This window comes from Sus scrofa, chromosome 7, assembly GCF_000003025.6.
Source record: "Sus scrofa isolate TJ Tabasco breed Duroc chromosome 7, Sscrofa11.1, whole genome shotgun sequence".
Taxonomy (NCBI): Eukaryota; Metazoa; Chordata; class Mammalia; order Artiodactyla; family Suidae; genus Sus; species Sus scrofa.
The window spans coordinates 43772041-43844129 of NC_010449.5; the positions used below are offsets into that span (position 1 = coordinate 43772041).

The 72089-nt window shown below is 39.5% G+C and overlaps 2 protein-coding genes and 1 long non-coding RNA gene across 3 annotated transcripts; 1 reads left to right on the top strand and 2 right to left on the bottom strand.

The window, feature by feature from the left end:
* CRISP3 (cysteine-rich secretory protein 3) lies at window positions 4995–32584 on the bottom strand. The gene is made up of 8 exons (XM_003128432.4): window positions 32451–32584; window positions 20720–20790; window positions 19519–19635; window positions 17463–17550; window positions 12848–12996; window positions 12068–12165; window positions 9079–9167; window positions 4995–6968 (listed from the first exon to the last, which is right to left on the bottom strand). Exons 2-8 carry the CDS (start codon window positions 20786–20788, stop codon window positions 6841–6843), a joined length of 738 nt encoding a protein of 245 aa, XP_003128480.1. The 5' UTR covers window positions 20789–20790; window positions 32451–32584; the 3' UTR covers window positions 4995–6840.
* Window positions 23640–34955, top strand: LOC102166347. The gene is made up of 3 exons (XR_304466.3): window positions 23640–24019; window positions 28942–29010; window positions 34517–34955. It is a non-coding gene; the product is annotated as an uncharacterized LOC102166347 (long non-coding RNA).
* Window positions 67199–68852, bottom strand: PGK2 (phosphoglycerate kinase 2). The gene is given in 1 exon segment (NM_213782.1): window positions 67199–68852. A coding segment is annotated over 1 exon segment (1254 nt). The 5' UTR covers window positions 68730–68852; the 3' UTR covers window positions 67199–67475.

Sequence of the window (72089 nt, forward strand, 5' to 3'; positions counted from 1 at the left end):
GGAGATATAGCCGCCGGCCTACGCCACAGCCACAGCAACGCGGGATCCGAGCCACGTCTTTGACCTACAACGCCGGATCCTTAACCCACTGAGCAAGGCCAGGGATTGAACCCAAAACCTCATGGTTCCTAGTTGGATTCATTAAGCACTGAGCCACGACGGGAACTCCAAAATCTTGGAATTTAGAAGTCATCCTAGACTGCTTTATTGTTATGGTTACAAGCAATCAACGTTTATTCCTGAGAGTTTGCCTTTCTGAATGTTTATAACGACCCTCTCTATTTCTCACAACTATCTTCATTTTTTCATCATATCTTGCTTAAATTTAACACTTCAAATACTTCGATCCACAAAACGGCTGTTCAACTTGTACTAAATCAGATTGCTCAGGATGTTGGTTCTTCTTTTAGAGCATAATCGTTCCTTGTTATCTAGTAATAGTCTATACTTTACTATGAATTCTCTGTTTTTCATTCTTGGTGCTGCTATACATGTCATTATCACTTGTTCCCATAGATGATGTCAGAATGGGAGCAACTTGAGTGTTGCAGTGATGGAGACGGTCAGTGAGCATGTATTTGAGACCTTGACCATGTCCCTGTTGGTTATTGCTGTATTTCCAAAAGCCTGGCACAAGACTAGTTACATTGGTGGTGTTTGTAAATATTTATAGAGTGAGTAACTATTGACCTGGTCTAGATTCTTAGAGAATGCAGAGAAAAGGTCACATCTCTTTTTTCTAAGACCTATAGTCCTGAGAGAAAGACACACATATATAAACATTACCAGGTCTCGTAGTTTAGTGCTAGGTAGCTGGAACAGAAAATCTATACTGCAATTGGGAATTCTGTGCGTCATATTTTCTGAGTCAAAAAACTAAATGGTAGAGTGACATTTGAATTGCTTTGAAAAATACATATGACTTTATCAGAAAGAAAAAAGTGTTATACACTTGATTAGGAGAGTGGGAACAGACAAATCGATGCATCAAGAGGCATCTTTAATCAGGACAATAGGTGTTGAAAATGGTGGGGAAACTGTGACGTCTAAGGAGATTTACTTCTTTGTATAATGGGAACGTTGACGTTGAGAGAGCTGGGAAATAATGATCAAATATTGTTTTATGAAAACTAGCTGTTAGCATTGCGCAGGTTGCTTTGCAGAGCTGAGAAATCAGTGACAGGGAAAAGAGGAGTGTGGTGACAATTTCCCTTTTAATATTAGACCAGTAGAACCAAATGTTGGGATGAGAAGAGATGAAAACACAGTGGTGATGATGAATTTAGTATGGAGGGAAAGTCCAGAATGTTAAGTCCACATTTGTTGGCAAGCACATAGAAAACCCATCTCCATTCCCTAGGGAAATGGGTCAGGTGCTTCTAAACATTCCTGTAAAATCCGAAGTTAGCAGAGTGCTGAGACAAAAGGAACAGGGTTGAAAATGCCTGGGAGTTGGGAGGACTGGGTTCTTGCATGGATTCTGGTGAGAAATCCTTGCAATTTTTATCCTGCTCCTCTGTAAGTAAGAGACTCCCCACCTCTCTCCTTGTTACCATGGGACCTTGCTAAACATCCTTATTAAATTTAGTAAGTAGGTTTTTGATAGATTCTTTTGGATCTTGACAAAAATAGATTGTTTCAATCTGCAAAGACAGTTTCTACCCTTCTAATCTATATGCCTTAATTTTTTTCCCTTAATTTTATTGTATTAGCTATATACCTAAAATGTGAACAGAGTGGTGCAAAGTGACATCCTTGCCTTGTTCCTGACAGTGGCTCCCAGACTGAAAAGTACTACAACGACATTATCACCTGGAAATGTTGTAACAACAAAGCATTCGGTCATTCACCACTAAGTGTTCCCGCTGTGGTTCAGTGGTTAACAAACCCGACCAGGAACCATGAGGTTGCGAGTTCAATCCCTGGCCTTGCTCAGTGCGTTGGTGATCCAGTGTTGCTGTGAGCTGTGGTGTAGGTCACAGACGTGGCTCGGATCCCACATTACTGTGGCTCTGGCTATAGGCCAGTGGCTACAGCTCCAATTAGACCCCTAGCTGGGGAACCTCCATATGCCATGGATATGGCCCTGAAAAACACCAAAAAAAAAAAAAAAAAAAAAGCTAACTGGAGGACTTTATAAGATGTTCTTTGTTAAGGGGAGGAAGTTACCTTCTAATTCATGGTTTTTTGAAAATTGTTTTCATCAAGGGTATTGAATTTTATCAAGTGCATTTTGGGGGCATCTTTTTTTTTTCCTGCTTTTTAGGGCTGCATCTGTGGCATATGGAAGTTCCCAGGTTAGGGGTCAAACCAGAGCTGCTCTTGCCACCACAGCCACAGCAACGTGGAATCCTTAACCCCCTGATCGAGGCCAGGGATCAAACATGCATCCTTGTGGATACTAGTCTGGCTCTTAACCCAAGAGCTGCAAAAGGAACTCCCTTGGGGGCATGTTTTTGATAATCACATGATGTTTTTATTTTATTAATATGTGTCATCACATGAATCGACTTTTGAATGTTGAAACAACCTTTTATTCCTGGGATAACTTCACTTTCTCTTGGTGAATACTCTGTTTCTAACGTTGTATCCAGGTTCATGAGGAATGATAATACAAGGTTTCTTGTGATGTCTCTGTCCAGCCTTGTTGCATGGTTATACTAGCCTGTCATGTCATATCTCAAAAGCGTACAATATACATGGTAGACATATAAGGATTGTCATATACATCAATAATCTAGTGCAGTTTAATTTAATTTCTATTTGAGTCAATAGTCTCTTGTTTCTTTTTTTAAAAAATTATTATAGTTGATTTACAATGTTCTGTCAATTTCTGCTGCACAGCAAAGTGACCAAGTTATGCATATACATACCTTCTTCTTCTATATTATCGTCCATCCTGCTCCATCGCAAGTGATTGGGTAGAGTTCCCTGTGCTGTAGAGCAGGATGAACTTGTGTCTTGCTTCCACTCTTGTCTTCTTCCAATATGCATCTCATCGTCTCACTGTCTCTTTCAGTACACTCTCACGGCCTGCCATCCTATAATATGATCCCAATTCTTTACTTGCCCCAGAGGGCATCAGGTGCCTAAGTTTCTGCCTAACTCTCTGATCTCTTTTAAACTTTATCTTTTTTTTTTTTTTTTTTTTTTTTTTTTTTAGTTTTATGGCTGCATCTGCTGCATATGGAAGTTCCTGGGCCAGAGATAAAATCCACGCCACAACTGTGACCTACACCACAGCTTCAGCAACACTGGATCCTTAACCCACTGCACCACAGTGGAAACTCCAAAAATTATCTTTATCTTGCTCACTCTGTGCCAGCTGTTCTGGTCGTCTCACCTCTCCTCAAATATGCCAAGTTTATTCCTATCTCAACAACTTTGTATTCACCTTGTTCTTTGCCTGAAAGTTTTTTCCATCATTTTATTGGTTGTTCTCTTACTTCTACTCTTTTCAATCCAATGCCATCGTCTCAGAGAGGATTTACCTGCTATTAAGTAAATATTTTCCCCTCCCAGCCTATTTTATTATTCTCTCTTCTCTTGCCCATTTTAGTTCATTGCACTTATCACTTCTAACCTTATATTAAGTATTTATTTGGAAAATAATTTTCTTTCTCCCCTATTGTTGTGTGAATTCTGTGAAGTTTGAAACTTGATCTGTCATGTTTATCAATTGATATCAAAGTACCTAATTAAATACCTGAGCTATAACTCTTTTCAACAAATATTTGTTGAATGCAGGAATGAATTATTATTACACATTGTGGTGGTTGCCATGAAAAGTAAAGGGAGTTATGAGAGAGAATGAGGGTCATTCTTCAGATTATTTACTCCAAGGAATCTCTGGGATGGAATGGCATTTAATGGGAAGAATCTATTCTAGTAAATAATTGAGGGATGTCTCTTCTAGACAAAGCTAATAGCAAACAAAATGCCCTCAAGTAAGGAAACTCTGAGGCACTTGAAAGAATTTAGTAAGATCATTGCACCTGAAGCATAATAAATTAGAGTGGAATGAATGAGATTAGAAAGCTAAGTATAAAAAGCATTATTCAGCTTCTTGCAGATTAGTTGAAGAGTATGAATATTACCTTACATACTTAACTATAAAAAGGTTTTTTTGTTTGTGGTTTTGTGTGTGTATGTATGTGTGTGTTTAGGGCTGCATCTGTGGCATATGGAAGTTTCCTGGCTAGGGGTTGAATCAGAACTGCAGCTGCTGGCCTATGCCACAGCCACAGCAACTCAGGATCTGAGCCGTTCTGAGCTGTGCCTGTGACCTACGCCACATCTCATGGTAACACCTGATCTTTAACCCACTGAAAAAGGCCAGGGGTTGAATCTGCCTCCAAATGGATATTAGTTGGTTTTGTTACCACTGAACCATGACAGGAACTCCTATAAGAAGGTTTTGAAAGGATGGATTGGGAGCTTGGGGTTAATAGATGAAAACTATTGCTTTTGGAATGGATTAGCAATGAGATCCTGCTGGGTAGCACTGAGAACTATGTCTAGTCACTTATGATGGAGCGTGATAATGGGAGAAAAGAATGAATATATGTATGTGTAACTACGTCACCATGCTATACAGTAGCAAAAAAGTTTGTATTGTGCAAATAACAATAAAAAATAATTAAAATAAAAGGTTTTGAAAGTGGACTAATGAAGAAGTCCATCACTTTAGAGGAGAAGAGCTGTGCTGCCAAACAGCATCGTGGAGCTGCCTTGGTGGCCTGGGACCTCTCTCTCTGCTGTCCCTTTGCCTCACAGCCACGCCTATCCTTGAAATGATTCCTAAAGCCTGACACTAGGTAAGCCATCTGATTTGATAATCCAATCACCTGTAGTATCTGAAAGGTCCATGAAGAAGACAAAATGAAACATTTGGCAATGGAATAGTGGAAATGAAACTTGATGAGGCAATTCAGAAAAGGATAACCAGATAATCTGGAGAAAAAGGATGAAGTGTCATGGAGCCAAGGAAAAAAGGGTTTTTAATGCATTTTTTTATTTTGGAATATGTTTAGGTTTATAGAAAGTTTGCAAAGAGAGTACAGAGAGTTCCCATATGTTCTACACCAGTTTCAGTTTCCCCTAAGGTTATCCTTTTATGTCACCCTGGTACATTTGTCAAGACTAAGGAAGCAACATTACTACTAAAAATACCCCAGACTCTTTTCTGATTTCACCAGGTTTTCCGTTAATGACCTCCTCCTTCTGTTCCAGGATCCCATCCAAGGTACCACATTGCATTTAGTTGTTCTTTCTCCTTATTCTGCTTTTGTCTGACATGATTTCTTAGAATTTCCTTATTGCTCATGATGTTGACAGTTTTGAGAGGTACTGGTGAGGCCCTTTGGTAGATTATCCCTCACTTTAGGTTTTCCTGATGTTTTACCTCATAATGAGATTGGGGTTGCAATCTCATTTTTAGGAAGAGTACTACAGAAGTGAAATACTCATCTAAATATATCATATAGGGATATATGAATCCCCATGATGTCTTAACATCCCCATCATGAATCATCAGATGTTAACTTGAGCCATTGGGTTAAGACAGTATTTGCCAGATTTCTCTGCTCCAGAGCCACTACTGTCCTCTTTTCACACTTTACCCTTTGGAAGTGAGTAAAGTTCAGCCTAAGGTCAGCCCAGACTCAAAAAGGAAGGGACTAAATTCCACTTATGTCTAATATATATCAGAGTATTTACAGATATTATTTTGCTTCTTCTCTAAGGAAGATTTATTTAAAAGAAGCGAGGTTTAAAAAGGAAGCTGTTGTTGGATTTTACTGTATAGTTTATGCAGGTGATCAAAAGTCTTCATTGATTTTTGGCAAGATGAAGATTGAGCTTACTTTAGGAGGAACAATGTGAATTTCACTGTAAGGATGGGAGCTAGATGGTGGGAAGAAGCATGAATGGGAGAGGACAAACTAAAGACACTGTGTGTGGACACATCTTCAGATATTCAGCTAGGAAGTGGAGCTAGGAATGAGGACCGCAGTCCAGGATTCATGAGACAATGATATTACATGATCTTCCTTATGAACATCTTGTTCCAGGAGCAAGGTTCTCCATTTCTTTTCCTTTTTCTTTTGGACTCAGCCCTTCCCTGGCATGGGGTTACTCTTCAGTGGGGTTTTGAGAGATAAGGGAAGTGGGGTTCGGCATGCCTGTGAGCCTGGGAGAACCACCCTTGATGGGCAGGCCAGCTGGTCTTGGGTGTTGCCTGGAAGAGTTGAAAATTGAGTTCTAAATCAGAGCCTCCTCTGTTTCACCCTAGGCTTTCGGGCTCCCAAGATTCCTGGTATAATTCTTTATCTCTTCTCCAATCTTTTTTGAACTAGGGGTATAGTCGATGTACCATAAGTTTCAGGTGTATAACAGTGATTCACCATTTTTATAGGTTATACTCTGTTTACAGGTATTATCGAATATTGGCTATATCCCCTGCGCTGTACATTATGTCCTTGTAGCTTATTTATCTTGTACGTGGGTCTCGATTGCAATTCAGATTTCTAGTGATCTTAGTCGTAAGGGAATCCCACTTTCAGAATCTTCAACTTGATGAAATTCGTTACATATAAAATCACCCCACGGGTATCAAAAGCCAAGGTTCCTAGCATAGATTAAGTTATTTTTTAACCCTCTGTATGAAGGAAACAAATTCTGTGAAATAAAAAAGCAGATCTGAAGAGAAAAAAAGACTCATGACTATTTGGAATCAAATTTGTAGGTAACATGTTTGAAATTTCCTTGTTAGTAAATGTCAAATCTCAGTAGAGGATGCGGCCCACTTTCACTTGGCCCTGCTTGGTCTGTACCAGGCATTTAGTAAATTTTATCTGAACATTTGCAGGTAGCCGGGCAATTCGTCTTCAGAAGATCATGGTCACAGTTCACTACTTTCATCAAATCTTTACAGTTGGAAATGGTGTCATCATACTCACAACTATTGGCTGGAATAAAACCAAAGAAATCAGTCACATCATCATTTTCCTCCATGGCAACAACACATACGATACACTCACGTGAGTGAGGAGGAGACAATGGAGCAAACCTGTTGGCATTGTTGCACTATGATGAGCGTTTCATATCTTTAGGGACCCAAAAGTTCTCTGAGTTAAATTCCCTGATCACTTCTTTTAAAATTTGAGCTTTTGGAAATGTTTCTAAAATGAATTGGTCTCCTTTGTTCCCTCAGAAAACAGAGTCAAATGAACTTAAATGAACCTCTTTAGAGTGACACTATCCAGAGGGATAGCCACTACCCATGGGGTTGTTCAAATTTAAACCTAGTTAAAATGAAATAAAATTTAAAATTCAGGTCCTCAGTGATGGGGCTACTTTACAAATGCAAATACGGAATGTTTCCGTTAACGCAAAAAGTTACATCCAACGCTGTTCTAATGTCACTAGTTTTTCTTTCAGGAGGAAGAAAGTGTTATAAGAAGATATGGGAGTAAAAATGTAAAAATAAATGAGAATCTCACTGTGATTGTTGGACATTTCCACTGGGACGTCCCTTAGTGGCCACAAATCCAACAAATCTCAAATACAATTCATTATCCTACCTATCAGCTTGGCATTTCTTTCCTATCCCCTCCCAACTCTCCTTTCACCGGGTCTCAGCGAAAATGGCACTGCTAACTACTCAATGATTCAAACCGGGAACTAGGAATCGACGTGAACTCATTCGCCTCGCAACAGGTACAGGTAACAGAATTGTCATTCTACTCTTCCTATCTCTCATAACTGTCCATTTCTCTTCATTCATTTTGGCCACCGTTTTTTTTTTATTATTATTATTTTAAATCGTAGTTGTTCCAATTTCTGCTGTACAGCAAAGTGACCCAGTCAGACATACATAACATTCTTTTTCTCATTTCATCCCCATCAGGTTCTATCCCAAGAGAATGGACACAGTTCCCTGTGCTGTACAGTCGGACCTCATTTGTTGTTGAACCCCTGTCTTTCAATAATCTCCAAGCCGGCTCCCCATCCAATTATTTCTTTATACTGCCGCCAGGAGTTCTTGATAAAACACAATTCTCATTTCATCACTCTTCTGTTTAAAAATCTTTCAACTGGCTGTGCATTACTAATAGGATAAATTACAAACTCTTTAACAAATAATATTCAGGAGAGGTGTGTTTTCTTTTTTAGTCGATTTATGGTATCAGTAGTCTGAATTATGACTATGCAATTCACTCAGAATATGACAATTCAGTGAGGGGAATGCATTTGAAAGATACAAATCTCAGTTAACAGGTCAGCTGTATTGTTCATAGTAATTTTAATAACAATGCCAGCTAAACATTGTACCACTATTTGTACACTATTTGTACCACTACGCACAATATCACTGGGAATGAGACATCATATGACACTAATTTTACTCCTTCTTGCTAAAATAGTTTTGAGGCTTCTGTAAGCTAATGACACTGTAAAGAGATTTAATTGACATTTTAAAAGTAAATGAAAGTTATTAGCAAACAAAAGTCCAAGATGTTGTTAAACTTGCTGCTTATAGCTACACTGTAGGGAAAATGAAGAATTTAGTGTGGTGAACTCATTAACATGAAAGGAATTATAATATTGGTGTGGCTGTCAGATTAAGTCAGATTAATTTCTCTTCATTCATTTTGGCCAGATTGAGTCATATTCTGTGGTCTCACCTCTTTATATGTGTACCTATTTCTCTCTTTAAAATGCCACTTTTGCAATAATGGCTTTGATGAAAAGAAAATTCATATTCAATGTTAATGACTAATTTCCACAGAAACATTTTCATATGTGCCAATATGTAACAGGTTCAACACAGCCACAAATATACATTGATGGTAGATGTTTCTTTAGGTTATATACGGTTCCAGGTTTTTCATGGCAAATAACACATTAAAAACTGAATGGTGGAAAATATTTGCTTAAATGCACTCTATTCAATAATTTTATTTTTATCTTTTGCAACAAGGCATTGTTTACGTTGGTTGCATTCAGAATATTTCCTAATTCTTAGTAATGTCAAGTCATTTTATTATGCTAGCAAGTCAATTATTTCAAACTTACTGCATAGTCCATTGTCACAGGATTTGGGGCAGCTGGCACAAGGCGTTCCTTTCTGGTAAGGGACATGTTCTCTGCCAATAATATTACCACTGAAATTTGAAATACAAAATGTCAAACATTTTTCATTTTTCAGTTTAGTGTATGCTCCAAGGGAAGCATCCATCACCATACAGGCTGGAATATTCATTCAACGTTTTCAATCATGTCAAATAACTGAAAAACCAACGTTCCCAAAGTATACACCGAGAGAGCAATTCGAAGTAAGAGAACCATTCACATGCATATTCACCTCCTTGACCATAATCTCACAGCCTGAGCAGAAATGGGATAACAAATTTTAGGGTGTATTTCTTTTTCTTTCTTTCTTTCTTTTTTTTTTTGTCTTTTTTATCTTTTTAGGGGCACACCCATGGCATATGGAGGTTCCCAGGCTAGCGGTCCAATCGGAGCTGTAGCCACCGGCCTACACCACAGCCACAGCAATGCCAGGTCTGAGCCCCATCTTCAACCTACATCACAGCTCATGGCAACACTGGATCCTTAACCCACAGAGGAGGCCAGGGATCAAACCTGCAACCTCATGGTTCCTAGTTGGATTCGTTTCCACTGTGCCATGATGGGAACTCCTAGAGTGTATTTTTGTGTGGCAACACTCTTTACCTCCCAGGAAACCTGGGCAAATGAATAAGGCTGTGTCCCCCAACATGCTGGCTAAACATAAACATATCCCCTAGAGAGATGAGAGACCTTCCTGGGGGGTGGACAGTTGCAGTGCGGAAAATATGAATATTAAATGAAATTTTATATCTCAAAAGGAAAATATAATAACTTCTCTAGTATGGACTAGAAAGAGTAAAGTGCCAGGATAATTTGTGGCTTCCACAGTGGGAAGGTGGTGATTTTCAAGTCATCACTGGTGTACGATTTCAAGCAGGAGGAGTGCTTGAGAAGGTTTTCTTTTAAATTTAAATTTATTATTTATTATTTATTTATTTTTTTGGAGAAGGTTTTTGAATGTCTAGAAGTTCTGTGTGCGAGAATTTTTGTGTTTACCAAAACTAGGAATGCTATTTAGGAAAAAAAGATTTCGTTAGCACTAATCTCCAGGGTACATGGGTCTTACAGTGACTATTGGTCATTATTACCTGAAAATAAAGTTGCAGGTGCACCATGTGGACTAAAGACCCGAGGTAATGGGCCTGAATCTCAGTCTTCCTGCCCAGAACATGGCCGTATGTGTGGTCCTTTTTGGAAAAATTGTCAAACAGATGCAGACGTGTTTGAAAGTTCTCTCATGCCTTCTTTCCCTCATAATCACTCCAGCTCTCACTTCAGATGCCTGGCTGGAGATGCCTCCCATGTCACAGCCAGGCAGTGAGTGTGGATGCATTCTATTAGGCCTTTTCAATTCTTCTTCTTTTTTTCTTTTCTATTCTTTTTAAATTTATAGTTGGCTTACAGTGTTGTGTCAATTTCTGTTGTGCAACATGCTGATCCAGTCATACAGGTATATACATTCTTGTCCTCATACTATTCTTTCTACTCAACCCTAACAGGTGCTTGTAGGAGAATGACATTCAACTTTAACTTCTCAAAATGGAAACTTACCTCACCTGGGTTATTTACAGTCACAGAATAAATTGTACAGGAAGCTTCATTTTAGGGAAAACTCTACTTCTAGCAGTAGAGAATTTCAAACATGAAAAATAAATTAAAACTAACAGATATCCTGTGACTCTATCTTTAGCATAACCATAGAAATTTTTGTGGCTGATTCAAACATATTGCTGGAGGAAAGGATATGTTTCCTGCTATAAATCAAAAAAAATTTTTTTGGCTTTTGTCTCTTCTAGGGCCGCACCTGCGGCATATGGAAGTTCCCAGGCTAGGGGTCCAATTGGAGCTGTTGCTGCAGGTCTACACCACAGCCAAAGCAATGCCAGGTCCAAGCCGCGTCTTCGACCTATACCACGGCTCACGACAACACTGGATCCTTAACCCACTGAGCGAGGCCAGGGATCGAACCTGCAACCTCATGGTTCCTAGTTGGATTTGTTAACCACTGAGCCACGACAGAAACTCCCATATAAATCAAAATTTTAATGGATGATTCCTTCAGAGTTTGTTCGTTTTGTGTGTGTTAAATTCTGAGATGCAAAGACTTGAGATATTATCTTTTCTTGACAATTGGAAATATATCAAAATATCTCTTGGAAAGCCTTTAGGTCCAAAGTGTAATCAGTTTTAAAGGTATAATGTAGGCATTTGAATACCAAAAGCTGGAATCATTAAAATGTCATTCTCCATTGGTTAGCTCACCTTTACCCATGGCCTAAGCATCAGGCTTTCACTTTCTAGCATGTAAATTTAGTAAGAACTGGCAACACCAAATCGAGAGAACTACACATGGCATATACACATGGGGTAACCCTGAGCTTCAGGAGTGGCAGATGAGGGGGAGACAGATCATCTTGGGCATCAAGAGAGAGCTTCAGAATATGAACGTGGAATAAAGAAGTTGGTCTTCTTTCTGAGAAAATGGCTGTGCCTCAAATTTAGAAAACTTACCTAGAGTTTTATCCCTCTTTTCCTCTATAGAACTCTGCTTTCTAAGTCTGGTTTGTCTATTATATAATAATTTAAGAGTAACAAACTGTGGAGTTCCTGTCATGGTGCAGCAGCAGTGAATCTGATTAGCATCCATGAGGAGGCAGGTTCGATCCCTGGCCTCGCTCAGTGGGTTAAGGATCCGGCATTGCTGTGAGCTGTAGTGTAGGTCACAGAAGCAGCTCAGATCCTGTGTTGCTGTGACTATGACGTAGGCTGGCAGCTGTAGTTAGGATTTGACCCTTAGCCTGGGAACCTCCATATGCCATGGGCACAGCCCTAAAAAGACTATATATATATATATATATATGTAATTGTTATATATATGTATATAAAATTGCCGATGGCATTATTGACAGCAAACTTGAAAGCATATACTTACGCAGGGCAATATTGGCAAACATAGTAGTATTTGAGAACACTTTGATTGGGACAGTAGGCAATTCCACATCCAATAAGGTAAGATGAGTACCAAACAACCTACATACCCAGAAGAGAAGATAGGAGAGTATGTTAGAGAAGGAAATACCCAAAAACAAATAGTCAGAAGCACAAAATTGAAAAGAATGTGATTGACACATTTTGTTTTCACATACCTTAGGGATCTATTTACTTAAATTATTAAATCTAAGTAAAAACCTTTTCAAATGCTCCATTTCCATTTGCATCCACTACTTTATCCATTTAGACAGTTAGAAAAATACAGAGTCTATTTCCCTCCCCAGGGCCTGCAGGCTTTGGACAAATGATAGCTCGCTGCTGACATAGGCACAAAATGTCAATGGGTATTTTTACTCATTTGAGATTTTCCCTCAGTTCAACATGGGGATTTGTCAACATTTGGAGGTTTCTTTTCTTTTCTTTTTTTCTTTGTAAGGCCGTACCTGTTACATATGGAAGTTCCTGGGTTAAAGGTCAAATTGGTGCTTCAGCTGAAGCCTACACCACAGCCACAGCAACTCCAGATCTGAGCTGCATCTGTGAGTTATGCGGTTTGTGGTAACACTGGATCCTGAACTCATCGAGCAAGGCTAGTGCTCAAACATGATTCCTCGTGGAGCCAACTTTGGGTCCTTAACCTGCTGAGCCACAGCAGGAATTCCTGGAGAATCTTTCCTTTTAGGGAATTTAGGCCAGATGTTTTTTCATGTGGTCCTCTTACCTGAGTATAATGTCCGACTACTGCTTGGGGAGACGTTGGTCCTACGGCATAGGTAAAATCATTGGTCTCATCGTACCAGCTCTGGATTGCATTTGACCATGAAGTAGGCCTGCTTGACATAAAGAGATTCTCCCCACAGTGCCTTGTACCTAAGAAGAAACAGACCATTCATGGGGAAAACAATAAAGCATGCAAAGTGCCTGTTCTTCAAACATAGTGCTGGTAGTTTCTAACTGTTGATTAATACATAAGGGAGTTTCCCATCAGCTATAGGCTGAATAGAGATCAGATGTGCCTAATACTATTTGAAAGAGTAGAAAACTGACTGTCAGAGGGAGAATGATTGCATTTTAAAACCCATTTATTATTTTTTTTTCTTTTTATGGCTGCACCTGTGGCATATGGAACTTCCTAGCCTAGGGCTGGAAATTGGAGCTACAGCTGCCAACCTGCACCACAGCCACAGCAACACTGGATCTGAGCTGCATTTTTGACCTATGCTGCAGTTTGCGGCAAGACCAGATCCTTAACCCACTGGGTGTGACCAGGGATTGAACCCATATTCTCACAGAAACAATGTCAGGTCCTTAACCCTCTGAGCCACAATGGGAACTCCTGCCATTTATTTTCCCTGCTTCACTTTTTTTTTTTTTAATTTTTAATTTTTATTTTTTCTCTTTTTGCCTTTTCTAGGGCCCCTCCTGCCACACATGGAGGTTCCCAGGCTAGGGGTCCAATCGGAGCTGCAGCCACTGGCCTGCGCCAGAGCCACAGCAATGCCGGATCTGAGCCGTGTCTGCGACCTACACTGCAGCTCATGGCAACATCGGATCCTTAACCCAACTGAGCAAGGCCAGGGATTGAACCCACAACCTTATGGTTCCTAGTCGGATTCATTAACCACTGAGCCACGACGGGAACTCCCTTTCTTCCTTTTTTAATTAAATTTATTTTTAATTAGGGCACAGTTGATTTACAGTGTTGAGTCAATTTCTGCTGAACAGCACAGTGGCCCAGTCAAACATATATATATATATATAACATATATATGTTATTTCTCCCATATTATCTTCCATTATGGCCCATCTCAAGAGACTGGATAGAAGTCCCTGTGCTATACAGTAGATACTCATTGCTTATCATTCTAAATGTAATAGTTTGCATCTATCAACCCCCAACTCTCTATATGTCCCACTTCTTCCTCCCTCCCCCTTGGGAGTCTGTTCAATGTCCATGAGTCTGATGACCAGTAGGCACATGAAAAAATGCTCTCCATCACTAATTATTAGAGAAATGCAAATCAAAACTAAAGTTCCCATCTGTTCCCCCTAGATTCATTCACTTACACTTTATATTTTTCATGAGTGCATCCCTCATGTGCTCTCAGCTTTGTATTGTAGACTTGCTAAAGGCAGAGACCATAATTTCTCTCCCACTCTTGCCCACATTCACCAGAGATTTGTTCTATTTTTTTTTTTTTTTGTCTTTTTAGGGCCATACCCTCAGCATATGGAAGTTCCCAGGCTAAGGGTTGAATAGGAGCTATAGCTGCCATTCTACACTACAGCCACAGCAACACAGGATCCCAGCCACATCTGCAACCTACCCCAGAGCTCACAGCAACACCGGATCCTTAACCCACTGAGCAGGGCCAGGGATTGAACCCTCATCCTCATGGATACTGGTCAGGTTCATTACTGCTGAGGCATAATGGGAACTCCCCAGAGATTTTTTAAGGTATAGGAACCTGGATACATTTTTAGGATTGTTATTTTGTGTGAACTTTGAAAAAAAAATCTAGTACTCAGCCTTTAATAAGAGCTACGGGATGAAGCAAGTGACACCAGGAGGGACAATATTTTCAAAGACTGTGAGTTGTCCCTTAATCAGCAAATCAGAATATCACAGGCCAGATTCTCAGAGGATAAAGAAAGAAGTGCCTTGTAGCACAGAGACATTTTGCTATATTTTTCAATATATATTTCAACATATTTTTCTTTTTTTAAAGTCCATTCTTAATTCCAGTTTCTGTAATTTTGACCCAATGTCTTTTCAACATATTTTTCAAGCCAAATATTTATATTTGGACGGCTTGGAATGTAATGTTTACTTCCCACTTAAAGGAAGTGTAAACTACTCTTGGACAATTCCCTTAAGAGGGAAAGAAAGAAGCTAAGATTTTAACAGTAGACTGGGGCCTTCGAGACCATTTGTTTTAAGAGTTCCCACCACGGTAAGAATCTGACTGCAGCAGTTTAGGCTGCTGTTTGATCCCTGACCCAGTGCAGTGGGTTAAAGGATCTGGCATTGCTGTAGCTGCTCTGTAGGTTGCAGCTGTGGCTCAGATTCAGTCCCTGGCCTGGGAACTTCCATATGCTGAGGTGTGGCCATTAAAAAAATTCATTTGTTTCCAGGTTCTACTGCATATAGTCATCTGTCCTCATAATTTCATTAAGTTGTAGTATAAAAATACAAATAAAAATGACAGTCCTGCTTTGAAAACAGGTCATTTTTTTACTACTTTGAAATTGGGCTTGCCTATATCTATGTCTTTTTTTTTTTTTTTTTTTTTTTGCCTATTCTAGGGCCACTCCTACAGCATATGGAGGTTCCCAGACTAGGGGTCTAATCGGAGCTGTAGCTGCTGGCCTACACAACAGCCACAGCAATGCGGGATCTGAGCCGAGTCTGCAACCCACACCACAGCTCACGGCAAAGCCAGATCCTCAACCCACTGAGCAAGGCCAGGGATCGAACCCACAACCTCATGGTTCCCAGTCGGATTCATCAACCACTGCACCACTATGGGAACTCCCATCTATGTCATTTTTGATAATTTAAGTGAATATCATATCTATTTCATCCATATGATATTTATCTCACTGTTTTTATGTTCTTTGATGTAGAGGTCATGTCTTAGAGGTTATTTTTGAGTCTAATATCATGTTGCCTATATTGTAGGCTCACAGAAGGTACCTAAAACTTGACTTACTGTCATCCAAAATTAAAAGGAAAAGAGTAAAAGTAGATGCTCATATTAAATTTTTTTTTTTTTGTCTTTTTGCTATTTCTTTGGGCCGCTCCCACGGAATATGGAGGTTCCCAGGCTAGGGGTCCAATCGGAGCTGTAGCCATTGGCCTACGCCAGAGCCACAACAACGCAGGATCCGAGCCGTGTCTGCAACCTACACCACAGCTCACGGCAACGCCGGATCGTTAACCCACTGAGCAAGGGCAGGGACCGAACCCGCAACCTCATTGTTCCTAGTCGGATTCGTTAACCACTGCGCCATGACGGGAACTCCCCTATAAAGACAAAAATAAATGGGGATTATTTCCATGTCTTGGCAGCTGTGAGTAGTGCTACAAGGTACATAGGGTGCATGTATCTTTTTTTTTGCACATACTTTTTGAATGAAAGTTTTGTTCCAATATATGCCCAGGGGTGGGATTGCTGGGTCATATGGTAGTTCTATACACTATAGTTTTCTGAGGAACCTCCATACTGTTTTCCATTGTCATTGTACCAGTTTGCATTCCTGCCAACAGTGTGGGAGGGTTCCCTTTTCTTCACACCCTCTCCAGCATTTGCTATTTGTAGACTTGTTGATGGTCATTCTGACTGGTGTGTCACTGTAGTTTTGATTTGCATTTCTCTAATAATTAGTGATGGTGAGCATTTTTTCATGTGCCTACTGGCTATCAAACTCATGGACATAGAGAATAGACCCATGATTGCCAAGGGGAAGAGAGGAAGAAGTGGGATGTATAGAGAGTTTGGGGTTGATAGAGGCAAACTATTACATTTAGAATGATAAGCAATGAGTGTCTACTGTATAGCACAGGGACTTCTATCCAGTCTCTTGAGATGGGCCATAATGGAAGGTAATATGAGAAAAATAACATATATATGGGATGTTTTATATATATATATATATATGTTTGACTGGGCCACTGTGCTGTTCAGCAGAAATTGACTCAACACTGTAAATCAACTGTGCCCTAATTAAAAATAAATGTAATAAAAAAAGGAAGAAGGGAAAATAAATGGCGGGAGTTCCTATTGTGGCTCAGAGGGTTAAGGACCAGACATTGTCTCTGTGAGAATATGGGTTCAATCCCTGGTCTTGCCCAGTGGGTTAAAGACCTTGCATTGCTGCAAGCCACAGTATAGGTCGCAGGTGCAGCTCAGATCCAGTGTTGCTGTGGCTATGGCATAGGCTGGCAGCTGCAGGTCCAATTCCGGCCCTAGGTTAGGAAGTTCCATATGCCACAGGTGCAGCCATAAAAAGAAAAAAAAATAATAAACGGGTTTTAAAAAGCAATCATTTTCCCTCTGACAGCCAGTTTTCTGCTCTTTAAAAGAGAGAAAGAGATGACACAAGATAGCTTTACTTAGGAGATGGTTAAGAGACACAAATGTGATAATGTGTGATAGTTTTTGTACACTTAATAAGCACAGGGTGGCACATCTCAGATTTCTGTCTCCTACAGAGATAGTTTACCTTGAAAAAGGATGCTTTAGAAGCAACAAAGTTTTCTTAATGCACATCAAAGATGGCCCTTATTATCTTACTTGTTCATTTATTCAACAAATATATATTAAATCACATACCTACTTTTCTACTGTTTGCATCACTGTGTTTGAGAACACAATTGTTTGCCCACTTTTGGGCATTTGCTGCTGCTTGGGAGTCCCATTGCTAAAAATAAGAAGAGGAAACAAAGATATGTACTTAATGACTCAAACCACATAAGCTTTAATAATGAGATTAGTAGATATCATTATAAAATTTCTCTATGTGCATTATCTGATTATCATGATAATCAAAGATATCTTTTTTTCTTTTTAGGGTCACATCATATAGAAGTTCCCAGGCTAGGGGTTGAATCAGAGCTGTAGCTGCTGGCTTGCAGCCCAGCTTCAGCAATGCAGAATCTGAGCCTTGTCTGTGACCTATACCACAGGTCACGGCAACACCAGATCCTTAACTCACTGAGTGAGGCCAGGGATCGAACTTGCATCCTCATGGATGCTAGTCAAATTTGTTAACTACTGAGACACGATGGGAATTCCAAAGATATCTTTTTTGATGTGTCTTTTTCTGCTCTACCAAAAAATATGAATAGTATGTTTACTCTCAGTCACTGAGAAACCTAAGATAGTTAATGGTCTGTGTCTGGTGGCAAAGCAGACACACCTAAAGATTTTCAGTCATGGTCCTGCTCTACTGATGAACACATGGAGGTATTGAGATGATTTTTCCTATAATATTGAGCTGGCATAATTCACTCTCAGTTCCTTTTTTTTCTTTTTTTTTTTTTTCTAGTAAGTACATTTGGGAGATACATGGCCTTCAGTACTGGGCCCGGAAAAGTGGGCTGCTATATACCTTAAAAGGGATGGCACTGATCCTAAAGGGAAAAGGCCTCTTTGATCCTAGATTCGGAGAAATCGCAAGCAAAAAGATACTTCTCACTGATGTCCAAAGGTTTGGTTTTAATTCTGCCCCGGCAACCGAAACCGCACTTTAGACTGACCAAGATGCGTAACCATTCAAAAGCAAACTTTACAATGTATGCACTGTCCTCTAGAGCTAATGAAGCGTACGTTCTGAGCCCTCTCCCTTGCACAGGCCCTTCCAGGGTTGCCGCAGGGGACCTCAAAAGATAGTCGGCCGTAAAATTTTCTTCTTGAAAGGCAACAAAACGTAGATTTCCCCTACTATGAACATATCTCCTAGAAAAGGTCTAGGTCATCACGTGGAGCCAGGACATTCATCATGAGGGTGGTGCTGATGGGGATAGTGTAGATATGACCATACGGAGTGAGACTGGGAAGGACAACTGCGAGCAGTCCAGAGAGCTTACTGGGAAGTTGTTTTTTTTTTTTTTTGTTTTTTTGTTTTTTTTGTCTTTTTGCTATTTCTTTGGGCCGCTCCCGCGGCATATGGAGGTTCCCAGGCTAGGGGTTGAATCGGGGCTGTAGCCACCGGCCGACGCCAGAGCCACAGCAATGCGGGATCCAAGCCACATCTGCGACCTACACCCCAGCCCACAGCAACACCGGATCCTTAACCCACTGAGCCAGGCCAGGGGTCGAACCTACAACCTCATGGTTCCTAGTCGGATTTGATAACCACTGCGCCACGACGGGAACTCCGGGAAGTTGTTTTGACTCCTGATCAACAGAAAGGGTCTGGTGCAAGAATCTAAAAGTCAATTTATTGAGGTCAGAAGGCAGATACTAACCTCAGCACCAGGGTCTTAACTCAGAGCTCATACAAGGGGCTCCAGGGGTTGTATTCATGTGTGTGTGTGTGTGTGTGTGTGTGTGTGTGTGTGTGTGTATTCTTTCCTTCTGGGAGAAGAAATTCCACTTAAAAAGATGGCAAACTCCGAAAAGGGCATGGGAGAGAACAGATTCTGACAGATTATACTATTCTAACAGATAGAATGTAGAACAGACAGAGGAAATACAATTTACAAGCAAAAATATGAGGTGGAATTAAAAAAAAAATTTTTTCCCGGTCTGTAACACAGCTCAAATGAAATACCAAAATAGAGACAGAACTTCCGAAGCCCCAACACTCCTAAGAGATGCTCTTTGCTAGATGCCAGCTCTGATCGCAGTGGGCTCAAGCCACTTTCCTTGTGTTACTGCTTCTTACCATCTTCAGCATGTTACTGGCAGATGGAGACACCGCCCTCCGTAGGTCATTGTGTTTGTTTACGATCTCAGCTTGGACTTTCGTGAGTTTGGTTGACAGAGCATCAAAACCTGGATCCTAAGGGAAAGTCAAGTTAGAATTCTTTCTAACTGTTTTGAACATGGTATGTAAGACTGGATAAGTTAATTCAAGAGAACAAAGATTACTTTAAAAAGTGCTCAGTTCAAGGATATGAGTCATTAAGCATTGCCAATGAGCCCAAATTATGATTTTACTTTTTTATAAAGTAATAAAAATTTTTTATTTTTTCTATTATAGTTGATTTATAATAGTCTGTCAATTTCTGCTGTATAGCAAAGTGACCCAGTCATACATTATGTATATATATATACATACATTATATATATACACATTCTTTTTCTCACATTATCCTCCATCGTGTTCCATCATAAGTGACTGGATATAGTTCCCGTGCTGTACAGCAGGATCTCATTGCTTATCCACTATTGCTATACAAATGAAATAGTTTTCTATGATTTTTGTTTCGTTTTATTTTTGCTCTTTAGGGCTGCATTCGTGGCATATGGAAGTTCCCAGGCTAGGGGTCGAATCAGAGCTGCAGCTGCCGGCCTACACCCCAGCCACAGCAATGCCAGATCTGAGCCATGTCTGCAACCTATGGCACAGTTCATGGAAACACCGGATCCTTAACCCACTGAGCAAGGCCAGGGATGGAACCTGCATCCTCACGGATAATAGTTGGGCTCATTACTGCTGAGCCATAATGGGAACTTCCTGCTATGACTTTTAAATAAGAAAGAAATGATGTTAAATTTTGAGAGTGGGGATATAATTCATGCCATGACAATTAAAAACACCTCTGAGGCTACAGATTCCAATTTCTAGTATTGAGACACCCTAATGTGATTTGTCTAGACATATGAGTGAAATCACAATGACAGAGTTACAAGATAGGAGCGACTAACCTTCTCATTCACATTCAACCAGGCTGCAGAAAGGGAGTGGTAGGGTAGGGGTGATGCCACAGCCTTAGACTTAATTAAGTGCTTTGAGTGACTGGAGGGTGCTTTGGAATGTACCAGACCCTGCAGTCCTTTTTGCTTTTAAAAACCAATCTAGTATCTAGCTATCCCTCAAGGTTGCTTGAATTGTCCTGAGAAGGTTTTTAATTTGATCATACCTGTCCATTTGCAAGAAAGAATGGAAGTCCAGCAGCAGCCAGGAATACCACCACTGTGAACAATGCCATTGCTGGGAAAAAAGAACAAAGGGAGCAGAGACCCGCATGGGAATGTTTAGTGCATGAACTTTGGAGGAACACAGGGACAAAACACACAAAACAAAACAATGTCAGGATCTCAGTGATCCCAAATTCATGAGTCACGTAACGTGAGGATTTTTCACCAGGTGCCAGTAGAATTTTGTTTTTGTCTTTTTAGGGCCACACTTGAAGCATATGGAGCTTCCCAGGCTAGGGGTCCAGTTGAAGCTGTGCCAGCCTACACCACAGCTCATGGCAATGCTGGATCCTTAACCCACGGAGCAAGACCAGGGATTGAACCTGCATCCTCGTGGATACTGGATGGGTTTGTTAACTGCTAAGCCATGATGGGAACTCCAGTGCCAGCAGAATGGTAGTGGATTTAGGCCCAGATGTAAGCCTCCAACAGGGACGGTAAAGAACAACAAGAAGCACCTGATGAGAGCCCTGAAAGATCACCAGTAAATGTCGATGCTCAACTACCCAGTTCCACCCCAGTTCCACAGTTTGTCGATATAGCTACTCTCCAGGTTCTAGGAATGGCTTCTTCATGCTACGGTTCAGAAGTAGTAATCACTTCCAACTGTGACCCTGCATCCCCCCTCCCCTGCAAAAGATCAGTCCTTGCTGCTTCTGTTTAGTCCTTTATTAATAGCCCCCAATTAACATCTCAAATGACCAATTAGCATGTGCCATTTCTTTCCTGCCAAATCTCTGGCACATATACTTCCCATTCCTAGAACCCTAGGTAAATCCACCAAGAAGTAAGTGCTTTTCTTTAATACTTTCAATCACTCTCCTCAATTTGGCCCAAGCAGCCAATGTTCCCATTCATTTCCACTCAAAGCCTTCTCCTTTTCTTTTCTTTTCTTTTCTTTTTTCTTTTCTTTTCTCTTCTCTTCTTTCTTCCTTTCTTCTTTCTTTCTTTCTTTCTTTCTCTCTTTCTTTCTTTCTTTCTTTCTTTCTTTCTTTCTTTCTTTCTTTCTTTCTTTCTTCCTTTCGACTGCACCTTCAGCACATGAAAGTTCCCAGGCCAGAGACTGAATCTAGGCTGCATCTGCATGGTAAGGCTGGATCCCTTAACCAACTGAGCCAGGCTGAGGATTGAACCCACGCCTCCACAGCTACCTGAGCGGCTGCAGTCAGATTCTTAACCCACTGTGTCACAGCGGCAGCTCCCAAATGCTTCTCTTTATTGCAGTGACTCAAAGTCCAAAAAAAGCAACACTCCTTCTGGATCTAAAACCAGAACGTACATGTCTCTCCTTTAACGGTACTACCAGGAGTTCCCGTCGTGGCGCAGTGGTTAACGAATCCGACTAGGAACCATGAGGTTGTGGGTTCGGTCCCTGCCCTTACTCAGTGGGTTAACGATCCGGCGTTGCCGTGGGCTGTGGTGTAGGTTGCAGACGTGGCTCGGATCCAGCGTTGCTGTGGCTCTGGCGTAGGCTGGTGGCTACAGCTCCGATTAGACCCCTAGCCTGGGAACCTCCATATGCCGCGGGAGCGGCCCAAAGAAATAGCAAAAAGACAAAAAATAAATAAATAAATAAATAAATAAATAAATAAATAAATAAAGGTACTACCAATCCCATCTGTATTAACACCCTTAATATGTTCACATCCTTTGCCTCCCTAATTCAACTTCATGGAACCCCAAGGAAATCATAATATATACTGGAAAATCTTTAGGCATAAATTTTTTATCACAATATTTATAAGGGTAAAGCATTGTAATGAATGACATGCTCCATACTAGGGAGATAAGACATCTAAATAAACTCAAATATATCCTCTTGTTAGAGCATATTAGACATAAAAATCATGTTTATGATGGTTTTGTAAGAAGGAAAATGCTTATGCTTCAAAGTTAAGTTTTTTTTAAAAAGCAGAACATCAAATAGTACACGGGAGATCTTTAGCCTTATGTTAGGGGTGAATGTTTGTGCTCTTTCACAATTTAGATGTTGAAGCCCTAACCCTTGGTGTGGCTATATTCATACTGGGGCTGCTAAGTTAGTAGTTTAGGTTAAGTGAGGTTTTGAGAATGGGTTCTAGGAATTCCTGTCATGGCTAAATGGGTTAAGAATCTAACTAGTATCCATGAGGACTTGGGTTCAATCCCTGGTCTCGCTCAGTGGGTTAAGGATCTGGTATTTCTGTGAGCTGTAGTGTAGGTCTCAGATGCAGCTCAGATCCCAAGTTGCTGTGGCTGTGGTGTACAGACAGCCACCTTCTCACTGTGTACACACATGGGCTTTTTGTGTTCATGGAGACAGAGACAGGGAGTTTTGATATCAGAATCCATTTTTTTTTCTTTGCTCTTTAGGACCGCACTTATTGCATATGGAGGTTCCCAGGCTAGGGGTCGAACTGGAGCTGCAGCTGCCAGCCTACACCACAGCCACAGCAATGCCAGATCTGAGACACTTCTGCGACATACACCACAGCTCATGGCAACACCGGGTCCTTAACCCATTGGGTGAGGTCAGGGATTGAACCTGTGTCCTCATGGATACCAGTTAGATTAGTTTCATTTGAACAAAGATGGGAACCACAAAGGTTTTTTTTTTTTAAAATTAAATTTAAAAAATTCTAGTTGATTTACAATGTTGTATCAATTTCTGCTGTACAGAAAAGTGAAGGCCTTAGGACTTAAAAAAAAAAGTTGGGACTGGGGGGAGTTGTCCTCAGCTATATTGAGGTATAATTGACAAATAGAATTGAATATTTTTTCTATGTATATACATATAGAAAACATATATATACAAGCATATACATATAGAAAAGAAAGCATATATATATATATATATATATACACACACACACATATATTTTCTTTTTTATATTATTTACATGATAGGTTATTACAAGATATTTGTATAGTCTCCTGTGTATTCAGTAGGTACTTGTTTACCTATTTTATATATAGTCGTGTGTATATGCTAAAGCCAAACTCCTAGCTTATCTTCCTTCTGCCACCTGCCCCACTTTGGTTATCATAAGTTTGTTTTCTATATATGGCATATGTTTTTTGGGGGGCAGTTTTAAGACAAAGTAACAGAAGGAATTTTATTGCCTAGTGGTATTTTTGACCTTGATATGCAGGAAGGTTCGGTCTGCAGACATTATGATTCACCTGGAAATCACAACAGAAACAGGACCCCATCCCCTTTCCTGAAGAACTAATCATCAGACAACAAGCCAGGTCAAGAGCAAGTAAGATTAAACAAAAATCCAAGAGAATAAGTTGGTCTTCCTGTGATAAGGTTCTCTTTTCTTCTCGGCATTTTCTATAATTATATTGCTGTAATTACAGTGATGCGTAAAGGAAAAAATCTTTATTCCAAAGGCACTCTTGGAAAAGTGCCTCTGACTTTGTCAAATTTATTATTTTAGTTGCTCTTTTGCCCCCTGGTGAAGCTAATGGTTTGGGCATCACGATATTCAGAGACAAGAAGAGAAGGCACAGAGATATTGAATAACCTTCTGACAGATGCATGGCCAGTTAGAATATAGCGGGGATGGAGCCCAAGGTCTCTTTTAACCTCAGTATCCATTCGCCACTAAATAGTAGCATGCTTTTGGGAGGCATTGGGTTCTGGGTAAGAATGAAAGCATTTTAATGACTTTCCTTCCTTGATAAAAATAGTCATACCTTATTATAAAGGTTTTTTTTGCAGTCAAATAGCCAGTAGATTACTGAACATGCTTGAGAAAATTAGAAAAAAAGATTAGACAGGAGTGACAATTAAATCAATCATTTTTCTGTTGTCCTTCAAATATCAAACTCCTCGCATTTGGAGAATGCAAATAATATTTTCTTAGAATATGCATCCTGAGTTAAAAACATAGGCCATTATAATAATGCTTATTTACATAACTTCGTTGAAATAATGGAGCCCTTTGTTGGCATTCTGATGAAATATTTTTGTCCATTTATTAGTAAGTATGGGAAGGGACAGAATTGGGATGGAAGCCATAAAACTGATGGCCTAACCCAAAAGGGTTCTATGATGGATACAAGTTATCCAGGTATTTCTACAGTGTGTGGGAACTTTAAGCTCTTCTATGCTATTAACATTTATACTCATAGCAACAGGAAAAGGTGGATTTTGTTTAGATTTTAGGTGGAATAGAGATTTGAGGTGGAAGACGGGAATGAAAATTGGAAGACAGAAAAGGAAAAACAGGGTAAGAAAAATGGACCTGGTTCTGTATAAAGCAAATACATACATTTAAGACCAAAAAGAGCCAGTTTTATTTTTCAGACATACCTGGCCCCATGCTGAGCAAAGCTTCGCTTTATCACCTGGTATGGTCATAAATGGCAGAGTTCTGTCAGTGCTGTGAAGTCTTGGATTCTGTTATTATGTCTGTGGATGCTGCTCTACCTGGCTTCTCTGTAATTAGCGCTATGAAACAGAAACTCTTCATCTGTCAGGTTAGAATGTGGGGTCACCTCATAGGGCTTTTGTGAGCTTAGAGGGGATAAGTAATGTCAAAGCAATCTGGAAACCAAAAAAATTACCACATACACAATGAGTCCTAGTAGGAATCTGACTGTTTTTATTACTGTTTGCCATGCTTGATCCCTCAGCAGAAATCTCCCAGCTCTCAGGCTCTTCAGGGATTGGTTGGTTGTGCTGAAGACCATGCTCCCTTCCGGGAGCACCCTCAGCCGGTGTCCGTCAAATGTGGGGCCTGACCTCTTGGCTCCAACTAGAGGCAACTCTGAAAAATCACCGCAACTTCAGAACTGCTCTGAAGGTGATTAGCTGAAGCCTCCACTGAGACTGTGTCTCACACCTTTGCCTAATCTTGCCTCCTCCGCCTTCATTCCAAGGGAATTGATCCCAAGTGTGTTTTCTTTCCTTTTTTTTCTTTTTCCTTTCTTCCTTTCTTTCATCCTTTCTTCCCTCCCTCCTTCTTTTTCTTTCTTTTTTTCTTTCTTTCTTTTTTTCTTTCTTTCTTTCTTTCTTTCTTTCTTTCTTTCTTTCTTTCTTTCTTTCTTTCTTTCCTTCCTTCCTTCCTTCCTTCCTTCCTTCCTTCCTTCCTTCCTTCCTTTGTATCTATCTATCTTTCTTGCTTTCTTTCTTTCTCTCCCTCCCTCCCTTCCTTCCTTCTTTCTTTCTGTCTTTCTCTCTTCCTTGCTTCTTTCCTTTCTTTTGCTTTTTAGGGCCACATCTGCAGCATATGGAAGTTCCCAGGCTAGGGGTTGAATCCGAGCTATAGCCTGCTGGCCTACGCCACAGCCACAGCAACACAGGATCCAAGCCATGTCTGCGACCTACACCACAACTCATGGCAATGCTGGATCCTTAACCCACTGAGCGAGTCCAGGGATCAGACCTGCATCCTCATGGATACTAGTCAGATTCCTTTCCGCTGCACCACAACGGGAGCTCCCCACGTGCATTCCTTAATAAACTTCCTGTGTCTCAGATTTTGTTACATGGAGAACCCAACCTGTGACCTCATTCATTAGATAATGTTTTTTTCCCCCCAAAGTAACTCTAGTCAGGATAGGATCTTTATTTATACTTTCATTATTTTTTGAGTTTATGCTGTTTATGCCTTTGATCCTATTAATCCTCAAATCTGGATTCCAGATGTTTCCTTCAAGTATATTTCTAGTAAATAACCAGGGTAGTTTCTTAAAGTCCATTTGTATATTTTCCTTTTTTCTTCCTTTCTTCTTTCCTTTCTTTCTTTCTCTCCAAAATAGAGTCAGCCTTTTTCCTCCCAACTATTTCTAAGTCTCTCTCCTCAAAGAAACTCACAAGTTAACTCCCCAAATATTGATATTGCCACTGGATGGTGAACTTTAAAATCCACGTTGTGAAGTTTTGACGATAGTCAATTTTTCCGACTCAGGCATGAGATCTCATTTCTCTCAACTTCTTCATATACCTTTGACGTTTTTCCCCCATAACTAGACTGTGAGTGTGGGAAAGGCAGACTAGCACCTTTTTTCTTTTAAATGCCTTATAGCTAAAGATGGCTCACTCTTGATTTGCTCAGAGGCAGGGCTTCAGAAGCTAAGTCCCCAGAGGACTCTTTCTTAGGTTAGGGTCTTGAGCATGCACAGCCCCCTGGTGATGGCCTCAAGTGGGCCTCTTGGAGAATTTGTGAGCCAAAGAAAAAGGGATCCCTCTTTTTCTGCAGGCCAATGACAATCAGGTATTATTCTTTCTTTAACAAATATTCATCAAGCTCTGTACACTTTATCCGGGAAAGCATGCTAGGTATTACTGAACATGATCGGGTGAAGAAGACAAGATGCTTGCCCACCCCCAGCCCATCCTTAGGGGAGCCCATCATTCAAGCACACAGAGGGTGAGCTGGTGAACACTCCCATGTGTGTAAAAGTGGAGGGTAAGATTTTCTTTTCTTTGTCTTTTGCCTTGACCAATTTTGATGCTTTTGGAAAAGAATAAGAATGAATCTGTGGAGTTCCCGATACGGCTCGGTGGTAACAAACCCAACTAGGATCCAAGGAGATGTGGGTTCGATCCCAGGCCTTGCTCAGTGGGTTAAGGATCTGGTTGCCTGGAGCTGTGGTGTAGGTTGAAGATGTGGCTGGGATCTGGTAGTGTATGTCGTAGTTTTTGTGGCTGTGTTGTAGGCATGCAGCTGTAGCTCCAATTGGACCCCTAGCCTGGGAACTTCCATATGCTGTGGGTGCAGCCCTAAAAAGAGAGAAAAAAAAAAGAAAGAAAGAAAGAAAAGAAAGAATACAGCACAGTCTAGGGCTCTGGAAGTAAATATGTCAGCTACATTAGGTAAATATGATAAAGGTCCATTCTCAGCTCTAGAGCTCTAGCATTTAGCCCCCACCCCACCTCTCTTCCTCAGGGGCTGCCTTAAATAGCAGGTGCATATCAGGTATGGTTAATTTGCAATTCTGTTTGGTAGAGTCACACAGAAAGCAGTCAACAGAATGAGGAAAAATAATTGCCTCTTCCTGTTGTCTACTTAGACGTAGAACGGAGACAATTTCTAAAGACATGTAGTTCTACATGTCCTCTGCTCTTTCCTGAGGATCAAACTGTAGATTCCTTCTAATTCATTTCCCTTAAAAAGCTCTTTTGCTAAGCGGAAGTCACCACATCACTGCTTATGTGATTTTCTGTTCTGTCTTTTGCAATTGTTCTTTTCAGGATATTAGTGATTTCTCCTAAGTGCGACTAGGAAAAAACCCCCCAAATCCAGGGTTTTCGAAGATTTTAATTTCAAGTACTGATGACTTACTGATATTTAATTACAAAGAACAGAGCAAGTTGTCTTTTTGAAGTGTAAATGTGTATGTTATGATTAAACTGTAAAATATTATTATTATTATTATCTCTTCCTCACATTGATGTCAGGATCACCACTGGCTTAAAAAAGAAAATAAATTATTGTCTCTAGGGACATGATATCACTGCACATTAGCAGATAAAAACCTTATATGTATTAAAATTGCACAGGCAGATCATGCCTAAAAAGTCTATTCTGTGGAAACAGGAATTTTCAAATTATAAACTAAGGAACATTTGCTTAGTTCCTCAGGGGAGACGTCATAAAAATGCCCATTGTAAAAGTAAGTCTTTTAGGCTTCTATTCCAGGCAGGATGTCAAAATAGGCAGGCTTCTTGTGTCACCCCAACATGACCTTTGAAGGAATGACGGAAGCAAAAGAGAATCATGGCTTCCGAGACATATCAAAAAGATAGGGAGAAAATCTGAGGAGAATAAGGTCTCTCACGACCTCTCATGACCTCTATTATGCATGTGTGTGTGTGTGTGTGTGTGTGTGTTTGTATGTGGTAGATGTGAAGTGGAGGAAGGGGTTGCATCCTGCGGCTGGCCTGATCGTGTGGTGATGGCCATGTCTCTTAGTTCTTCTCTTGCCTCCAGATAATCCTTGCTTCTCCTTTATTGCAAAAGTGTGCAGCAGCAGAATGAGGCACCCATCCTGGTGCCATCTATCAGCAAGATAGCATCAGGGAAACTTAAACCCTTCATTGGATGCGAAGAGATGTGTGGGCTCTTGTGCATTGTGATATCCATCTCACCTCTATTCCATCCAACCCCATGGGGTTATGTGAGTATAAAATTAATGTGACTCCTTCCTCCCACTGCTCTTTCTTCCTAAGGGGAAACTAAGGAGTGGCAGCAAATGGAGATGATTCTGGGACTGATTCCTAAGACAGATAAGGATAACAGTAAGTAACGCAGGGGCCCATTTCATACATGAAATGCAGAAATCTCAACGTGGACTCACCAATTTCAAAAGTGCATGTAAAATATTATGATTGAGCAAAGTTTATATTAGGACTCCAAGGATAATTCAAAATTAGAAAATATATTGGTCAGGAGTTCCTGTCTTGGCTCAGTGGTTAATGAAACTGATTAGTATCCAAGAGGGCGTGGGTTCGATCCCTGGCCTCGCCCAGTGGGTTGAGGATCTGGCATTGCCATGAGCTGTGGTGTAGGTTGAAGGCAAAGCTCAGATATGGAGTTGCTGTGGCTGTGGGGCAGGTCAGCAGCTACAGCTCCGATTCAACCCCTAGCCTGGGAACCTCCATATGACTCAGTGTGGCTCTAAAACAACAAAAACAACACCAAAAAAAAAAAAAAAAAAAAAAAGAGAGAGAGAATATATTGGTCATGGGCTAAAGAAAAATCATGTGGCAAAAAATATGCTATTAAATTCAATGCCTACTAATAGCCCCCCAATAGTATAGGTGTGGTCATTAATATGGTAATGACAATATATTATTAACTATCTATAGCAGATATTCCATTTATTGGAGACATTCTAGGCACTCTTATTTAATATTGGGAGCAAGAAAAAAGTGGCTAATGTTATTGCTGTTGTTCAACATGGTTTTGGGGAGATCCTGATCTAAGTCAGAGGAAAGGAAAAAAATATTTGTAAGGTTTTATAAGGAAAGACATAATGTTACTACTTTCAGATGGTATGATCATCTATTTAGTGAACACACCATAATTAACAAGTTTTCTAGATGCAAGGTCAACCTACAAAAAGCACCATTGCCCTATACCGGCTATACTCAACTAGAAAATAAGCTTGGGTATATTTTTTCAGGGAGGTAAAATTTGAAATAAAGATACCACTCCTAAAAGTCACAACGACAAAAGAATATCTATGAAATAACCAAGAGTAAAAAAAATCCTTGTTAGAGAAATTCTTCTTTCTTAGTATGGCCAGACCCATGGCATATGGAAATTCCTGGGCCAGGGAGTGAATCCAAGCCACAGCTGTGACCTATGTTACAGCGGCAGCAATGCTAGGTCCTTTAACCCACCACACGGGGCTGGGGATCAAATCTGTACCTCTGCAGTGACCTCAGCCACTGCAGTTGGATTCTTAACCCTGTACCATAAGGGGAACTCCTAGAGAAAAACTTTTTTTTTTTTTTTTTTTTTTTTTTTTTTGTCTTTTGCCATTTCTTGGGCCTCTCCCACGGCATATCGAGGTTCCCAGGCTAGGAGCCTAATCAGAGCTGTAGCCACCGGCCTACAGCAGAGCCACAGCAACTCGGGGTCCAAGCCGTGTCTTCGACCTATACCACCGCTCATGGCAACGCCGGATCCTTAACCCACTGAGCAAGGCCAGAGACTGAACCTCATGGTTCCTAGTCCGATTCGTTAACCACTGAGCCACGACAGGAACTCTGAGAAAAACTTTTAGAACCTAGAAAAGTACACAAAACAAGATCCCTATAAATTGAGAAATTTCCATGTCCTTAAATGGTGATATAAAGATATCTACCTAATCAAACTAATATAAAAATTCTTTATCATTTGAATAAAAATTCTGATTGGCCTCTGAATAGCTATGTAGACCTATTATAAAAAGAATTAATTTGGATATATTTTCATATTAGTTTTTAAGATAGACTTCAAACTTACGCTGACAAAAAATTTGATATTATTGTAGGAAGAGGCTAATGGACCAGTGGAGGTAAGTAGTATGTTTAAGAGACCAAACAAGGTAATATTAAAAAAAAAAAAAAAAAAAAAAAAAGGGGGTGAGAACAGATTATCTAGCATATGGTGTTGGGAAAACTAGTTCACTATATAGAGAAAAATATAACCAGATCCTTTAAAGAATTACCTATAAAGGTGAATGTAGAGGGATTACATGTATAGAGAAAATAATTTCCATACAACTTTTCACAGCCATACTCCTTTGCCCTGAGAAAGTCATATCTAATAAATGCCCTTATATGCTGATGCTGTTTTTTGTATTAAGAACTGTGTTATTCTTTATACTGAAACTCAGTACAATCCACACAGTAGATGCTATTACTCAATACTCCAGTTTATAGATGGGATCAGATCAGAGATTGGTATGAAATGTTATAAACTTGCAAGCGGAAGATCTGCAGGAGAAGCCCAGACATTTTGGTCTCAAAACCCTTGCCCCCGAAAAAAGAGAATGTAAATGGACTAGAAAAGATGCTGTTCAAAGTATTAACACATATGTGTCTAGTATGTACCTTATACCTATAGACACACTTATACACTAATCACAGCTCAGAAAATTGTATCGGATGCAGTATTTTCAAATAGGAGTTCTGACACTCCTCCTCACAATTTATCTCATCCTCTTACAAATCTGAGATAAACTGCCCCCGCGTTGTAGAGTAGCTCCCGGGCTTGGAACTTGAAATCAGTTTAATTCTCTTTGATTCTCCTCCAGCGGGTTAGTCATATAACCAGTCATTCTAGGTTTGGGTTTTAACTAGCAGAAGAGGCAACACCAGATCTTCCCTAAAATAGTATGTTTTCTCTAAGTTTCCTGGATGGCGTTTAGCCATAGAGGAGAAAATCATTAATAAAATATTTTTAAAGTAACCTTCTCCCATGAATAAATAACTCCTCACATGTCATTAATATGTTGTTACATGGCGCCTTATCTGATTTTCCAGGATCGCTTCTTATTTGCCAAGGAGTATAAAGTTTTACATAGAAATTTCTTCCTTATATAAAAATATATGCAAATGATGTATTTAAATTGTTTAAATGTAGATGCCTGAATAAATTGACTTTTGATTGGAAAAATTCTAAAAGTCATTTCTTTTTGGTTTGAGTACGTTTCGTGGGGGAAATTTTATTTTAGGTGGGTAATCTTTAGAATATTTTTTCTCTCAAAATGAGTGCTATTATTCTGTTTTGGTAGGTTTAAAACTATTAGCAATAGCTTCCCATATTTATTTTAATAATGTCTATATTAACACATATCCATATATGCTAATATTAGTAAAATTATTAATATGGAACTATGCACACATATATAACCATAGTTTTTCATTTTTATATTAAATGAAGCTCAAGTATAATTGTTTTCAAAAGTCAAAGACATGGGCATTAACTTTATTACTTCTTTCAGAATGAAAGGTAAAAACACCATTTAAATATTAAATTGGATAAAAGTACTTTTTGTTAATAGAGCTATATGTTACTTTCTTAGTTTAAAAAGAGTATACAATAACCTAAGATCATTATCCTCAATAAGGTTATCAACAGACTTGAAAACCACAGAGTCACTTACTATGTATCATTTTTACCACCGATAAGGCAAAGTACATTGGCATAATAAGATGTTCTTTAAAATAAAGACACCATCACTTACTATTGGTTCTCAGGACAGGATGAAGTTATCTGCTTTATCTGTGGGAAGAAGGAAAGCGGAGAGAGTATGAAGTCAGAGAGGTATATATACATTATACCTATTTCCTGCTTTGGCCAATTCTGGTTGTGCAAGTAAATCTAAGTCAACAAGGTTTGAAACAGGATTTGTCATAATACCAGCAGTCTCAAATTTCATTGCTGGCTGTCTAACTGGACTTATGACATTATCTTGTGATTCTCCACAAGGCTTTTAAAAGTAAATTCCTATTTCAGATTTAGCTACAGTACCTTTATTCTTGGGATCACATATACAGTGTATCCATATTTTTGGCAATCAAAACCTAGACAATTCTTAACCAAACCATGCTCAGTACGAATTGGAGTTTTTAAGATTACTTTTTTCTGTAAGGGTAAATCTAAGTGTATCATTTTTGTGAGCTCTAAGAGAATACAGTGTTTTTGTACAGAGATCTAAAATACTCATTAGTAATCAGTGGGACCTTCTTATTTTGGAGAATAATTATCTTTTTAAATGCAAGGTCATAGTATCATTCAAAACAGAATGGAAAAAGACCCCATAACTCATTGGCATTTCTAAGTTTTCAGTTCTCCTGATATTAACGTTTATTTTCTGGTTGTATGAAATTCAACATAACCTTGATCTACATTAAGTACTAAGTGATCATGATTTGATTTTGTTCATTCTATTTAATCATCCTAAGCTTCTTTCCACATCTCAAACATGATAAAGGGTTGCACAAATGATTTCAGATATCCCCTGTCTCTAAAATGTAAGGATTTCAACTGCCGAGGTTTTATAAGTGAGGAGGTATTGATTAATCAATCACAAGCAGCACAGTATTGCCCTGGCAGGCATTTCCGGTTGCTCACATTAGCCAACAGACTGCGTAATGTGGTATGCAATCCAATCAGTTTAGCTCATTGTCATGTTTATGTTAGCGTTATTGGGGTATGCGGCAAAAATGTCCTAGAACAGACCAGGGCCTGACCAACAACCACGTCTTTTAAGTACAGTTTAAAAATAAGTTCAATAATTAGATATTGCTAAATGTTATTTATAAGAGAGTTTAGAACTCTGGATAAATGTTACCACACCAAAAGACTCCAGAAAACACTGCTAACTCTTCAGCAGCTGTGTCTCCAGCTAACCCCTAAAATGTATTTTATCCCATGTGTATGTGAAATAGGAGCTCTCAATAAGCTGAACCAGCTACTTGGATAAAATTATCTTGGAATCACCATCACTGCAAACATTTTTCTGTGAAGAATGTATTTCGTGGGCAAGACCGGATCCAGAAGCACCCAGAGCCCTTCTTCCTACTTAGTGATGTCGAATATGGCTAAGACCTTGGGATGTATGGTCTGATGGACCTGGGTTAAGTGTCTATACACATGTGTATTGAGAAATTATTTCTCTCGCTCTATCTCTTTTTTTTTTTTTTTTTTTTTTGGCTTTTAGGGCTGCACCTGCTCCTGCAGCATATGGAAGGTCCCAGGCTAGGGGTTGAATCAAAGCTGCAACTGCCAGCCTACGCTACATCCACAGCAATGCAGGATCCAATCTGAGTCTGTGACCTACACTGGCACTCACAGCAATGCTGGATCCCTATCTGACAGAGTGAGGCCAGGGATTGAACCTGTACCCTCATGGACATTAGTTGAGTACATTACCGCTGAGCCACAATGAGAACTCTGGGAAATTATTTTTCTGTCCATAAGTTTCCACATCTATAAATGGAAAACTAATATTTATTCAATCGTGATAAGTTGTCTGCCATGTAGTGAAAATTTGTAAAGTGTTGGTTCCCTTCCATTTTGTGTGCTTATTTTCCTCTGTGTCTGGACAAACTTGCCCCTAACACGTGTAGTCTTGCACTTGATTTCTGCAAGAGATGGTTTGACTGACTAAAGTATGTGTGGTTCTGTGAGGGATTACCATAAAAAATGGAAAGAAAATGGTAGAAAGAGAAACATTTTTTTTATTCATTAACGGTACATTTTTAAAATTCATTAACAGTGCATTTTTTTCCCTAATTTTATATTTAGAGTTATGACAACAACAACCAAGTGTCCCTCACCATCTGGTTCTACAAGGATGAAGTCACCAGCCGCTGCAGTCGCTGACCTTAATACACTCTGAAAGGAGTTCAGGGTGGAGGTCAGGAATGACACACACTGTGTTCCAGGAAAACTGATAGAACAGGTCTTCAGATACTTAGATGTTTCTAGGAGCAAATTTTATGAACCTGATTTTTTGCATCTTCTCATACCTAGAAAAGCACTAAAGTCCTTAATGGAGACATCTGCTCCTCATGACTAACAGCATCCTTCTACCGAGATGTGCGCTTATTCAGTGCATCCCCTCTTCACCAAAATCATATGTGCACCGACCTCCCACCTTGGCTCTTTGGAACAGCTCCTCAGAGCTGTCCGAGAGGCTGTCTCCTGGGCTATAGTCCTCAATAAGTCCCCCAATAAATTTGAAATTAGAGTTCTCATGTTGTGCATTACTTTTTTTTTTTTTCCCCCAGTTGACAGTTTTGATGACCTCAAAGGATGCCCAGAGCAGACTTCTGTCCTTTACCTTAACTCTCTGCAAGGATCTGGAGCCTTGGTGCCAGCAGGATCTCTTGAGTCCCTCTGCCTCCTCAGAGTCCAGATGAATTTGGATGAGTCTCTCTCCTGGTTCTCAGCTCTCCCAGTTATTGATTAATGATGCAGAGTTTTATTCGGTGGTATAGAACAGGCTCCTCCCCTGCCCCTCTTGGAAAGATACTTAGGAAACCTGGTTGAATGATGCTGGGAAGTGTTCAGCTGAAAGACGCTGAGCAGTGGGCTGGGTGGCTAGAGAGGAGGCTGACCTGATGTCTTTCTTCAATTCGGTTACCTTAACAGAATTTGAGGGATAAGACTCCTTTAAGTTGGTTTTGGCTTTCTCAGGGAACTGGGAAATTTATACAGGTATGGTGGAGGCAGAGTCCTCATACCATGCATTGGTCCCATAGGGAAAGCCACTCATTAATGAAAAGACTTGCTAGTCTGGGGATCACATGGAAGGATGTTGATCATTCAGGGATTCACACAGCCATGGTGGCTTTAGATGGCAGGAGACACTGAGAGACCTGAACTGACTCTAGGGTGACATCTATAGGAATTCACAGGTAGCACATTGGCTCACTACACAATTTCATTAGTAAATTTTATCTCCAGAAAATTAAACTTTAAAATGGGAAATAGAGTTTCTGCGCAAAGAAATGTGGCATGTCAGAAAGCCAACCACCAACTAACACTCCACCCAGGTTTGTGTGAGTCCACAACTTAGAATTACAAATACTTACTTAATTGGGAATTGCAAGGAATCTCACTTTTAAAATGGCCCAAATGGGGCTCTTTTATTGCATACCCAGTTAAGATAGAGAAAGCCGGCTTGATAAAATGTCTTCTCAGAATTCTGACCCAGAGGGAATTCTAGAAAAACTTGCTTTTCTCTCCCTGTGCCTTGAGACGTAAATGTTCTCTAGGGTTCTCAGCATCACTGCTCTAGATCATTTTAAGTCCTTAGACTGAGAAAAAAGAAGGGAAGAGGCCTTTTAAAATTTAGGCTAGGATTTCCCCTCTGGTGCAGCAGAAATGAATCTGACTAGGAACCATGAGGTTGTGGGTTCGATTCCTGGCCTTGCTCAGTGTGTTAAAGATCTGGGGATGCCGTGAGTTGTGTAGGTTGCAGACACAGCTGGGATCTTATGTTGCTGTGGCTGTGGTGTAGGCCAGCAGCTGTAGCTCTGATTGCACCCCTAGCCTGGAATCTCCATATGCCGCGGGTGCGGCCCTAAAAAGCAAATAAATACATACATACATACATACATACATACAATTTAGGCTATTCAGGAGTTCCTGTTGTGGCTAAGTTGTTAATGAACCTGACTAGTATCCAGGAGGACTTGGGTTTGATCCCTAGCCTTGCTCAGTGGGTTCAGGATCTGGCATTGCCTTGAGCTGTGGTGTAGGTTGCAGATGCAGCTGGGATCCTGTGTTGCTGTGGCTGTGGCATGGGCCAACAGCCACAGCTCTGATTCGACCCCTAGCCTGGGAACTTCCCTATGCTGCAGGTGTGGCCCTAAAAAGACAAAAAAAAAAAGAAAGAAAAAAGTAAAAAAAGAAATTTAGGTTATTCTGATTATTTTTTATAATCTAGTGAGTTTTATATTGTAAAACTCATGCATGACTAAATTTTAAAGTGAAACTGAGATTTCTGGTTGTATCTGTCTATACGTCTATGTGTACATTATAAATGTATGTCTTTACCTTCAGACGGTACTATCAAAATTAATTTGTAAATGAGCTCCACTTAATTAGCTTAAAGGAAATTAAGTGCTTATATAAACTCTCAGATATATAAAACTTAGCCCAAATGAATTTCAGGGTCACAAGAACTGGGAAAAACTCAGTATTAAATTAATATTTAGTATTAAAGGTAGTTTACGTTTGTTGGTTTAAATTAACTTAACACAGATATGTCTTTAGAGCAATAGGTATTATAATTTTATTGTTCCTAGGGTTTCCTAGAAATCAAATAAGATCTTAAAACTTTTGCAAATTTGTCACCAGGAAAAATAACTTTGTATGAGGAAATTTTTTATAAGTCGATTAAATGTAAATGAGATAAGAGCTTTTAGGTGAACTTTTTAGGAATAATTTTGTTTTAAGAATGTCCACTTAAAAATAATCTCTCCAGATATTTGGTAACTTGAAATTTTAGAGTTGTGCTAAATTTAGTTAAATGATGGCAGTTTATTGAATATCTAGATCATTCCCAAATAAAATAAGATACTGAAACGCTACTTGCTAAACACTAGCTTTCTTTTAAAAAGAAACTAATGTACTGTTAATAAATATGTTTGGTACCCCGAGACATTTTTCTATAAGAAAGCACATGTTTTTAGAAATTATTATTAGTATTCATAAGTTTGCCAATCTACACAATGCTAAAGTAAAAAAAAAGTTCATAATTGCTTACTGAATTTTCACTAGTAATTAAGATTTTTAAGATGAGAATAATTTAAATATGAAATGATAAGGGAAACATTTCAGTATACAAGGAAAGTTAGGATGTGTGTTTTTGGTTAAGGAAGACATGAGGAATGAAATGCATTTGGTTAAAGGGAAAGAAAGTAATTTGTCTTAAAACTGCTATTCTAAATAGTAAAGAAAATAAGGGACCAATTCACATGGACATAGAAAGTTGTAGAAGGTTCTTGGAGGAAAAAAATCTTTAGACGTTATTCTCTACGTGGTCAGAACTAAGATTAGAATAAATTTAATCGAGTTTTTAATATTAAAGGTAAAGTGCAAACCTGAATTTGGTTTTTCTCTCTGCTAAAAGGACACATTTTCTTAAAATATTGAACTGCTTTTGGTAACAGATTATGAAGTTTCCTACCTTTAGCTGGTAACTTGTTCTAATTTTCTATATTTGCCTTTGAACTCTTTTATTTGTCACTTTGATTAACTGAATAAATATTGTTTCACAGTGACCTATGATACTATTTGACCAAGTGTTTTAAAACCTTTTTGCTATTTTTGTGGCAAACTTTCCAAATTAAATTCTTGATTTTGATTACCTAGTATGTCTAAATTTGGGATGCTTCAAAGGACCCCTGAAACATCCCAAAGAGAGATATTAATCTATTTAAAATTACCTGGGAATTAATGTCAAATGAATGATAAAGATTCCTAGGTTATATTGTATGGGTAAATGTTATTAATATAGATATTTTAGCCATTATATGGAGTTCTTAAGGATCTGATATGTCCTGGTAAAATGTTATTGGTCACAATTCTAGTAATTACCTAAAAATGTTGTACATCACAGCAGTAGCTCTGTTTATGCGTCAATTACATGGTCATCAGATCTTTAACTCTGCCTTCTTAAGTCTTTTGTCATTCATAGACAGTTACTGTTTTACTCTGATGCCTTTGCAAAATGCTCCATCTTAAAGAATATTCACAGAAAGGACTTTCTGACAAGTACACATTTCTGATAACTTTCAGATCATACCACTGGGTAAGAAGTTAAAGAATCTTGGAGTTCCCATCGTGGCTCAGTGATTATGAACCCAACTAGCATTTATGAAGATGTGGGTTCGATCCCTGGCTTCACTCAGTGGGTTAAGGGTCTGGCGTTGCTGTGAGCTGTGGTGTAGGTCGCAGACGTGGCTCGGATCCCGCGTTGCTGTGGCTGTGGCGTAGGCCGGTGGCTACAGCTCCGATTAGACCCCTAGCCTGAGAACCTCTGTATGCCACGGGTGCAGCCCTAAAAAGACCAAAAAAAAAAAAAAAAAAAAAAAAAAAAAAAAGAAATGAAAGAATCTAGCGTAAACCCTGATGTCTTTATAATACTATGAACAGGAGATCAAGGATTAGCTACATAAGACTGAGTGAACTGGTGAGTAAGGTTCTAATTTTTATGGTTTCTGTCTGAAATATTACTGGCTTTTAATCTGTGTTTTCCAGATATAAGGAAACCATTCCCCTCAAGTTAATTATGACACAACAACGTGGTAAGTTATACCTTTGTAAGTAGAATGAAACATTTCTCTTTTCTCTCTGCCTAATCTCTCCAGAGATTGGAAACTCTTAGGTTCCCAGTACCCTTAGCAAGTGAATAAAGAATGCCACCTCCTGACAGGTGCAGGGATCTCAAGATATTTTGAGAATCTTGGGAAAAGAGGATTTCATCCAAATTAATATATATTGCAGGCAGAATCTATTGTCCTTGGCATGGCTTTCCTGGAATTGAGAAGCCTTTAAAAAAAATTCAATCTGAGATTCTTTATAAAAAGTTCCAAGAAAGCAAACTTTTCAAAGAACTTGAAGGATCAAATACCTTTATGGAAATAATCAGGCCAAATTTACTGAAACCTGATAGATTTTACAAACAAATTAGTCTTAATTTGGCAATGTTTGGTGGAAATGAGGGTAATTTTAGAAAGAAAAAATTGTGCAATGTACCTTTGTGGTTATTAAATTCTAGTGCTATTTAATTGTCTAAGACTCACTTCCTGAATGGCTCTTCATTACTATTTATGTTATTGTAAACTTTCTTTTCTTTCTTCTTTTCCTTTTTATGGCCCCACTTGTGGCATATGCAAGTTCCCAGGCGAGAGGTTGAATTGGAGCAGCAGCTGCCAGCTTATACCACAGCCACAGCAATGCCAGTTCTGAGCTGAACTTGTGACCTATGCTGCAGCTTGCCACAATGCCAGATCCTTAACCGATTGAGCAAGGCCAGGGATGGAACCCGCATCCTCATGGGCACTATATTGGGTTCTTAACCTGCTGAGCCACAATGGGAATTCTTATTGTAAAGTTAAATTGAATTATTAAAAGGACATTCTAGGCTTGTTTCTGAAGCTCACCACTGTAATCTATCTTTGGATGAAGATCAGAGATCTTAGGACCTGCAAACAGGAGATTATGTGTGCTGGAAAAGGCATAGTTTAAAGACTATCTTTAAGTTGGAGTTCTCATGGTGGCTTGTATCCATGAGGGTGGGGGTTTGATTCCTGGTCTTGCTCAGTGGGTTAAGGATCTGGCATTGCCCTGAGCTACGGTGTAGGTCGCAGACATGGCTCAGATCCTGTGTTGCTGTGGCTGTGGCATAAGCCAGCAGCCACAACTCTGATTCAACCCCTAGCCTGGGAACCTCTATATGCTGTGGGTGAGGCCCTTAAAATAAAACAAAACAAAACAAGACTACCTTTAAGTCAGGTGGAAGGACCTTTATCAGATAGTCTTAATTAGCTCATGTGCAATAAAACTAAAGGGAATTGACTCTTGGGTTAATATTTCCCACTGTGAAAGGGCCTCTGCACTGGGCTGGTCTATAGACAGGACTGCTGACCTCAAAGTCACCTTTAGACGATGCTCAAGCAGAGGAGAAACTGCACTCACATCAGGAGAGGATGACGTTAGAAGTCGACAGCCATCCCAAATGTAGGACACGACCCACATGATTATTTACAATGTTTTCTTAATTTTGTGGACAATGAATCAAAAGTTATTTGTTTATTTATTTATTTATTTTTTACCATGAGCACAATGTTATGCAGAATTTAAAAATTAATCCAACTATCAGGTTTATGGTCTATTACCTGTATGTATTATTTCTGAATTACCTTGGTGGATTTCTCCATTCCAAGGCTCTAGTTGGATGGCCCTTAGGAAATTTATTCTAGAATAAGACTTTATAGTTCTATTTGGGTCACTATTGATATGACTGGATGGGACTCCCTCACTTGGCCCATCAATCATACTTGCTCTGGGAGTTCCCGTCAGTGGTTAACGAACCCGACTAGGATCCATGAGGACACAGGTTCAATCCCTGGCCTTTCTCAGTGGGTTAAGGATCTGGCATTGTTGTGAGCTGTGGTGTAGGTCACAGATGCAGCTTGGATCCTGCATTGCGGTGGTGTAGGCTGGCAGCTTCAGCCCTGATTCGACCCTTAGCCTGGGAACTTCCATATGCCACAGGTGCTGCCCTAAAAAGACAAAAGACAAAAAAAAAAATACTACTTGCTCTGGCCATGGCCATATATATGAATTTTCTTTTAAAGTTACTCAAGCTGAATCAGAGCAATGAGCTAAATTTCCATCCAAGACTGCAACCTCCCTCAGTCATGGGATTGATTTATGTGGCTAACAATAGGCTATGATCATTGAAGCTGAGAACCCACCCCACCTTATGCTGGGAACAATTGAAACATACTAATGATAATCAGCCTAATAACACTAGGAAGCTGGGCTGTGTCTTATGGACAATGCCAGTGCAGCATTTCCCTCAACAAGAAGAATCGGTATGGAATAAAGTAAGTCAGATGACATGAGGATATACTGGGCCCCACCTATTGGATGTTCTTGACTTAAATTCTTAGTTGTGAGCTCACTAATGCTGCTGGCTATATTATTGGTATGCTGCCTATTTTACAAGAATGTTGTTTCTTGCATTGCCAAGTGTGTGCCTGAGCCTCTGATAAAATGATGACCAGGCAACTTGAATTGATAGACCAAATATCTAGTTCTATGTAAGAGCAATAACTGTAATTCTGGAAGTGTAATTATAATTCTGGAACCTATGGGAAGAAGCAACAAGAGGGACTCATTTCCTGGACTGTAACAGAAACAGACTTGCAAGACAGGTTGTCTAGAGACTTTCGGTAACTGTTAATAGGGCCTGATCCAGTAAAAGCACCTTAAGTGGCCTATCAACAAAATCCTGGCATGACTAAGGAGTGAGGATTCCTAACACCCTAGGATGAAGTGGCCGTGAAATGCCTCCTGAATCATGGTCAAATTTATCATGATGAGAGGGCACTGAAAACAACAAAAAAATGTCTCTCACCCTCTGGTTCTACACGGATAAAGTCACTGGCCACTGGAGTCACTGACCTTTTATACACTCTGAAAGGAGTTCATGGCAGAGGTCAGGAATGAGGCACTCTGGGAAAACTGTCAGAATAGGCCTTCCAATGGTTAGATATTTCCAGGAGCAAGTGTTATGAAGCCAGTTTTTTGCCTCCTCTCATTCCTACAAAAGCAGTAAAAGTCATTAATGAGACATCTGCTCCTCATGACTAGCAATAACCTCCTCTTGAGATGTGTGCTTGACGGCACGTACCCGCCCCCCTCGCAACGCCACCACCACTTCAGGACGATCACATATATACTGACCTCCTGCTCTAGTCCTTAGTAAGTCCTCCATTGGAACCGAACTCACAGCTCTCATGTGGTGCATTTTTTTTTTTTCAGTCGACCGTCTACATGATCACTATGTACTCCATGCGATGAAAGGTATTTTGTTTGTTGCCAATTAGCACCCCTATTATTAAGTTACACAAGTATAAACAAGCATGTGGAGTCTTTGAGTCACAAAATACCATGTACATATATTGGACTGACAGGTTAACCTGAATCTTCCAAAATGGGTGCTTGCAAGCCACGTTTGTTCCTTCACCTCCCATAATTTGTTTGTCCTTTTCTGCATTTATATCTGACACAGTCATTTTTAGCCTTTTGTGACCCATCCTTCCCAATGTTATCTTCCAGGTTATTCTTATTTGTGTATCTAAAATTTATGTTAAAAAAGTAAATCGAGGGAGAGGGTGGGAGGGATCGGGAGCTTGGGGTGAACAGATGCAAACTATTGCTCTTGGAATGGACTTACAATGAGATCCTGCTGTGTAGCATTGAGAACTATGTCTAGATACTTACATCGCAACACAACAATGGGAGGAAAAAGTATGTATACATGTATGTGTAACTTGGTCCCCATGCTATACAGCGGGAAAAAAAAGAGCAGATCACTTCTTTCTGTGTATATATTTTAATCAATTCCAACTATCCTGATGGAATTTGTAATTGGGTATCTCAGTGACCCTTGCTATTAGTCAGACATCCTGTTTAGACAATGTTGCTTTTCTTACTTCTTAAAATTAATCTTTTGTTCTTGGGTTTGGAGCAGTACACTCTAACCAGATTGTCTACACCATAAATAAAGGACAACTTCCTCCTTCCCTAATAAACCTCCTCTCTCATATTAGACACAGTAGCAACAGGATGCTGTCTTTCTGGCATTTCCATGCTGATCACTCAAAATAACTAATTATTGCAAAGGTAAATAGCATCCTTGGCTTGATGCTGACCTCTCATGGCCCAGCTTTCTATGACTTTTAATTCCTAGTTTTACCAACTTCCTATAACTTACTGATTAAGAGCATAGCCATTGGAAGCTGTTAGGTCTAGGAAATCTCCCCAAGCTTCAGATTTCTCCTCTGTAAAATATGGATCTTCATATCATAGGTTTGCTTTGATGATTGAAAATTGTATTATAGACAAAACTTAAAACAGCACCTGGCATATGCTACCCAATATATGGAGTTAGCATTTTCATTATTAACTTCTGCAGCTCCTGGTATTTGCTGCGCACGTATAAGGTTTCTATAAATGCATTTTATTTGATTGAATTGCTAATGCAGGAGTGTTTATAATATCCTTTTCCTCTTTTTAGATGTCATAGGACAGAATATGTATAATTTAATCAGAAGTTTAAATGTTCAAGGCCCAGTTCTTTTAGAAACTGTCAGAGTGACCTTTAGCAAAATGATTGATCACCTCTGTATCCTCACCAAGAAATTGAAGGCCATAGACCTAGATGCATTTTAGAATTAGCATTGATTTAAGTAAGCCCTCATACATAACTGTATGTTTATAAATGGGTTATTCTGTTGAATACTTCTTCTTCCTATTTTGTTTGTTTGTTTGTTTGTTTTTCAAGGCTGCACCCGCAAGCTTATGGAAGTTCCCAGGCTAAGGGTCGAGTCAGAGCTCTATCCACCGGCCTATGCCACAGCCACAGAAACTTAGGATCCCAGCTGCATCTGCGACCTCCACCACAGCTCATGGCAATGCCAGATCCTTAACCCAGAGTGGGGCTAGGAATCGAACCCACATCCTCATGGATCCTAGTCAGGTTCATTACCACTGAGCCACAATGGGAACTCTGAATTATTCTTTAATATAATAGTTTATTAATTTCCAGGAAAAGGGTTGCTTATGTGCCAATTTATTTGTACTACTTTCTCCTTTCCTCAGTTCCTGCAGTTAATTCCCCAATTTCTTCCTTTTTAATTAAAATATATTTGACATATAAGATAGTGTAAATTTAAGGTATACAACATGCTAATCTGATATGTTTGCATATTATAATATGATTGCCTTGTCCAGTAATGAGCACCTCCATCATGTTACATAATTATACTTTCTTTTCAGTGGTTGGAATAATTAATTATAGCCTTTTAGCAAGTTTGGTGATTATAATACAATATTGTTGTCTATGTCCACTGTACTGAGCATAGCTCTCTAGGGCTTGTTTACTACTCATTGTAAGTTTGCATCCTTTTTTTTTTTTTGTCTCTTGTCCCTTTTAGGGCCACACCCATGGCATATAGAGGTTCTCAGGCTAGGGGTCTAATTGGAGCTGTAGCCACCTGCCTACGTCAGAGCCACAGCAATGCCAGATCTGAGCTGTGTCTGCGACCCACACCACAGCTCATGGCAACGCCAGATCTTCAACCCACTGAGTGAGGCCAGGGATTTAACCCACAACCTCATGGTTCCTAGTTGGATTCATTTCTGCTGCACCATGATGGGAACTCCAGTTTGCATCCTTAAATACCATCTGTCCTAGCCCCCAACCTACATCCCCTGATAACCACCATTGCACTCTCTGTTTTTACAAGTTTGGCTTTTTTAGATTCTGTGTATAAGTGATATCATACATATTTGTCTTTCTTGGTCTGACTCATCTTTCTCAAAATAATGTACTCAAGGTCCATCCGTATTGTTTCAAATGAAAGTATGTCCTTCTTTCTCGTGGCTGAATAATATCCATATATATATTAATAAGAAAGTGTGGTCTTGGTAAAACTTTCCTTAAAAAAGGCACATGCACCCTCATGTTAATTGCAGCCCTATTCACAATAGCCAAGACCTGGAAACAACCCAAATGTCCATTGACAGATGATTGGATTAGGAAGGTGTGGTATATATACGCAATGGAATACAACTCAGCCATAAAAAAGAACAAAATGCTATTTGCAGCAACATGGATAGACCTAGAGACTCTCATACTGAATGAAGTAAGTCAGAAAGAGAAAGACAAATACCACATGATATCACTCATATCTGGAATCTAATATAGGCACAAATGAACCTTTCCACAGAAAAGAAAATCATGGACTTGGAGAATAGACTTCTTGTTGCCAAGGGAGAGGGATGGATTGGGAGCTTGGGATTAATAGAGGCAAACTATTGCCTTTGGAATGGATTAGCAATGAGATCCTTCTGTGTAGCACTGGGAACTATGTCTAGTCACTTATGATGGAGCATGATAATATGAGAAAAAAGAATGTATACATGTATGTGTAACTGGGTCACCATGCTGTGCAGTAGGAAAAAAATTATATTGGGGAAATAACATTGAAAAAAAAAAAAAACCCAAACTTGGGAAAAAAAAGAAAGAAAGTGTGGTCTCGGGAAAAGTTCAGTCTTTCCTGATCAACAGAGGGGGAGCTCCAGGCAGCCTTTACTAACCTGGGAACCAGGCAGTCATTAGCATTGGTGGGATGATGAGACCTCCCAGCAAGGTGGTTCCCACAGACCACAGGCAATTCTCTTGAGAAGAGGAGGAGAAGTGGGCACTGAGTAGCCAACAGCCAGAGCAGCTCGGGGGGCAGGGACTGCCTCTGGGTCAGAATCTCTGTGTGATCTCTAAACAGCACCTGCCAGGCTATGGGAGAATATTTGCATTATTATAATTGGTGCCTGTATAAAGGTGATGTAAAGAACTGTGGGAGCATTCATCTTCTCCATGATTCAGCTATGTCATTTGAAAAATGAGAAGACAAACTAAATAATCTAAAAGACTTTCCACTTCTAAAATTCTATGAGTCTCTGTTTTAGAAAAAAAAAAGTTTTTTTCTGTCTCCTTTCTCTCAATTTCTAGATATATTTATTTTCTCAAGTACTGACTTTTGCTAATTTCAGCTTTAATCCAGTTATCAATGTCCTTATCTGTAAAACAAAGATAAAAATAATGCCTAGATAAAAATAATGTCCTTATTTGTAAAAAAAATTAAAATATTTAAGCATAGAAAACACTACATAACAGTATCTTGCACATAGTAAATGTGTCATAAATACTAGCAATTAGAAATACATGTAAAACAGTGAGGTTACAATAAGTGGTATTATGAGACCTATTCAGTGCTCCATTTTGATTCTGTAAAATGTAATTTAAGTGTGGTGAAATAGTTATTTATCATTATAAAGTTCATAAAACTACTAAATAACTCCAGGATTACACAGTTAAGTGTCTTACATGTACTTCCTGGTATTATCTGAACTGGCAACTCTGCAGAAAACGGAAGTTAGTAAAGAAATAGCCAACACTAGGGAGAGAAATTGCTGTATACCTAAGTCTTATCTTTGAGCTTCTCAAATTCAGTGACAACAAATAAATACATACACAGGACAGTTTCTTCAAAAAGAGATAACCTCACTTTTTTCATGGCCAAGATGAGTCGAGTATGTCAATTTTAAAATTGTAGATGCATAATAGGGCTTTAATAAATATTTCTTGAATACTTTAAGTAAAAAGTAGAATCAGTAGAAGAGATGGAAACATATTTCCTTCAGGCCAATGCTCCTTAAAATTGCTCAGACTTGGAGTTCCCGTCGTTGCGCAGTGGTTAACAAATCTGACAAGGAACCATGAGGTTGTGGGTTCAATCCCTGGCCTCGCTCAGCGGGTTAAGGATCTGGTGTTGCCATGAGCTATGGTGTAGGTCGCAGATGTGGCTCAGATCCCATGTTGCTGTTGCTCTGGCGTAGACCGGTGGCTACAGCTCCGATTCGACCCCTAGCCTGGGAACCTCCATATGCCGCGGGAGCAGCCCAAGAAAATGGCAAAAGACAATAAATAAATAAATAAATAAATAAAATTGCTCCAACTCCTCAGTTATAAAGACAGAAGTTAACTTCATGGTTGTAATTATGATTATATAGTGCACATTCTGAAAATACATTTGAAAGAGCATTAATTTTTAAAAGCATCATTCAAGATTTTCCACTCATAAATAAAAATAGTAAATATAGGGGGCAATTTTCTTAAAGTCTACTTGTATATTTTCTTCCTTCCTTCCTGCCATCCTTCCTTCCTTCCTTCTTTTCTTCTTTCCTTTCTTTCTTTCTCTCTAAAATAGAGTCAGCCTTTTTTTCTCCTCACAGTAAACATAGTTAATAATGACCCATATGAAAGATGACAAAAAGATTGGCATTTTGATAATCATCTTCCAGTGAGTGGTTTTTCAAATAAGTTTCTTCTTAAAAAATATGATAGTACTCAGATTGTTCAGACCAAATTTTAGAGGTGCAGAAACTCATGACTGAAATTTATTTAGTAATAATAATTGTGGTTATTTGCTTTCTGCAGTTCAGCCCTTCAGGCCTGGGAGGGGAAAAAAAAGAAAAAAAAAAGAGAAACTTTATTCATCTCCTTGCAGTGTCCACAATAGGAAATTAGTTTGGTATTTTTAGAGAATTACAGTACAGATACAGGAGTAAACACTGGGTCTGAAGAATCTGCTTTAAGAGACATATCACCTGGCAAGGAGTAGAAGCAGAAGAATAGCTGGAAAAATATGCAAAATTCAAATGCTGTAATTGAATTAATAAACTGGGGTTTCACAGAGTTTCAGCTGCAGTCCTGTGGATTAAGGATCTGACTGTGGCTGTGGCTCAGATTCAATCCCTTGACTGAGAACTTCCATATGCCATGGGCGTGGTCATAAGTAAATAACTAAAGTGGGGATTAACAATGAGAATGAGAATCTCTCTCATGCAAATATTTTATTATTTCTGCTTCCTTAACTTCTTTCTTTTTTTTTTTCTCTCTTTGCTTTTTAGGGCTGCACCTGCGGCATATGGAAATTCCTGGGCTAGGGGTCAATCGGAACTGTAGCTGCCAGCCTACACCACAGCCATAGCAACACCAGATCTGAGCCATGTCTGCGACCTACACCACAGCTCATGGCAGCTCATGGATCCTTAACCCAATGAGTGGGGCCAGGGATCAAACCTGCATCCTCATGGATACTAGTCAGGTTCGTTACCGCTGAGCCACAATGGGAACTCCCTGCTTCCTTTATTTCTTAACCTTAGTCTTCCTTTGGGTGGCTTGATTACAGTTCCAAAGAAGTTTATAAATGAAATGAGTGCCTACAAGACCTTGCACCTGAAGCTGTTTTTCTGTGGCTTCTGTGCATTATGAATGTTGTAACTTGAAATAATGTCTTAGGGCACACCACTTTTCCCCTAAAGATTGTATAGGACATTGGAATATATTGTTGTGGTTTTTAAACAATAGCTAACTTATATTTTTGAATTGAAAAAATACTGATGCCTGAATTTTACCCACAGAGGTCATGATTTAATTGGTCTAGGGGTATATCCTGGATAGGATGACTTTTAAAATCTCCCCAGATTGTTATAATTGAAGTCAAGAGTGAGAACTCTGTTTTAAAGAATAGACTCACTAGAAAACGGAATCAGTTCCTCAATGATTATTCGCTGAGTATGTATGACCCACTCCATATATAGAACTATGAGGAATGTGAAAAATTGTCCCTGAGATGCGGAAGAGATGAGTGGCATTTGAAAAAAATATAAAACAATATACTGGTGGCTATGATTGGTGACAATATGTGCTATGCTCTTTGCAATGGTTGTAAGAATTCAAAAAGAGAGAAGTTTCCTTGTGGGCAAATAGAACATTTACACACCAAGAAACTAAAGGTGAACTGACATTAAAGAATGGATAAGATTTTGAGCACTAATAAAGTTACCAAATCCAAGTTGTTTTTTTTTTTAGTAGCCTTACTGAAGCCTAATTAATATACAAAGAACTGCACATACGTAGTATATACAATTTGATGAGTTTGGACAGATGCAAACAACTGTGGTACCATCACCACAATGAAGGTAACAGACATATCAAAACAAAACATAACAAAAGAACAACTTGAATTTTATGTCTTAATTTCTCCTGGAGAGATGTGTCTTTATTACTATAGAAATTTACCACTTGATTTCAGCTTCCTTATGACAAAGTATAACATTACTTACATTGTTAATTAATATCAACATACCTTAAGCTAGTAGAAACACCATCTCTGTTTATTTTTACATAATTGAGTTTATATTTTTGGGGGGCTTAATCAGTCTGTGACAATTTCCCTCTTAAATAAAATATTGATATGAATTTGAAATTGACTTGATGTGACTTATTTTGTATAGGACTATGCAGGACCCCATCATTTTATAAATTGGGGCTCAGTGCTCCAGACCAAGGTTTTAAAATTTGAGCACTGAATAATCGCTAGAAATAATGGAGTTTTGAAATTAAGGCATCTGAAAGGCAATATTCACCTAAAGCCCTAATTTCTGACAAGTGAAAATTAATCTGATTATCCTTTGTAAATTTTGACATGTGTGATGAGACTGTGCCCATCATCTGTGTATGGAGAGAGAACTCACTAGAATTAGTTTTGTAGCAAATGGTTAGATAGGCAGAAATTACTATCATGCTAGCATCTTCAAATATTGAGGTAATTATATTTGTGTACATATGCAACTTACGGGTAGAGATTAAAATCTTCATTGTTGTTGAAAAACTATGAGGAAGGGAGCTATTTCTTTTGTTGCTTGAGGAGGAAGTTTGTAGGTTGAGAATCTAGTGAAGAGTTAAAAGATGAGTGGCATGATTTGCAATGATGACATATTTTACCTTTGGAAAATAAACAAAACAGTGATTACACATGAAGATAGCAAGAAAACAAATTAGAAATTAAGGGCAAAATTTTCCAAATAAACTTTTTGATGATGCTTTAATGTGAATCTTAGAAATATTTTCCAGCAAAGATAACTATCTCTATAATCAGCTTGTGCAGGTGTTTGTATTAATGCTGTTCTCCCTAAGGCCATGTGTAACTTTATTAAAGCAGCCTTTTCTTACTGTTATCTAACAAAATATGCTGGGTATGCTGGACTATGAAAAGGAATTGCATCCTACGAGCGACTAGAATGCTTTAATAATTGTTACTTTCTGTTATCTTTCATCTTTTCCTTCTCATTCAACATTTCAAGATACATTTATCATATGAGAAAGAGTTAATTTCACCAAAAATTTCACTTTTGTTTTTGTAGACTGAGTTTTACTCCCGGCTAGTTGATTTCTGTAAAATGATATTTTTATAGTTGTCAGTAATACATTTTGTGTATTTCCATGTGCTTGATCCTTTATTGATGTTCAAAGTACTTGTTCTATCCATTAAATGGTAATAATTTTTCTTTTAGAGATCCATAGATATATCTATATATATATATCAACAAAAGATAGCATGGTGAATAATCCTGTCTTTTATATTCACTAAAAGACACAGTGTCTTTTGCCACTTTATCTTTTAGAAAGAAGTACAACTAAATCCTGGGGAGTTCCCATCATGGCGCAGTGGTTGATGAATCTAACTAGTAACCATGAGGTTGCGGGTTCGATCCCTGGCCTTGCTCAGTGGGTTAGGGATCTGGTGTTGCCCTGAGCTGTGGTGTAGGTTGCAGATGCAGCTCTGATCCTATATTGCTGTGGCTGTGGTGTAGGCTGGAGGCTACAGCTCTAATTAGATCCCTAACCTGGGAACCTCCATATGCCACAGGAAGCAGCCCTGGAAAGGGCAAAAAGACAATAAATAAATAAATAAATTTGATATCGAGATATATCTATATAAAAATCATTTGGTAATTTTCTGTTAGAAGTCTTAATAAACTATAAAAAGTCTTTTAGAATATATTTCTTTCTTTTTTTTTTCTTTTTCTTTTTTTTTTAGGTCTTTTTAGGGCTGCACCCACAGCATATGGAGTCTCCCAAGCTAGGGGTTGAATTGGAGCTCTAGCTGCCAGCCTAAACCACAGCCACAGCAATGCCAGATCCTGGTCATGTCTTCGACCTACACCACAGCTCATGGCAGCACTAGATCCTTCACCCATTGAGTGAGGCCAGGGATAGAACCCACATCCTCATGGATACTAGCGGGGTTTGTTAACCACCAAATCATGGTGGGAACTCCTATCGAATGCTTATTTGAAAAAGTTCTTACACTCGGAGTTCCTCCTGTGGCGCAGAGGTTAATGATACAGCTTGTCTCTGTGGAGGCGCTGGTTCAATCCCCGGTCTGGCACAGTGGGTTAAGGATCCAGTATTGCCACATCTGTGGTGTAGGTTGCAGCTCCACTTTGAATTTGATACCTGGCCCAGGAACTTTCATATACTGCCAGTGTGTCCGAAAAAGGAAAAAAAGACAAAAAGAAAAACTTCATACCTGAAAAAAGAAAGTTAGTGAAGATGAGTCAGAGAGAGGCTCATGAAAAATTTTGAGCTGAACTTATTTATTTATTTATATATTTAGTCTTTTTAGGGCTGCATCCGAGGCATGTGGAGGTTCCCAGGCTAGGGGTCGAATCAGAGCTGGAGCTGCTGGCCTACACCATAGCCACGGCAACGTGGGATCCAAGATGCATGTCCAAACTACACCACAGCTCCCGGCAATGCCAGATCCTTAACCCACTGAGCTAGGCCAGGGATCGAACCTGTGTCCTCACGGATACTAGTCAGATTCATTTCTGCTGGGCCATGATGGAAACTCCTTGACCTGAACTTTAAACGGGTCATGAATGTGGTAGAATGGAGATGAGGGTGATTCACATTCCCACAGAAGCCAATAAGGAAAAAGAAGCACAGGAAGAGAAATGAGTACATAGGTGAGTGGGGAAGGGCAGAGTGAGATCAGCAAAGGAATTATATAGCAGGAAATTCCAACACATTTTGCACCAGTTTGAGGAGTTCAGATCCTCACTACTGGAACCAGTAAATCCAAAGTTTTATCTCCTCACAATAGCCTTGGATTTGTAACAATTGGCCGCTTGTTCTTCCCTGAGGCTTGGTTCCAACTCCTTACAATGTCACCATCTGTGTCCCAGAAAGATGCAAATCCACATTAAAAAGTCAACTAACCTTCCCTTGGCTCATCTTGTTCTTTCAAAGGTCAACTGATGGCTTCTTGGGCCTGCTGGCTCAATGTCCCTTAAGCATGTGGTTCTTTGTTAAATCTTAATCCCCTTTCAATTAAGGCCCAAGGAATAAAGTTATTCATTTGGTGATTTATGCATCTAGTGCAGGTTCCTTACTCTGGTATGTGATGTTTTTATGTGAGTTTTAATGATTCACTGATGTTCCAAAGTCATCAATGACTCAGAAGAAGCCAATCTGTGGCTGTGAAACTGTACTTCTTATTTCTCATTCTGGAAAACACCTCATTTGCCTTTAATAATAAAACTTGTAGACATCACAATTGTCTGTTTTTTTGTTTGTTTGTTTGTTTTTTGCCGCACCTAAGGCATATGGAAGTTCCTGGGCCAGGGACTGAATCCCAGCCGCAGCTGCGACCTATACCACAGCTGCGGCAACACTGGTCCTTAACCCACTGCACCACAGTGGGAACTCTTGCATTTGTCTCTCATTATTTCTACCTTTTTAAGATTAATAATGATCCTGAAAATACTCATAGTCAGACTAAAAGCAAGCTAATCTTCATCAGGTTAAATAAATTCTACCCTGGGTCTTTATTATTTCTTCCAAGGTACTCAAAATTGGGTGACGTATGTTCATTTCATTTTAATCTTCAGCAGAAGCCAGAGTTTTTACGAAAGTGGGATCCTTCCTGGGAATAGAAAACAGACTGTAATTATAGATTTGTGCATATGAATAACTAGGGCTAATCCTTTTGTGTGGTGTGAGATCAGGTTATTTACTCAAGCGATATTGTCCTTGGCAAATTTCCTTCTTATGTTGGGTAAAGAAACTTCTCTTCTGCCTGCTGGAAAACTTTTTAGATATACCACTGCTGGCCTCTGGTTTTCAAAATTTTCCACTGCCTTGAGTTGGGTCTCCAGTGGTTCTTCGTTATGTATCCAGCCCACTTGCGGCCAGTGCTTGAAGGGTACACCCCAGCCTAGGGAACCATTTGAAATGTGGCCTGAAAAAACGTACAACCTAAAAGTTGAAAATTATGTTTTTTTCAGAGACATTCCTCAGGACTATAGTCTAGGAATTAGCTTCTCATATAGCTCTGAGGAACAGTTCCAAAGCAGTAAAGGAAGAGTCAGGATATATAGGAGTTTTTGCTGGGAAAAAAAAAAAAAAAAGCCCTTATAGTTAAACATCAAAAGATTACTGCTAATCACAAAAACCAGATATCTCATGGATGCTAGTTAGACTCATTCCCACTGAGCCATGATGGGAACTCCGCAAATACTACTTTTTTAAAGAAAGGCTCTTCCCAACTCCCCTGAGACTCTGCTGCATGTACAGGCTCAATACAAACTTGTTGAAAAAACTGACTGGACAAATCTGATATTGCATGTGTCATATTTGAAGAAATGAAACAATGCTGAGAATATTGAAAACGTATGGATAGAAATCGTTTGCATCTACTAACCCCAAACTCCCAGTCCATCCCACTCAAACTATTGCATTTGGAGTGGATAAGCAATGAGATCCTGCTGTATAGCACAGGGGACTATATCTGGTCACTTGTGATGGAACGTGATGGAGGATAATGTGAGAAAAAGAATGTGTATATATGTATATGTGTGTATGATGGGGTCACTTTACTGTACAGCAGGGATTGACAGAACAATGTAAATCAACTATAATAGAAAAAATAAAAACCTAGAAAAAAGAGAAAACATATAAGAGATGAGAGGGCCACAAATAGATATTGACCATCCATTCTTGCTTAGCACTTTACAGTTCACTAAACAACTTATCATTTGTTGTATCAGAATTTTTGACTCTGTTAGAGAAAATTACTTCTAGCTGCCTTTCACAAGAATGGAAACTCAGAAAAGTCAAGTAACTCAACAACATATAGCAAATGCATAGGAAAAGTTGGAAGTGCGTCTATATTCTAATTTCCAAATTTAATATTTTGTCCTCTATGACATTAGAGTATCTTGCCTTAGAGATTTCTGTGAATAGTTTTTAGGCAAAATGTCAACATTAGGTAAATGATAATTATCCCAAGTTGGACAATTTTATAAATATTCAAATACCTTACCTGCCTCCAGAAAAAAAAAAAACCTTATGTGTCATCCATACCCCAGCTTAACCTCTTCCTAGTTTCATCCCCAATTGTTAACTCGATGCTTTAGTTTTATTCTTTTATAAATGGGATAAATATTCCTTGGGGGTGGCTGTGAGGTTGTTTATATATGTAAAGCTTTAGAATAGCACCTGTCACAGAGTACTGCCTGATACATGGAAACCGCTATCATGATTATTGTCATTAATGTTCTTAGAATTATTTTAGGTGTTTGCTAAAGTCCTTCTCTCCTCCCAACAGAACACTTAAAAATATAACATAGGTGACTTGTGTTTGTAGCTAATTTTTTAAGGCTTCTATCATTAATGGCATAAAAGAAGTATTCTTTTCATCTTTAGACCTGTGGCTGAACGTGTCTTGATTCTTGACCTTTTTCTTCTGAGGTTCCAGCCAGGTTCCTAAATAGGAATCGCTAGAATGGATATATCTAGCTGATTCTGTATTTGATCTGCAACTATAAGTTACAAAAAGGACTTCATTGTGAAACACATCAGAACTTAAGTAGAATCATAGTATATCAGTGATTGAAAAGACATTACATTTCATCTGATCTCTAATCCATTGCCTAACATGAGGGAAGACACATTCCTTTGTGCTCAGTAAACACAGAGACTTAAACATTCCCTGCTCTTGGAATTGTTTGATACGGTGTAAGTTTTCTAACTCTTCATAATTCGTTTTAGTAGGGGGATGTTTGCTTTTCTCTTTTCACATCGCTCCAAAGTAGATCAGCCTCATGAATTTTACTAATACGCAAATTATATTTTGAATATAGAAGTCTCTAATCAGAAGATTAGAGTCTACCGGCACAGGTCAGTTGTGTACTTAGTAAAGAGAAACCTTGGTCCGTTTCCACAACTTGGCTCCCTCTGTAAGTGGATGGTTAGGATTCCTGGTAAGAAGCGAAGAGCAGTGATTATATTTTTCTTAGATATTTTGCACCCAGGACTTCTTTAGTCTCTGACCTCTTCTGAAATCTTTAGTAAGACTGCAGAAATAAGAAGCAACACCTCCCTACAAAAATTTCAGCAATGCTTAGTCACATGTAGTGGTTCTCAGCATATCAAGTACAATGCTTCTTTTTTTTCTTCTTCTTCTTTTGTACATTGCATCCCCATGACTTTGTTTTCTAACTGAAAGTTTGTTCCTTTGGTATCAATGCTTTCTTTTTACGCAAATATTTTTAACACCTCCTTTGCTGTCAATGGAAATTAATTCAGGAGCAATATATCTAGGACTTCTAGAGTATGCAAAAGCCCTGAGAAGATATATGCACATTTAGCTCAACTAAAATCAGCATGTAAACACCATTCTGGTGGCCCAATATCCCATTTAAAAAAATACCACACTGACCAGTGGGAGCTATATCCATTTACCAGGCAGCCCTGCTGGAACCAAGGCTTTGCCATGGAGTGTGAGATACCCCACAGGTTTGATTGTGATGCTGTTGGGGGACATCTAGTCTCCATGTGTGGGGGAGAGGGCTGGAGGGCGGCCCATAGGGGAGTAACCGGGGCTGGGGCCCTCATAGGTAGGGTTGGGATATGCTTCTGGAGGACTTAAGATATTTTCCAGGACTTGACTTTAAAACACAGGAGGCTTTGGAGAGTCAGGTGTGGGGCAGGGACCTGGCTTGCCTATGTCAAAGAATATTACTGAACATAACATATCTACACATAATTTTTTGAAAGATGGGTGCTTGTGCCCATATATAATGTATTAGAGAAGTACATTCATATTTGGTTAGGTTCATGACAGATTATGTATGTTTCAATATAAAAATTTTGGTGTACAAGTATGCCAGAAGGTTTAGTGACATTGTCAGATGCTTGCAGCCTCTTTTAATGAATACATTTGTATTGAAAAGAAAAAGGACGTCACAAATCACTCTGCACAAAAAGTACAGGAAGATGAAAGAACAGAAAGGTGGGTGGACACCAAGAAGAATAGGATTAAGATAGTTAATTAAATACCAGGTATGTTTGTATCGGATAAGAGGAAGGGGGAAATAGCCTTAAATGAATGTGGGATTACATGGCAAAGTATATCAAAGGCTGACAAGTTGAAAAAAATAAGAAAGTAAGAATTTCTTATAAATGAGTTCAGCATTATTTATGAATCCATTGTTAAATAATTCCTTGTGCTATGGTATGGATCTCAGGGGGCCACTGTGCTTTGGAGTGAAATTTCTTTCTTTCTTTTTTTTTTTTTTTTTTTTTTGTTGTTGTTGCTATTTCTTGGGCTGCTCCTGCGGCATATGGAGGTTCCCAGGCTAGGGGTTGAATCGGAGCTGTAGCTGCCAGCCTACGCCAGAGCCACAGCAACGCAGGATCCGAGCCGCGTCTGCAACCTACACCACAGCTCACGGCAATGCTGGATCTTTAACCCACTGAGCAAGGGCAGGGACCGAACCCGCAACCTCATGGTTCCTAGTCGGATTTGTTAACCACTGCGCCACGACGGGAACTCCTGGAGTGAAATTTCTAAGGCCACTTCCTACGTCTGGGATGGCCTGGGGTCCACAGAGCCATCTGGGAAGCTCAGGCCAGCTCACCTGCCAGGGCCCCAGGGCTCATCTCTCTTCTTTGAGTTGCTCTCTATTCCTCTATGTATGGAGTGGAGTGGTGAGAGATCACAATAATTATATCTTTTATCTTTTTTTTTCTTTTTTTTACGTTTTTGGCCATCCTGCAACTTATGGATCAGATCCAAGCCACAGTTACCACCTAGGTCACAATTGTGGCAACAGTGGATCCTTAACCTACTGCACCAGGCTGGGGATTGAACTCTCTTGTCCCAGTACTCCCGAGACACCACCGATCCCATTGGACCGCAGGGGGAACTCCTATATCTCTTATCTTGAAGTCCCAGCACATATTAAGGTATGCTTTCAGTCTCTGGTATTAAAATTACTGAGGAGACCATATTCTTGATGGATAGGACAGGTTAGAAAAAAAAATAATAGTCATTTAAGAGGCTGTAGAGGGTTTGTGTGACACATTTCTTAAGACAGCAACCAAGGAAGATTGAATATGATTTTTTTTTTTTTGTCTTTTTGCCATTTCTTGGGCTGTTCCTGTGGCATATGGAGGTTAGGGTTCGAATCGGAGCTGTAGTTGCCGGCCTACGCCAGAGCCACAGCAACGCAGGATCTGAGCCACATTTGCGACCTACACCACAGCTCATGGACACGACGGATCCTTAACCCACTGAGCAAGGCCAGGGATCGAACCCGAAAGCTCATGGTTCCTAGTCGGATTCGTTAACCACTGAGCCACGACAGGAACTCCTGAATATGATTTCTGACTCCAGAAAGACTACCTGTGCTGAGGGGTAAGGAAGTTGGAAGGGGCCAATGATGGTAAAGTAGAGATAGTATGGTGGAAAATTAGAGGTTTCTCAGTTTTCTCGCTCAGTCTGTCCTGGTGTGGATGGCAGAATCAGATTCAGTAAAGGAACACCTAGCTCAGAGTTGGTCTATTAAATCATTTCACATGTTGCTTTTAAACCCTGAGCTTTCCTGGGAGCTGTTTAATTAGTAGCTTGCTATTGCAGTACTCACTGCACATTTGAAAAAGAGCTTGCATTATATTTGTAATCATAAATATAACTATGTCTTGTTTGCATAATTTATTTGTTTATTTATTTATTTATTCTTTTTTTTTTTTTTTTTGCTTTTTAGAGCCGCATCCATGGCATATGGAGGTTCCCAATTCAGGAGCTACAGCTGCTGGCCTATGCCATAGCCACAGCAATGCAGGATCCAAGCCACATGTGTGACCTACACCACAGCTCATGGCAATGCCAGATGCTTAACCCACTGAGCGAGGCCAGAGATGGAACCTGAAACCTCATGGTTCCTAGTTGGATTCGTTTCTGCTGTGTCATGAGGGCAACTCCCAAGCATCATTTATTTTTACCCAAAATATCTTAAGAACCAGCAGTAGAATACAAAAGAGAAATCAACTTCTTTCTTTTTTTTTTGATCTTTAGGATGTGATTATTATCCTCATGGCATTAATTATTCTACCGATTGGATAAGTGTAATTTCTAGTTGTTGGAAATTCTGTGCGGAAATAAAATATAAGGTGGTTTGTGTATGTCAGTCTAAAGAGCTGGACTGGAGTTCCGATTGTGGCTCAGCAGAAACGAATCTGACTAGTATCCATGAGTGTGCAGATTCGATCCCTGGCCTCGCTCAGTAGGTTAAGGATCCGGTGTTGCTGTGAGTTGTGGTGTAGACCAGTGGCTGTAGTTCCAATTCGACCTCTAGCCTGGGAACCTCCTTATGCCACGACTGTGGCCCTAAAAAGACAAAAAATAAAAATAAAAATAAAAAATAAAGAGTTGGACAAATAATTGCCTGACTTGTTTCCCTATTTAGAGCGTAGTCTAATTCTTGCCCCACTTGTTGGGGATAACATTCCGTGTACAGCCTTGTATTTTCTGGATCACAATCATTAATTACTGACCATGCATAATCATGCGTCATGTTCTTGCAAAAAATACAATCTCGTAAATCTTTCCGGCTTTTCCCATGTGTTGGTGAATCTGGAGGGATTTTAGAGGTGTTTTATACAACTGTGATATATCTTCTTAAAAAACTACTGGCATTACTTTTGTGGATTATTACGTTTCTCTTGGGATAGAAATAAGGAGACTACAACCACCTATAAATGTAAATAAGCTGCATTCCTGCAGACATAAAAGTTGGTTCAAAGTGTGAAATCGACATTACACCATCTAGTTCATTCCAGCCTTGTGTATACAAGGTAAATCACACAAAACGAAGGAGGTATAAACGCCATTTCCTTGTTTATTCGCTTAACTGCCTTTTCAGATTTGGGTAATATTGTGGTTCTGCAGAATCATTGTGCAAGTACTTATTCAGTGCGCAAGTACTGTGTGCTTGACTCAGGAAGAAAAACAGTGTTTTCTTTAGTTAGTTCACTTGGATTCCACTGTTGAAATGTGGACTCTCTCCATACCTAAGAAAAGGGATGAAATAACACCAGCAATAATGACTTTATCCATTCACAGTACTGTCATTATAGTGTAAAGGATATCTATGTATCGAGTGTTTGGAATTCAGACTAAGAAGCAATTCCTTCTATTACTATAAGTTACTGCAAGAATAGGTTCCAAAACACCCCTGGGTGCCTCCGAAGGTATTCACAGCTCTGATACTGAACAGGTGAGGGTAAGTGTTCTGACTTCACCATTAACCATATCACTCAAGTTCATCAGATATATATTTTTTCCTCTAGGAACTTTAAAAACCTCATTTTATTATTTTTTTATTTTTTATTTAAAGTACAGTTGATTTACAATGTTGTGCCGATTTCTGCTGTTTAGCAAAGTGACCCAATCACACACACGCACACATATACATACATTAATATATATACGTGTGTGTGCGTGTGTATGTGTGTCTCTATATATGTATATTTATATATATAGAGATAGATACATACACATTCCTTTATCTTCCATCCTCGTCTTGTCCAGTCTCATCAGCTATTTTTTGTTTTTTTCCACTGACATCTTTTCTCTATCTGCAGTATCCTAGTGTACCTAACGAAATTTGATTCACTTACTCAGTTCGACCCTTCTCCCTGAGCAGTGTGATTTTTGCTTGGAATATTTTATACAAAACAGGAATTCTAGATCACATTTCTTCAAGCCATTTCTGTCTGTTGGCAAGGTTTTCTGCCAAGTCTCACCTTCAGATGTGAAATTCTCAGCCCTCTTAAACCTCTAACCCAGCCTGGGTGAGCACTAGGGTTCTTTCCTACCCAGGAGAAACTTTAATCATAACATTTCTGGGAGCTCAGGAGAGTACTCCTAGGGGACTTTTTTGCATTGGTCATTTTAGCACCCTCCAAAAAAAAAAGTAGCAATAGTTATGTCAATTTTTAGGAAATAATTCTGATTATTCAGGACAACTTCATCCTCTTCTCTGAGAAGACTTATGCTTTTTCTCCAAGTATCACTTTTAAGCCAGTTCTACTAAGAGTGCCTCCTCTAATCCTTTGTTTTGTAGTAAGCATAATTTGAGGAAGGAACACAATGTTTTCTTATCTGTCTCATGTATTTGTTAAAAATGCATTGTTTCCTGTAAATATTTCATCTTTCCAAGGGAAATCTGATCCTGTGAAATGTTCTTAACTCTAATGGTGGTAGTACAGATAAATTCATCCCCCTACTATTGAAAATATAAATGCTAAACATATTTAGAACTTTCTGTCAAACCCTGGTGAGTGCTTCAAAAAGACTGTCACCTATAATCTTCACGCAAACACATACGACTAATATGCTTTAATTTAATTTCCATTTTGCAGACAAGGAATTAAGGATGCATGTATCATTTTTCTGGTACAATATGCAAAATATTTATTATGTACCATCAACTTCTTGTGACTTTCAATAATGAGTTCTCACTGGTTATGTATGAATTCAACTTCTGTTTTTCCCCAGTAATTGATCATTCTGTATCTTAGCCAGCTTTCTCTCATGTTAAATGGAACATTCAGTTCCTTTTGAAAGTAAGAGGAAAAAAAAGTAAAAGAAACTTTCTTATTGTGAGAATCAAGCTCCTGTTATGTGCTACATTTCTGCTCTCATTGTTCAAATTGTATTTTAGACTCATCTTCTTTTTACCTAAATGATTCTGATAAGGCAACAAGTAATTGAATATATTTCACTATATTTTATTCTGTTTGTGTTTCTTTAAGTTCTCAGACACAATAGTTTTGGGAAATTTGCTTTTATATACACAGAGTCAAATTGCAAAGGAGGGAGTTCCCATTGTAGCTCAGTGGTAATGAACTGACTAGTAACCATGAGGACACAGGTTCAATCCCTGGCCTCGTTCAGTGGGTTAAGGATCCTGCGTTGCTGTGATCTGTGGTGTGTGTCGCAGACGTGGCTCAGATCCTGGGTTGCTGTGGCTGTGGCATAGGCCAACACCTGCAGCTGCAATTTGTCCTCTAGCCTGGGAATTTCATATGCTATGGGTGCAGTGCATGAAAGCAAAAAGAAATAATTTTTAAAAATTGCAAAGGAATTTTTATTGGAGAGCCAAAGTTCGGATGCTTTTCCCCCCTTTTCAGTTTAGACCTCTATATCATGTGTCTATTAGACTTTGGCCATTTTTTGTCTGTCAAGAGTCAGGTGAAAAATTGCAGCCAATAGTTTCGAGTATACCAAAAAGGGTTTCAGAGCCATAGAATTCAGGAACTAGAAAGAACCTCAGATAATATAATATATGGATTCATTGTATCATTTTTCCATATAGACACCCAGAGAAGTGAAAAAACTTGCCTCAATTAAAACTTTAAGATCATACCATGACAGTCACTAGAATTAATTCCTATTTCCCTTTAAAGTAGTCTTTATTGCATATCAGTCATTCTCAAATTTTAGTTTGAAATAGAAACCCTGGAGAGCTTGCTCAAACACAATTGCTGGATTTGCCCCCAGTTTGAGATTCAATAGGTCTGGTGCAGGGCCCAGTAATTTGCATTGCTAACAAGTTTTTGGGAGCTGCTGCTGCTGGCCTAGAAAGAACATTGAGAGACTTGTTCTAGAACTTGCATCTTGAGTCCTTTAGTTCCTTTGGTGTAAGTATTCTTAATCCCAGGCCTCTGAGAATTTACGACTAGGTATTTCTTTATTTTATTTTATTTTTTTTATTTTTTGCCATTTCTTGGGCCACTCCCGTGGCATATAGAGGTTCCCAGGCTAGGGGTCCAATTGGCGCTGTGGCCACTGGCCTACGCCAGAGCCACAGCAACGTGGGATCCGAGCCACGTCTGTGACCTATACCACAGCTCATGGTAACACTGGATCCTTAACCCACTGAGCAAGGCCAGGGATTGAACCCACAACCTCATGGTTCCTAGTCAGATTCGTTAACCTCTGAGCCAAGATGGGAACTCCCACGACTAGGCATTTCTCACTGGGCAAGTCTAGGTTGGTTTTTTCCACCTGGTAAGACCTATCATCTCTCTACAGTGCACCTAAAAAGCTTTATTTGCTAATGACTTGTTTTAAGACCTGAACATTTTCTGAGCAACTACTTATGTATCTAACTGAAAGCCAGTTGATGTCTGCATGCTTCTTAAAATACTAAAGTACTTTTTTTTTATCATATCACCCTCATTTTATTGATCAAAATTATTCTCCGTCAATATTCATGCCTATGTACCCATGTCTGTCTAACTGGTCAATACAGTTTGCAAGTTATTCTATTGCAATTTCTAATCTCCTCCTGACTTTTTTCCACTGCCTTCATCTTCCCTTCTCTCTTTCCTTCGGCATCTGAGTTCAGGTGGCTGTACCGGAAGCATCCCATTAAACTGCAATAATTATGCTTTTTCTTTTCTCTTGTTTCACAAATACAAATCAACACAAATCATGTTGCCTCGAAAGAAATCACAGTGTCTAAAAGCATCTCAAGGCTTTTTTTTTTTAAATAAGAAAACGAATATCAAATGTTTCAATCAAATGTAACTGCCGTATTTCCAAAAATATGTTTTTAATATTAAAAATTTTTTTTAAATATTTTAGGTCATTTTTGCTTTTCTAAAAGTGAAATTTTCTAATGAATAAATTACACATTTAAGTTATTACATTTACTTTCTGTGAAAAGAATCATGTGTGTTTTCAGAGGGAAAAAAAAACCCCTTACATTTACAGAATGTAGCTAGGATTTTTGACAGAAATAGTCTCGGTCAACCATCTCTTCTCCTCATCTCTAGACAGATGTGAGGCTCCTCAGAGAAAATGAGGAATTATTGTGAGACAGGTTTGTGCTTCATCTTGGGGACATTGAAGGGCATCACGTTCTCTTTAATGTCTCCTTTCTCCTTTTTTTGTTAAGAGAGCCAAAAACCATAGGAACACATTTTAATGCAAGAATGGAGCCATTACAAAAGCCAGAATTGATTTTTTTTTTTTTTTTTTTTTTTGCTGTTTGCATTTTAACACCTACACATTCAGAGGCCATATTTAGGTAGAGATTTTTTTTTTCCAAATGAGGTCTATTTTCAGATGATGGGAGGTTGCATCTTCTGAAGCATTTTATGAGCTTTAAATCTTCAGAAAGTCTTCTGGATGATTCCTGTTCCTAGAGATGGAAGCCAAGTGTTGATGATGGCACAGCCATGTCACTAGCCTGGGTCCTGGGATGAGCTCCATAACCACCCTGGAATGTCACAAAAGAAAGACATTTCCATGGTGACATTCTGGGCTGTGTAGTTCTTTGTTGTGGGGGTCGTCCTGTGTATTGTAGCCCACCTCACCACCACCTGCCCCAGTTGTGTGACAAACAAAAGTGTCTCCGTTCTTTTGCAAGTGTCCTCTACAGGGAAAAACTGTCCCTGGTCGGGAACCACTAGTCTATAGGCTCACTAGCGTAGGAATTGCCACCTGTAAGTGAGACACTGCCTTAATCAAACCCACAAACGATGGCATTCACTTAGGGGTCCTGTAAAGGAAATGCAGTAGAGCAACAATGAAAGGCTGGAAGGTGGTAGTCATTCTTCTGCTGTGGCATTTGGTAGAAATGTTGCTAGTGAGGTTGAATAGACAGAACACATTCCTCCAGAGCCTAAAGTATAGGGAAAGCATTTACAAAGAGGCAGCATATCAGTGCATTTGGGTTGTTACAAGCAGTTTAAAGGAAACAGTGCGCCCAGCCAGGAAATATTGGACAATCTGCTTGTTGCCTGCAACCTAAATTGGCTAATACACCAGGAAAGCCAGGAAACTGAGAGCTACGTTGAAAAATCACACTGTCTCAATATTACAAAGAGCAAGAGAAAGATGGCCACGCACAGTTTTTCTCAAGGGCCTCCCATGTGGACTCTTCGGACAAAAATATGAGGAGGCCACAGGCAAAGACATGATTACAGGTGTTACCCTCCCATCCCTGCCTACATTTTCAGGGAAACACGAGTTAACTGCTCTTAAAATGAGGAAGAGGAAAATAGACCCAGCAAAGAAGACAGTTAATTACAAGCAAGCACCAGAGGATTAAGAACGATAGCTAGAAGCACGTTTCCACAGAGGTTCTTTTACATGGAATTCCATAGGCCAGAAATCTTGATTCTTGAGAAAGCTGAAAAATCACTAGCCTGGACTTCAACGTCTTTTAATTGTGCGCAATAGAAAGAAATCCTTGGTTTCCTAAACTGGCCCAGCAAGGAAGAAGCTACGAAAGACACACAGTGGCATAATGTAGCCCAACTTGCCAACATCCGCCTCAGAAGATTGCATGGAAGATTAGGAAACAAGAAAATTACCCTGATGACCCAACTTGGGGCTGAAAAGAGACAATAAATAAGAACATACCTCCCTAAGAAGAAAGCCAGAGTCTCTTCAAGGAAATTCTTCTACCATCAGGTCAAGGAGTTCTTGAAATTTTTGTCCAGCACGACTTTTTTCACAATTGTAATGAACCAATGATTTTTTTTTTTTTTGCACGAGGATGTCTATCGCACTTATATTCTGTTTACTTTCTACTTTTGTATATTAGGTGTGATGACAGGGGTTTTGAAGGGATGAGAAAAAGAAATGTGTATATATATATTTTTTGGCTTACTACACCATCAGACTCCCTACTGGATCACATAGAAAAAATAATTTATCACTCAGAGATACCCAGATTTGAGGGGGATGCAGTGACTGAACAAGACATTTGATTCTACCTCTTGGAAGGCATGCTTTCTATAGGTAGAAGGCAGGATCCATGGATACTTATACTTGGAAACTTGTGTGACTAAAAGTGCTGGTCTGTCAGAAACTGTGACTTGTCCCCCAGTTTTAATTCCTATCCCCTACTTCCTTTTACTAAAAGAATCTATCGATTTTCAGTTGAATATAATTATTCAGCCAGAGAGAATATATCTGCAAGGCTCCCTTGCAGAAAAGGACCTATTATACAACAAATAGAAAATAGAATAAGTAAGATATTCCTGAACTTTGGGGGCCCAGTATTTAAAAGAGATACACTGTTTCGCACTAACCTCCCCTTTGGGCTGCCTATCAGTAATAAAAATTCCAACAATCACCTCAGACACGTGCACCTTCCTTATTGAAAACAGCAAGCTTGTTTCACAAGTGTGGTTGCCCAGATGACCCTGTGGACCATGTATTTGCTCTAGACTTGTATGCAAAAGAGTAATATATTATAATTTTGTTTCAACGACTGTAAGTTTTGGTTTCTTTCATACTTTTTTTTTTTTTTTTTTTGGTCTTTTTAGGGCTGCACCTGTGGCATATAGAATTCCCAGACGAGGGGTTGATTTGGAGCTACAGCTGCTGGCCTACACCACAACCATAGCAACGAGGGATCTGAGCTGTACCTGAGGCATATGGAAGTTCCCAGGCTAGAGGTCATACTGGAGCTGGAGCTGTCAGCCTACACCACAGCCACAGCAATGCCAGATTTGAGCCGGGTCTGCAACCTACACCACAGCTCGTGACAACACCAGATCCTTAACCCACTGAGCAAGGCCAGGGATTGAACCCACGTCCTTATGGATGCTAGTCGGGTTTGTTACTGCTAAGCCACAACAGGAATTCCTCTTTTATACTTATTTTAAATCTACACCTTAACTCCTTCATCTTCCCCGGATTACCATGGTATTTTATGTACATTGTCCTTATAAATATACTAAAATTTCAGGTATATTAAGATTAAATTTTAAGCTTGATTATTCAGAATGTTGAATATACAGAACTGACCTGAGGCTAAGGGGGACACAGGCCTTTAAAGCTGGGATAAGTTAATCTTCATTTTCACCCTTAATTATTAACAGCACTGCCCTGGACCAGCTCTTTGTCTCCAGGCAAAATATTCTCCAATAAGTATTCTCATTTCTTGGTATTTTATTGTTCTACTTTCTAATAAGGAAGAGTTTTCATACACTATTTTTTCTGTAACTAAACTATATATATAAATATTCTTTTATAGCTCAAAAAACCCAGTTTCAGCAGTTCTATTATCTATTTATTAAATAATACCTAACTTAAACATAAAACACTTACTTCTTTATTTGAAACCTGGAGTTAGTTTTTAGCTCCCATTCTAACAGACTTATATATCTGTATTTCTGTACATCTACAGATAGAATTCCTTTCTTGGGTTTACTTTCTTTTCCTTTTTAAACTTTTTCTTTTCTTTTTTGTCTTTTTAGGGCTGCACCCGTGACATATGGAGGTTCCCAGGCTAGGGATTGAATCAGAGCTGGAGCCATCAGCCTACACCACAGCCACATCAACGCCAGATCTGAGCCACATCTGTGACCTACACCACAGTGCACGGCAACCCCAGATGCCTGACCCACTGAGCAAGGCCAGGGATTGAATCTGCATCTTCATGGATGCTACTCAGATTCATTTCAGCTGAGCCATGATGGGAACTCCCTTTTTATTTTTTATTTCTCTTCTTATTTAGTAAAACTTTCCTCTTAGTGGAGCTTTAATGCTACCCATGAGTTCTTAAATGCAATTATTATTCTCAGTTTATTGGGATACTTTCATTATTTAATAATTTGTCACCTTCGGAGTTCCCTTCGTGGTGCAGCAGAAATGAATCTGACTAGGCCTCACTCAGTGGGTTAAGGATCCGGCATTGCCATTAGCTGTGGTGTAGGTCACAGACATGGCTGGGATCTGGTGAGGCTGTGGCATAGGCTGGCAGCTACAGCTCTGATTCGACCCCTAGCCTAGGAACCTCCATGTGCCATGGGTGTGGCCCTAAAAAGACAAAAAATAAAAATAAAAATTTGTCACCTTGTACCCCACCCTTCCTCAGCAACTTTGGTTTGGTTTCCATGTTTCAAATGGTAAAACAATAATAAAGCTGGTCTAAAATTAAAAGAGAAGGAAATTCAGCTTATTCAACTCACTTTAATAGGCAGCTCACTTTCTATGAATTACAACAGTGAAGTTCAAATGAGATCTTTAAGACAGTAGGCAAATGCATCACAGAACAAAAATGAGTTGTACTGTTAAGCTGATGTTAAGAGTTCCTGATGGCCCATTCCTTGGTCTTTGCCTGAGTCTTGATGGAGGGGTAGATTTTAACAAAAGTCAAGTTGAGATGTAAAAGCACTAAGTTGACTTAAAGGCTGTGCATAGAAAACAACAGGAAGGAACACTATCAACTACAGATTGCTGAGAGCCTCCACTCCAGGAAGGACTTTACCTTCCAGAAGCTCTAGACTGGCACCTCCTCCAGTGCTCACATGACTGACTTTATCTTCAGTGTTCCATTTGGCACAGCAAGTGGCCGTGTCTCCACCTCCTATAATGGTGATACAGCCCTTGGAGGTGGCTTTCACAATTTCATCCATGAGGGCTTTCGTTCCATTAGCAAAGGCATCCCATTCAAAGACCCCTAAAGGTCCATTCCACACAATTAGCTTGGCTCGGGCCACAACTTGTGCATACTTCTTGTTGGTCTCAGGACCACAGTCCAAAGCCACCCAGCCGGCAGGTATACCTGACGCTACCGTGGCCTGGCCAACCTTAGCATTTTCCTCAAACTTGTCAGCAATGACAAAGTCAACAGGAAAGGTAATGTTCACCCTATTCTTTTCAGCTTTGGCCATGATCTCTTTGACAATCGTGGCTCCCTCTTTGTCGAACAGGGAGGCACCAATCTCCATGTTGTTGAGTACCTTAAGGAAGGTAAAGGCCATTCCGCCACCAATAATCATCTCATTGACTTTGTCCAGCATATTTTTGATGAGTTGGATCTTGTCTGCCACTTTAGCTCCACCAAGGATAGCCAGAAAGGGTCTCTCTGGGTTTTCCAAGGCTTTGGCAAAGTAATCCAGCTCCTTTTTCATCAGGAATCCAGATGCCTTCTGCGGCAGATTCACTCCCACCATGGAACTGTGAGCCCGGTGAGCCGTGCCAAAAGCATCATTGACATACACATCCCCCAGCTTGGAGAGCGATGCGCGGAAGGCTTCTACTTTATCTGGCTCAGCTTTCAGCTTATTCCCAGAAGGATCTTGGCCCTTCCCTTCCTCTTCCACATGAAAGCGAAGGTTCTCCAGTAGGATGACTGAACCCGCAGGTGGGTTGGCACAAGCTTGCTCTGCTTCTGAGCCCACACAGTCTTTTAGGAACAGAACGTCTTTCCCCAGCAAGGATTTGAGTTCAGCAGCCACCGGCTCTAAGGAGTATTTATCAGGCATCGCAACACCATCAGGTCTACCTAAATGACTCATGAGAACTACTGACCTGGCTCCGTTATCTAGGCAGTATCTGATGCTTGGGAGGGAAGCCTTGATTCTTTGGTTGTTTGTAACTTGGTTCCTCTTCATGGGAACATTGAAGTCTACTCTCATGATGACTCGTTTCCCTTTCACGTCCAGTTTGTCCAAAGTTAACTTCTTAGAAAGAGACATTTTGACAATACGAAGACAGGCTAACACTTAGATCCCGATGTTGCAGGGAACCACTTCACTGCTGCTGCGATGTTGCGCGGATGGCGTTTCCTAACGCCCTTCCTCTTGGCCCGCCCCTATCTTCCAAGCACCGGGTCTCCCACATGGCAGCCATGATTGGACCGGGGCAAGGAAACCTGGCTCTGTGATTGGTCCAATCGTCCTGTCAATCGGGATTTGGAGACGCGTGGTGCAGATTCTACGAGCCAGGGCTGAAGACTAGACTAGTGATATCTGGTGGCTTGGGGTGACAGTTGAAGAGGTGAAGAAACCCTGAAAGAAGAGGAGTCCTGACGTCCAAGCCTCCTGCTGGTTCTTTTTGACATTTTTTTTTTTTTAACAATTGCTTTTATTCTTTTAAAAGAATGAAAAGCATACCTCCCCCCATGTGAAATCCTAATTATATTGAGTGTAGAAACTTGTGCCCTGCCAAATTAAAGGAAAGATTTGAAAGAATGGGTCTATGAAACCTTGTTTATTCAAGGCAACATAATATGCTTCTGTTTTTTCCTTGTCTTGACAAATATTTCTGTTAAGAGCATAGCTTGGTATGAGCCTTTGGCTTTAGGTATATTCCAGCGTGGGGTGAATATACAGTATTTTCACTAGCTTTCTTCTCCTGTTCTCATACTACCGTGAGAGAATGCTTGGTGGCTTCTTTGGGAGAAATGTGATAAGATCATAGCACAGAGCATCAGTAAACCCCTCAAGGTAATGGTGACATTTCTTTCAGGCTACAAAGTTATGATGTGGTTCCTTACTGTTCCCTCTCCTCTCTCTGTTTCACTACCTGCGTAACTTTGAAATTCAGCTGAAAACAGGCATAGTTTCATGAGAATGAAAACATCTGAACTGAAAATGAGTAAGAGTTTTTATTTTTGGAGAAAGTATATATATGGCTGATAGGTTTAGGAATGAAAACGGGCTTTGCAATTATTATAGCAGTTTCTATAAGTTGCATGAACCAAATATGTAGCAGGAAGGTTTTGACAAAACTATTTTAGAGGATGGCTAAAATTTGAAAAAGACAGTAACAAAGTTGACTAGGATGAGGAAAAGTTGGTACCTTCGCATATTGCTGGTAGGAATGTGAAACGGTGTAGTCAGTTTAGAGGACGCCTTGATATTTTTTCAAAATATTAAACATGAAGTTACCATATGACCCAGCAATTCCATTCCTAGATAGTTAATGATATCGCCATACTCTTATAATGGCTAACATCCAACATTCTGACAGCATTGTCAAAGATGCACAGCAATAGAACATCTCATTTATCGTTATTGGGAATAAGGTATGCTACAGCTGTTAGGGAAATAGTTTGGCAGTTCGTTTGTTCATTCCTTCCTTCCTTCCTCCCTCCCTCTCCTTCTTTCTTCCTCCCTCCCTCTCTTTCTTTCTTCCTCCCTCTCTTTCCTCTTCCTCCCTCTTTCTTCTTCCTCCCTTTCTTTCTCTTCCTTTCTTTCTCTTTCTTTCTTTCTTTCTTTCTTTCTTTCTTTCTTTCTTTCTTTCTTTCTTTCTTTCTTTCTTTCTTTCTTTCTTTCTTTCTTTCTTTCCTTCCTTCCTTCCTTCCTTCCTTCCTTCCTTCCTTCCTTCCTTCCTTCTTTCCTTCCTTCCTTCTTTCCTTCCTTCCTTCTTTCCTTCCTTCCTTCTTTCTTTTCTTCTTTCTTTCTTTCTTTCTTTCTTCCTAGGGCCGCACCTATGGCATATGCAAGTTCCTGGACTTGGAGACAAATCAGAGCTGCAACTGCTGGCCAACATCACAACCACAGTAACGCCAGATCCGAGCCACATATTCGCCCTATACTACAGCTTCTGGCAACCCCAGATGCTTAACTCACTGAGTAGGCCAAGGATCAAAACTCCATTCTCATGGATACCAGCTGGGTTCTTAACCTGCTGAGCCACGACGGGAACTTCAGTTTGTCAGTTTTTTAAACATATTAACATAGACTTATAACATGACCTGTAAATCCAACTCCCAGGCATTTATCCAAGTACACAGAAAACTTACCTCAAAATTCTCTGTATAGATGTTTAGAGCAACTTCATTCATAATTGCCCCAAAAGATTTTCTTCAGCTGGTGACATCCATACAACTGTGGATACATTCGTATAATGGAATGCCCTAATATAAAAGGAGAGAAGATGTTTACTTACACAAAATCATGAATGAAACTTAAATGTATTGTGCTAACTAAAAGTAGCCAGGCAGAAATGTATGTAGAAGTAGTATGATTCCATTCATATGACATTTGAGAAAAGATGAAACGAAAAGTATGGAAAACATATGGGTGGTAGCCAAGTGTCAGGGCAAGAGAGAGGTGATCAGCTATCATGGGAATGCAAAGGGAGGTTTTTAGTGTGATAGAACTTTTCTCTATGGCACCAGAATTGTGACTATAAGATTCTATGCACTAGTCAAAATCTGTAGAATTGTGCATCATAGAGACTGTACTTTAATGAATGCAAATTAAAAGATGTGCCAGGATGTTGGAGAATCTTAGGGTGAAATACAGACTCTGACAAATGAATCATGTATACTGTGATATATGACATCACTGAAGATGATGGGGGAGAAGAAAAGATGACAAATAATTTTGGAAAAGAGATTTCCATTTGATAAAGCTAAATACAAAAAACCAAAAAAGAACAGTCTGTAAAAAATGTAATCCTAAACTAAATTTGGAAAATTTATTTATCACAGGCATATGGATCAACAGTTCTTTTTTTTATTTATTTATTTATTTATTTTTTTTTATGGCCACACCTGTGGCATATGGAAGTTCCCAGGCTAGGGGTCAAATCAGAGCTTTGGCTTACACCACAGCCACAGCAACACCAGATCTGAGCCATATCTGCGATCTATGCCACAGCTTGAAGCAATGCCAGACCCTTAACCCACTGAGCAAGGCCAGGGATTGAACCTGCTCCTCATGGACACTATGTCAAGTTCTTAACATGCTGAGCCACAAAGGGAACTTGAACCTTATCATGTCTTAATCAGATTGTTTTGAAAGAAACTTCCAGTAATATTTTGAACATTTGCTATAATACCAGGCATATTTCAGGAGTCTTGTCATGGCTCAGCAGAAGTGAATCTGACTAGTATCCATGAGGACACAGGTTAGATCCCTGTCCTTGCTCAGTGGTTAAGGATCTGGCATTGCCCATGAGCTGTGGTGTAGGTTACAGACACAGCTTGGATCCCAAGTTGCTGTGGCTGTGGTGTAGGCCAGCAGCTGTAGCTCTGATTCCACCCTTAGCCTAAGAACCTCCATATGCCGTGGATGTGGCTGTAAAAAGATAAAAAACAAAACAAA

Coding starts and splice junctions, on each gene's coding strand:
- CRISP3 (XM_003128432.4), bottom strand. CDS start 20,788: ATGGCATTGTTCACAGTGGTGGTATTCCTGGCTGCTGCTGGACTTCCA. Junction 19,636..20,719: donor TCTTTCTTGCAAATGGACAG/GTATGATCAAAT, acceptor ACTTTCCCTTAG/GATCCAGGTTTTGATGCTCT. Junction 9,168..12,067: donor GTTTGCCAATATTGCCCTGC/GTAAGTATATGC, acceptor TTCAAATTTCAG/TGGTAATATTATTGGCAGAG.